This window comes from Muntiacus reevesi, chromosome 15 (assembly GCF_963930625.1).
Source record: "Muntiacus reevesi chromosome 15, mMunRee1.1, whole genome shotgun sequence".
Lineage (NCBI taxonomy): Eukaryota > Metazoa > Chordata > Mammalia > Artiodactyla > Cervidae > Muntiacus > Muntiacus reevesi.
The window spans coordinates 36,277,429-36,349,517 of NC_089263.1; positions in this window are offsets into that span (position 1 = coordinate 36,277,429).

A 72,089-nucleotide genomic window follows, 5' to 3' on the forward strand; every position below is an offset into this window, starting at 1 on the left:
CACTTACATCTGAATCCCCTTGCACAACATTTACTAGGTTGGTGGGGAACCTAGGGGACTCCATGGGGCTAATCCAGCCAGGAGAAACCTGGTAATTACTATCATTCCCTCTGCCATTGTTTCATTTCCAACCTTCTGTCTGAGGTGGTGTCCTATTATATGTTTTACTCCTTAAGGAAGCAAGCTATTCCCAGTCTGGGTTCAAAAAAATGAAAAGCAAGTCATATTCCTCTAAATTCTTTGAACTTTTCAGTTGTTACCTGCTTCCCACTACTCACTGCCTTCATTATTTACTCAACACCTATTGTGGGGAGTCAGAAAATACAGGTGTGTTCTGTCCTATACCTGATCTCCTCCTCTTTCCAAGGTGTGTCATTCCCTTCTTCTGCTGCATGGACAAGCTTCCTGCCTCACATTCTGTAACCTCTCTACCTATATGTCACTACAATTTGCAGTAAGTGACCTGACAGAACATGCACTAACCTGGTAGGACAAGCTTTATTTGGGTTAACACAAAGAGTTATCCTAGCAGGCGTCCAGTGCCATTCATTCTAGGGCATGACACAGATGCCTAACATACTGACTGACATCAGACTCTGCAAAATAAACCCAGGCCTCTGGCTTTCTAATTTGACAATTCCAGGACACAAGAAAGCAGAGATGGGAAAGTTTTGCTTTAGCTGCCTTTCAGTGTACTGTTTGCATGTTGGCTGAAGAGAGAGAGATGGGGGTATTATGAGGCAGATTCCTGACATGGTGAGGGGGCTGGGGTCCAAGTTCTGAGTCATAACCACATTCTGTTAAATTTTACAGAAGGCCAACTTCCCCCACCCCACCCCACCCCGCCCCGGGAGGCTAGCTGGCAGGAAGCCCAACATGAGTGAGTTTAACTCTAACCTCTTACTCAGACTAAAACTAGATTAAAAGAGTGCAAAGGAAATTATTGGCATTTAGAAAAACCATTCTTGCCACAACGCTTGTTTTTAAGGTAATTTTCTCACTGTATGTTTAAAAGAATAAGTATAGGAAGCTCAAAGAGATCTGTTGCTACTTCTAGTATCAACTACTCCTATGGGCCATGAGCTGTAGATTTATACATACACCTGGTTTATTAATATGTATAGTAGACATATAATAGGCATCATGTGTATAATGGAACTCTTGATTTCTAGTCACTATCCAAGCCAAACCTGATTTATCCCAGAAATTTTTATGTTAGTAATTGGTACTGCTATTCCCTGTTGAATTAGATAAAAAAAAAAAAAAATTAAGATCCAATCTTAATTAATCTAATAATATTATTATACCTCACAGGTAATCAATTGTGAGGTCCAGCTAAATCACTTTTTTTCCTTCCAGTCTTATTGAAATACCACTGACATGCAACACTGGATAAATTTAAGATGAAGAGATTAATGGTTTGACTTACATATAGTGTTAAATAATTACCACAGTAAGCTTAGGGAGCTTCCATCATCTCATATGATACAAAATTAAATAAACTGAAAAGAAATGTTTGCCTTGTGATGAGAACTCTTAGGATTTACTCTTTCTCATATTTAGCATACAGAACAGTTAGTAATGCTTACATTGTACATCATATCACGAATATTCATTTATCATATAACTGGAAGTTTGTATCTTTTGACTACCTTCATCCAATTCCTCCTTTCTCTAGCCTTCACCTTTGGTAACTACAAATATCTATTTTCATATGAGTTTGTTTGTTTGTTTTTGAAGTATAATTAACCTACATTACTATGTTAGTTCCTGGTACAAAACATAGTGATATGTTATTTCTATATGTTTCAAAATGATGTCTAGTTATCATTTGTCACCATACAAATTTATTACATAATTTTTGACTACATTCCCACTGGACATTTCATACCTGTAACTCATGTATTTTGTTATTTTTTTATTTAATTAATTTGTTTTAATTGGAGGCTAATTGCTTTACAATATTGTAGTGGTTTTTGGCATACATTGACATGAATCAGCTATGGGTGTATGTGTGCTCCTCATCCTGAACCCCCCTCCCACCTTCCTCCCCATCCCATCCTTCAGGGTCATCCCAGTGCACCAGCCCTGAGCACCCTGTCTCATCCATCAAACCTGGACTGGTGATCTGTTTCACATATGATAATATACATGTTTCAATGCTATTCTCTCAAATCATCCCACCCTCACCTTCTCCTGCAGAGTCTAAAAAACTGTTCTTTACAATTGTGTCTCTTTTGCTCAGGAGAAGGCAATGGCACCCCACTCCAATACTCTTGCCTGGAAAATCCCATGGATGGAGGAGCCTGGTGGGCTGCAATCCATGGGGTCACGAAGAGTCACTTTCACTTTTCACTTTCATGCATTGGAGAAGGAAATGGCAACCCACTCTAGTATTCTTGCCTGGAGAATTCCAGGGACAAGGGAGCCTGGTGGGCTGCCGTATAGGGGGTCGCACAGAGTCGGACACGACTGAAGCGACTTAGTAGCAGCAGCAGCAGCAGCAACTCTTTTGCTGTCTCACATATAAGGTCATCATTACCATCTTTCTAAGTTCCATATATATGTGTTACTATACGGTATTGTTGTTTTTCTTTCTGACTTACTTCAATCTGTATAATAGGCTCTATTTTCATCCAACTCATTAGAACTGATTCAAATGCATTCTTTTTAATGGCTGAATAATATTCCATTGTGTATATGTAGCACAGCTTTCTTATCCACTCGTCTGCTGATGGACATCTACATTGCTTCCATGTCCTGGCTATTGTAAACAATGCTGTGATGAACAATGGGGTACATGTGTCTCTTTCAGTTCTCGTTTCATTGGTGTGTGTACCCAGCAGTGGGATTGATGGGTCATATGGCAGTTCTACCTTCAGTTTTTTTTTAAGGCATCTCCACCCTGTTCTCCATAGTGGCTATACTAGTTTGCATTCCCACCAACAGTGTAAGAGGGTTCCCTTTTCTCCACACCCTCTCCAGCATTTATTGATTCCAGACTCTTTGATAACAGCCATTCTGACTGGTGTGTGATGGTACCTCATTGTGGTTTTGATTTGCATTTCTCTAATAATGAGTGATGTTGAGCATCGTTTCATGTATTTGTTAGCATCTGGGTGTCTTCTTTGGAGAAATGTCTGTTTAGTTCTTTGGCCCATTTTTTTACTGGGTCGCTTATATCTCTGGAATTGAGCTGCAGGAGTTGCCTGTATATTTTTGAGATTAATTCTCTGTCAGTTGCTTCATTTGATATTATTTTCTCCCATTCTGAAGGCTGTCTTTTCACCTTGCTTATAGTTGCCTTCATTGTGCAAAAGCTTTTAAGTTTCATTAGGTCCCATTTGTTTATTTTTGCTTTTATTTCCATTACTCTGGGAGGTGGGTCATAGAGGATCCTGCTGTGATTTATGTCAGAGAATGTTTTGACTATGTTTCTCTCTAGGAGTTTTATAGTTTCTGGTCTTACATTTAGATATTTAATCCATTTTGGGTTTGTTTTTGTGTATGGTGTTAGAAAGTGTTCTAGTTTCATTGTTTTACAAGTGGTTGACCAGTTTTCCCAGCACCACTTGTTAAAGACATTGTCTTTTCTCCATTGTATACTCTTGCCTCCTTTGTCAAAGATAAGGTGTCCATAGGTGTCTGGATTTATCTCTAGGCTTTCTATTTTGTTCCATTGATCTATATTTCTGTCTTTGTGCCAGTACCATACTGTCTTGATGACTGTGACTTTGTAGTATAGTCTGAAGTCAGACAGGTTGATTCCTCCAGTTCCACTCTTCTTTCTCAAGTTGCTTTGACTATTAGAGGGTTTTTGTATTTCCATACAAATTGTGAAATTATTTGTTCTAGTTCTCTGAAAAATACCATTGGTAGCTTGATAGGGATTGCACTGAATCTATAGATTGCTTTGGATAGTATACTCATTTTCACTATATTGATTCTACCAACCCATGGATATGGTATATTTCTCCACCTATTTGTGTCATCTTTGATTTCTTTCATCACTGTTTTATTGTTTTCTATATATAAGTCTTTCTTTAGGTAGATTTATTCCTAAGTATTTTATTCTTTTCAATGCAACGGTGAATGGAATTGTTTCCTTAATCTGTTTTCTCATTGTTAGTGTATAGGACTGCAAGGGATTTCTGTGTGTTAATTTTATATCCTGCAACTTTACTGTATTCATTGATTAGCTCTACTAATTTTCTGGTGGAGTCTTTAGGGTTTTCTATGTAAAAATCATGTCATCTGTGAACACTGAGAGTTTTACTTCTTCTTTTCCAATATGGATTCTTTTTATTTCTCTTTCTGCTCTGATTGTTGTGGCCAAAACTTCCAAAACTATGTTGAATAGTAATGATGAGTGTGGGAACCCTTGTCTTGTTCCTGATTTTAGGTGAAATGCTTTCAGTTTTTCACCATTGAACATAATGTTTGCTGTGGGTTTATCATATATGGCTTTTATTATATTGAGGTAAATTCCTTCTATTCCTGCTTGCTGGAGGTTTTTATCATAAATGGATGTTCAATTTTGTCAAAGGCTTTCTCTGCATCTATTGAGATAATCATATGGTTTTTATCTTTCAATTTGTTGATGTTTTGTATACATTGACTGATTTGCAAATACTGAAGAATCTTTGCATCCCTGGGAAAAAGCCCACTTGGACATGATGTATGATCTTTTTAATATGTTGTTGGATTCTGTTTGCTAGAATGTTGTTAAGGATTTTTGCATCTGTGTTCATCAGTGATATTGGCCTGTAGATTTCTCTTTTTTTGTGTATTCTTTGTCTGGTTTTGGCATTAGTGTGATGGTAGCCTCATAGAATGAGTTTGGAAGTTTACCTTCCTCTGCAATTTTCTGGAAGAAAGCAATTTTTTGGAAGAGTTTGAGTAAGATAGGTGTTAGCTCTTCTCTAAATTTTTGGTAGAATTCAGCTGTGAAGCCATCTGGTCCTAGGCTTTTGTTTGTTGGAAGATTTTTTATTATATTTTTGATTTCCATGCTTGTGATGGGTCTGTTAAGATTTTATATTTCTTCCTGGTTCAGTTTTGGATGGTATACTTTTCTAAGAATTCATCCGTTTCTTCCAAGTTTTCCATTTTACTCTCATATAGTTGCTGAGAGTAGTCACTTATGATCCTTTGTATTTCTGTGTTGTCAGTTGTGATTTCTTCATTTTCTTTTCTAATTTTGTTGACTTGATTCTACTCTCTTTTTTACTTGATGAGTCTGGCTAATGGTTTCTCTATTTTATTTATCTTCTCAAAAAAAAAAAAAAAAAAAAAGCCAAAATAGCTTTCAGTTTTGTTGATTTTTGCTATGGTCTCCTTTGTTGGTTTTTCATTTATTTCTGCCTTAATTTTTATTATTTCTTTCCTTCTACTAACCCTGGGATTCTTCATTTCTTCTTTTTCTAGTTGCTTTAGGTGTAGAGTTAAGTTATTTATTTGATTTTTTTCTTGTTTCTTGAGGTAAGCTTATATTGCTATGAACCTTCCCCTTAGCACTGCTTTTACTGAAACCCATAGGTTTTGGCTTGTTGTGTTTTCATTTTCATTTGTTTCTATGCATATTTTGATTTCTTTTTTTGATTTTTTCTGTGATTTGTTGGTTATTCAGAAGCATGTTGTTTATCCTCCATATGTTTGTATTTTTTATAGTTTTTTTTTTTTTTTCCTGTAGTTGACATCTAATCTTACCACATTGTGATCAGAAAAGATGCTTGAGATGATTTCAATTTTCTTGAATTTACCAAGGCTAGATTTATGGCCCAGGATGTGATCTATCCTGGAGAAGGTTCCATGTGCACTTGAGAAAAAGATGAAATTCATTGTCTTGGGGTGAAATGTCTTATAGATATCAATTAGGTCTAACTGGTCCATTGTATCATTTAAAGTTTGTGTGTCCTTGCTAATTTTCTGTTTAGTTGATCTGTCCATAGGTGTGAGTGGGGTATTAACATCTCCCACTATTATTGTGCTATTGTTTATTGCCCCTTTTATACTTGTTAGCATTTGCCTTACATATTGCAGTGCTCCTATGTTGGGTGTATGTGTATTTATAATTGTTATATCTTCTTGGATTGATCGTTTGATCATTACATAGTGTCCTTCTTTGTCTCTTTTCACAGCCTTTATTTCAAAGTCTATTTTATCTGATATGAGTATTGCTACTCTTACTTTCTTTTGATCTCCATTTGCATGAAATATCTTTTTTCCAGCCCTTCACTTTCAGTCTGTATGTGTCCCTTGTTTCGAGGTGGGTCTCTTGTAGACAACATATATAGGGTTCTTGTTTTTGTATCCATTCAGTCAGTCTTTGTCTTTTGGTTGGGGCATTCAACCCATTTACATTTAAGGTAATTATTGATAAGTATGATGCCATTGCCATTTACTTTGTTGTTCTGGCTTTGAGTTTATACACCCTTTCTGTGTTTCTTATCTAGGGAAGATCCTTTACATTTGTTGGAGAGCTGGTTTGGTGGTGCTGAATTCTCTCAGCTTTTGCTTGTCTATAAAGCTTTTGATTTCTCCTTCATATATGAATGAGATCCTCGCTGGGTACAGTAATCTGGGTTGTAGGTTTTTCTCTTTCATCACTTTAAGTATGTCCTGCCATTCCCTTCTGGCCTGAAGAGTTTCTGTTGAAAGATCAGCTGTTATCCTTATGGAAATCCCCTTGTGTGTTATTTGTTGTTTTCCCTTGCTGCTTTTAATATTTGTTGTTTGTGTTTGATCTTTGTTAATTTGATTAATATGTGTCTTGGCCTTGGGTTTATCCTGTTTGGGACTCTCTGGGTTTCTTGGATTTGGGTGACTATTTCCTTCCCCATTTCAAGGAAGTTATCAACTGTTGTCTCCTCGAGTATTTTCTCATGGCCTTTCTTTTTGTCTTCTTCTGGGACTCCTATGATTCCAATGTTGGGGTGTATGACATTGTCCCAGAGGTCTCTGAGGTTGTCCTCATTTCTTTTAATTCTTTTTTTTCTTTTTTCCTATCTGCTTCATTTATTTCCACCATTCTGTCTTCCACTTCACTTATCCTATCTTCTGCCTCTGTTATTCTACTCTTGGTTCCCTCCAGAGTGTTTTTTATCTCAGTTATTGCATTATGCATTATCAATTGACTTTTTTATTGCTTCTAGGTTCTTGCTAAACATTTATTGCATCTTCTCAATTCTTGTCTCCAGACTATATATTTGTAACTCTATCTTGTTTTCAAGATTTTGGATCACTTTTACTACCATTATTCTGAATTCTTTTTCAGGTAGACTCCCTATCTCCTCCTCTTTTGCTTGGTGGTGGGCATTTATCATATTCCTTTACCTGTTGATGTTTCTCTGCCTTTTCATCTTGTTTAGATTGCTCTGTTTGGACTGGCCTTTCTGTATGCTGGAAGTTTGTGTTTCCTCTTTATTGTGGAGGTTCCTCCCTGTGGGGGGTGGTGGGGGGAGTGGTTGGACAAGTTGTTTGTCAAGGTTTCCTGGTTAGGGAAGCTTGTGTCACTGTTCTGGTGGGTGGAGCTGGATCTCTTCTCTCTGGAGTGCAATGAAGTGCCCAGTAGTGAGTTTTGAGGTGTCTAAGGGTTTGGTGTGACTTTTGGCCACATGTATTTTAATGCTTAGGGTTATGTTCCTGCATTGTTGGAGAACTAGCTTGGTATGTCTTGCTCTGAAACTGTTGGCTCTTGGCTGGAGCTTGGTTTCAGTGTAGGGATGGAGGCTTTTGGATGAGCTCTTGTTGATTAATGTTTCCTGGAGTCACAAGTTTTCTGGTATTCTCAAGTTTTGGATTTAAGCCTCTTACCTCTGTTTTTAGTCTTATTCTTACAGTACTTTTAAGACTTCTCCATCCATACTGCACTGATGAGAAAACATATAGGTTAATGGAGAAAAGATTCTCTACATTAAGGGGGACACCCAGAGAGGTTCACAGAGTTACATGGAGAAGAGAAGAGGGAGGAGGAACATAGAGGTTACCAGGAGGAGAATAGGGGGAATCAAAAGGGAAGAGAGCAGTCTAACCAGTAACCAATTCCATATGTGCTCTCCACAGTCTGGAACACCCAGAGAGGGTCACAGAGTTACATAGAGAAGAGAAGAGGGAGGAAGGAGAGGTGACCAGAAGAAGAGGGGAAATCAAAAGGAGAGAGACAGATCTAGCCAGTAATCATTTCCCTAACTGTTCTCCAAAGTCAGCAATACCCAAAGAGATTCACAGAGTTGGGTAGAGAAGAAAAGGGAGTGGGAGGAGATAGAGGTTACCTGAGGGAGAAAAGGAAGAGTCAAAAGGGGAGAGAGCAATCAAGCCAGTAAAAACACTCCTAAGGAAAAATGGGTACTAAAGATTGTTTTCTCAAAGGTACAATATTGATAACAAATACCAAAAAGCAAAGATTAAAAATCTACAGTGGAGGTTAGACTCTGAAAAATACAATGTTAAAGAAACAAGACAGAATCACAAAAATTATAAAAAGTATATATGAAATTTCCTTTAAAAATAAGGCCTTTTTTTTTTTTTTGCAAGGTAATAGTAGATTATAAAAATGAAAATTAAAGGAGTAATAAAGAACTTTTAAAAAATTAAAAATATGATAGTAGTAAAATATATCTAGGAATTTCTCTGGAGGTGTTGAGGGCAGTGTGGGGTCACTTCAGTCTCAGATAGTTCCTTGTTTCAGCTTATACTTCTTCTCAAGGTCTATAAGCCCCTTCCAATGTAGTTGGTGCTAACTACAGGGTTTTAATCTGTTACACTTGTCACTTCCAAATCGGTTCCCTCTTCTTTGTTTATTTTGGCTTCTTCTGTTTGCAAGTTTCTTCAGTGTGTATTTCAGCCCTGACACAGGGGGAGAAGGTGGTCACTTATTTAGGCTCACTTGTTCAATTGTGCTGTGGGGAGGGAGGAATGCTGCAAACAAATAGCACTGGCGTGTGTGGGGAGTGCTCGCAGTGTCTGGGCCACACTGGGTCCCTGCTCACAGCGTGTGTGCTTTCCTCGTCTCCACTGCTCAGACTCCAGGTTGCTCTGCAGGGAAACTGTCTAAAGTGGGCCCTGGATGGTAGCGATAACCCTATATGCAAAACAGAAAAAGAGACACAGAAGTACAAAACAGACTTTTGAACTCGGGGGGAGAACGTGAGGGTGGGATGTTTTGAAAGAACAGCATGTATATTATCTATGGTGAAACAGATCACTAGCCCAGGTGAGATGCATGAGACGAGTGCTCGGGCCTGGTGCACTGGGAGGACCCTGACGAGTCGGGTGGAGAGGGAGGTGGGAGGGGGGATCGGGATGCGGAATACGTGTAACTATATGGCTGATTCATGTCAATGTATGACAAAACCCACTGAAATGTTGTGAAGTGATTGGCCTCCAACTAATAAAATAATATTTAAAGAAAAAAATAAATAAAGTGGGCCCTGGGTTTCGCGCACTTCCCAGGTCTAAGCCGTTCAGGTTATTGGGTATTCTGCAAAGTCAATTGGAATTGAGTGAAAAGACTCAATTGGACCTGAGTTTTGTGCCCTTCCCAGGTCCAAGCAGCTCAGGTGACCAGGTGCTTGGTGAGCGCACCCTCCACAGGTGGATGGTGCGTCTTATTACCTCCCCGTCCCAGCCACTGGGTTTCCTGGGTGCACAGCAGGTATACCATCTCAGGTGTGCCGTGTGTCTCCTCTTGGGAGCTGATCTCTGGCTGTGGCCCTCCTGGTGGATGTAAACCGTCTGGGATCCCAGGAAGACTTGGTTAGCAAATGGGAGCCTGCTCGCAGTTTGGTAGAGGATGCCGTCTCTGGGGCAGAGATTGCTCCTCGCCTACCAACTCTGGCTGTCACCCGTCTGCCTCTCTGCCTCCAGCAGGGGATGAACCAGTGCACAGCCAGCTAGCACTCCTCTGGTATTCGCTCATTCCTTTGTTCTGTGAGCAGATCTGGCAATGCCTTAGGTTAGAACATTTTGCGGGAAAGTTCTTTCTCTCACTTTTTTTTTCCCTCTCTCTGGCTATCCCACAGTTTTGGTTGCCATATCACGTTAGCTCCCTCAGATTGTCCTCAAGGCATTCAGGTCCAGTCCTTACCCTAAGCAGTGTAGTCCACGCCTCCCTGTTCAGCCCCCACTTGCTGGTGGCAGACGCGAGCATCTGGGCCACTTCTCCACTGGGAGTTGCAGTTAGCCACCTAATCTGTGGCCTAATCTGTGTGATTTTTGGGGTTTTTTTTTGTTTGTTTGTTTTGTTTTTTCCTCCCGGTTATGTTGCCCTCTGAGATTCCAAAATTCCTGACAGGCCTGCCAATGAGAGGGTTTCCTGGTGTTTGGAAACTTCTCCTCCTTCACAACTCCCTTCCCAGGATGGATCTCCATCCCTAACTCTTTTGTCTATCTTTTTATCTTTTATATTTTGTCCTACCTCCTTTTGAAGAAAATGGGCTGCCTTTCTGGGTGCCTGGTGTCCTCCACCAGTGTTCAGAAGTTGTTTTGTGGTATTTGCTCAGCATTCAAATGATCTTTTGGTGAATTTGTGGGGGAGAAAGTGGTCTCCCCATCCTCTTCCTCCAGCATCTTAAGACCGCACCTCCAACCCATGTATTTTGAAACTGAAAGTTTGTAACTCTTTGTTGTTGTTTAGTCACTAAGCTATATCTGAGTCTTTTGAGATCCCATGAACTGTAGACGTCCAGGCTCCTCTGTCTATGAGATATCCCAGGCAATACTACAGTGGTTTACCATTTCCTTCTGTAAGGGATCCTTCCACCCCAGGGATCAAATCCATGTCTTCTGCATTAGCAGGTGGATTTTTTTACAACTGAGCCTTCAGGGAAGCCCTTGCACCGCTTAATCTACCTAAGAATTTATTTCATTCCTCTTGCTCTCTCCACTTTGGTATCACCTGTTCATTCTCTGTATCTATGATTTTGCTTCAATTTTGTTGTTTTTTTTAATTTGTTTTGTTTTCTGGATTCTACATACAAGTGAAATCATCCAGTATTTGTCTTTCTCTGTATGCCTTATTTTGTTTAGCATAATACCCTTGATGTCTCTCCATGTTGTCACAGTTGACAAATTTCCTTATTTGTTATGCCTGAATAATATTCCAGTGTGTGTGTGTCACAGTTTTGTTTTAATTTTATATTGGAGTATACTAGATTTATAATATTGTGTTAGTTTTAGTTGGGCAGCAAAGTTAGTTGTCATATATGTGTGTGTGTGTATGTATCCATTCTTTTTCAGATTCTTTTCCCATACAGGTTATTACTGAGTACTCAGTATAGTTCCTTGTGCTATACACTAAGATTTTGTTGATGTTATGTATAGTAGTATGTATATGTTAATCTGAATCTCCTAATTTATCTCTCCTTCACCACTTTTACCCTTTGGTAGTCATAAGTTTGTTTTCTTAGCCTGTTTCTGTTTTGTAAATAAGTTCATTTGTGTACCTTTTTTTAGATTTCATATATTAAGTGATATCATATGATATGTGTCTTTCTTTATCTGACTTCACTTAGTATGATAATCTCTAGGTTGAACCACTTGCTATAGGTAGCTTTATTTCATTCTTTTTTTTAAGGCTAATATTCTACTGTATATGTGTACCACATCTTCTTTATACATTCCTCTGTCAATAGACATTTAGATTGCTTCCATGTCTTGGCTGTTATAAATAGTGCTACTTCATATATTGAGATGATCATGGGTTTTTCTCCTTTAATTTGTTGATACAATGTCTCACATTGATTGATTTGCAGCTGCTGAGAATCCTTGCATCCTTAGGATAAAACCCACTTACTCTTGGGTTTTTGTTGAATCATTTTAATGTATGGTTGGATTCAAATTGCTAGTATTTTGTTGAGGAATTTTACTTGCATGTTCACCAGTGATGTTGGCCTGTAATTTTCTTTCTTTGTGTTATCTTTGTTTGATTTTGGTATCAGAGTGATAGTGGCCTTGTAGAATGAGCTTGGGAGTACTCCTTTCTCGGCAGTTTATTTATTAATTAATTTTTTTGAAGAGTTTCAGAAGGGTGGGTGTTGGGGGGGGGCATGCTTCCCTATTGTCTCAGATAGTAAAGAATCTGCCTGTAATGCAGGAGACCCTGGGTTGGAAAGATCCCCTGAAGAAGGGAATGGCAACCCACTCCAGTATTCTTGCCTGAATTAGGGTATTAAGCCTTCTCTAAATGTTTGATATAATTCACCTGTGAAGCTGTCCGGCCTTGGACTTTTGTTTGTTGGAGGACTTTTAAGCAGAGTTTCTGTTTCAGAACTTGTGATTGGCCTGTTCATATTTTCTATTTCTTCCTATTTCAGTCTTGGGAGATTGTACTTTTCTAAGAGTTTCTCCATTTTTTCCAGGTTGTCCATTTTGTTAGCATACAGTTGCTTGTAATTAGTCTCATAGTCCTTTGCATTTATGTGGTGCCATCTCCTCTTTCATTTCTGATTTTATTTGTTTGAGTCCTCTGCCCTTGCTTTGTAGGAAAATTATGAGACCTACAGAGTTACAAAGAAGTACAAAGCTTCTCTGAAGGTTTCCAGTAGGATTCTGTCTCAGTGACCCTGAGTAGCAATCTGATTATTAATACATATTTTATTGTCTTTCTCTGTTCTCTTTCTTACTTTCCTCCTTTATGCACTGTGACACTGGGGATAAGCACCTAAGTAAATAAATTATACACAAATCCCTTGAGGGAACTTAAAGTAATGTAATTCTTTCCCTAATGGAAAGTGGCTACAGAATAAGCCTCAACTTATAGGAAACACAAATCTATGATGTCTAGGTGATAAATTTTAATACTAAATAGTTGCACTCTAAGTTTTTTTACTCCATTCTCCAACTCCAAGAATTTCAGGAAGGAAATTTAAATGACCCAGTGTCTTTAGTAGCACATTATGAAGAATGTAAAGAGATAATAGAACAGTCTTTACTCAAATCTCTGGTAGGCCTAAAGTGATAGGGGCAGAGAGGTCATAGAAATAAAAAATCTCAGTGGCCACATCCAGATAGAGGAAGAAATGTGTGGCTCATGAAGGCATAAATGGAATTAAGGAATGGAATGATAGATCAATATGGTAACCCCATGGATGAGAACACAGAAGAGATTTCCAGCAGTTTTCTTGACTGGGAAATACCAGAAATAGAAAACAGCTTATTGAAGATTTATAGGAAGCTTCCTGTGTTTCTCTCTGAATCCCTCTGCCCTCCAGCAGGACTTTTACAAGATAAAATCAGTAAAGAGCTACATAATTCTTCAAAGTTCATAGTTCATGAAATTAAACTTTTTTTTTTTTTTAATTTCATGAACAGATCCTTAAATATGGATCTGTCCATTAATTAGGTCATATGGAATCCCAAGATTTATATACAGGAAGAACACATTTCATACAGATAAGACAAGCAGACTTCATCTGCAGAGAGAGGTAATTCAGTATGCAGAACCAATAGGGAAGCAGGAACATTTTAACTTTTCCTTAATTTTGGGGGGTAGTTTTGCCAGATATAAAATCCTTATTTAGTAGTTTTCCTTTGTCATCCTTTGTAAAGGTGTCATCCCCTATTTCTTCAGGATAAAGGCAGAAACATAAGGTTTCACAGGTCTTTTCTGAGCATGCATCCAGATTTATGCATGGCCTTCTAAAATCCCTACAACAGGTAGGAGCACCTACATCTAAGTAATGGGAGAAAATACTTAGCTAATCATACATCTGCTAAATACTGATATATCCTGAGTATATAGAGAATAATTACTCCACAACAAAGATAACCAATCCAAGGAAAAGTGGGCAAAGAACATCAAAAGACATTTCTTCTAATAAAATGTAGGCCTTATCAGATGACTCAGTGGTAAAGAATCTGCCTGCCAATGCAGGAGACACAAGAGATATGGGTGTGATCCCTGACTCAGGAAAATCCCCTGGATAAGGAAATGTCAACCCATTCCAGTATTCCTGCCAGGGAAATCCCATGGACAGAGAACCCTGGTGGACTACACTCCTTGGGGTCTCAAAAGAGTCAGATGCAACTTAGCAGCTAAACAACAAATATTTCCTATCTTACATATCTCTCAAGATTTCCTTTGAGTTTTCCTTATCTTCATCTATTCAGGCTGCACTCTGAACTACCTCTCCCCATATTAAATCTGCTTGTGTCCTCTGCATGAAATTGATTTTTACTTCCTTTGTATTTTAAAACTCTTCATCTTATTTTTTACTTGTAGCATGTTGTTAGTCATATTTTACTTGTTGTGTTTGTCTCAACCACTACATGACCTCCAAGGGTGGCATGGTGAACAAATTTTTATTTTCTCTCTCCCATCCATGTGCTTGCTTTTAGCCTGGAAATGTACTTGTCACCCTAATTTGGCCAGTTCATGGAATTGATTTCTAATCCCTAACAGTGTAAATCATCCCTGTGATCAACATTAGTTATTGAAGGATTTACATAAGCCCCAACCTTAAGCCAATGAGTACACCACATTATCTAAACACTTTGATTGTTCAAGGTAACAGCAAATCTTTTCTGAAAAGGGCCATTTAATAAATACTTCAGGCTTTGCAGACCACAAAACTCTCTGTTGCATATCCTTCTTGATTTTTATTTACAACCGTTTAAAAATGTAAAAATCATTCTTATTTCCCCATAGAAAAACAGATCACTGGCTGAATTTTACACAAGGATTGTAGTTTAGTGATCCCCATAAAGTAATATGACCTAAGGCACTGTCAGCAGACACAGGACTTTTACTAGCAGTGATGACTTAAAAAGCTTTTCATTCTTCTGCCAGGAAAAGGAAACATTTACCCCTGAAAGCTGCTGGAAACTGTCTTGAAATTATCAAAGAAGTCAAACTATGACAAGATCTAATACTAAGGTTTCAAAGAACAGAGAGGGATAAAGTCGGTCCATGATGGGCCATTAGTTCAACTCTCCCCATCAGTTATTTCTATATACAGGCTTTATATTACGTGAGCCAATAATTTCCCCTTATTATTAAAAAAAATCACACTTTGCTGAGGTTATTTTCAATCAAAATTATTTTAACTGATAAAGGTATCAATCTTTATCATCCTAGCACCTAGGATAAGAAGCATTTAATACATTTGCTATATATTTATGGGGAAAGCTACACAGTTACTCATTAGTTCCCTTGGCAATAAGTATTATAAGTCCCCTTCATATATGTATTTTGGGTTGTGGTCAACAGATTTTGCTCAGTGAGCTTTGAAACTGTTGCTCAACAATGGCCCATGCTGTGCTGGGAGAGTTGAAGGTTCAAGTTAATGAAGTATGAAACTAGGTTCAAATCATAATGAGAAAAAATTCAAATGTCAAGCCCACAGAGACTGAGGCATGATTAAAATCAGGATCAGATTATTCTTTGTTAGGATCAGGAATTTGAGAATGAGACAGTCATAAAATAAAGGCAGTACAGCAATGAATATTTTTTGCAGCCTGAGGTATTTCCAAGGCTCTTTCATATAGGCCCACAGAGATTTCGTTCTAAAGTTTTTGAAGATTTTCTTGGATAATATTTTAGACTCTGTCTTTCTATTACTCTTGATGCTCGCATTTATTTTTCAAACGATGTTATGTCAAATCACTTCAGCTTTTCTGCATATTGATTTCAGCTACAAATTCAGCATGAAATACTCTTTATTTTAGATTTCAGTTTGTTAAAAAATAACTGTCCTTCTAATTATGTGGTTTTCTAAAATATCTAGGTCAGAGACCCAAGTGCATGTGTGATATTCCAAGCAGCTGGAGAAAAGAGAATAAAGAGTGGGTCGTTTTCCTACCTTTCAGTGCCCACAAACCATGTTCCTAATCCAGAACAAGGTGTATATGGAGTGACAAAACTCCCCAACATAGCTACAAAAGTGAGCAAACATTCTCTGATGATAAGCAGTATTAATGAAAATAGCATAAGAGGAAAGAACAAAAGAATAGAAAAAAAAAATATGTATACCCTGTGCATACTTGCAATTGAGAAGAAGAATTCCTCCTTCTGAAGGAAGAATTAGGGCACAACTCAATTCACGAAGCATTTTTTACAACCAAGAGTAGCTCACACTATTTTAGAGGATTTTGCACTTAATAAAATGTGATATTTAAAGAAATCTTAAAGTAAAATTTTCCATAGTAGGACATTTTGAAAGGTCAACTAACAGCAACAACAACAAAAAGAATGATATGTTCTGTCATAATTAAGTATCATATTTAAAATTGAATCAATTCTCTCTTCTGTATAAGCAAGTAAAAATTTAGATTTGTACTATAAGATCGTTAGGTCAAATTCAATTAAAAATAAGTACAAATTATTAAATTGGAGATTTTCCTTTCCTCTTTATTTTCTTCACAATTGCCTATCTTTAAACCTAGACTATATAGATATTTTCTCAAATTGTTGCTGTGTGATTTATATACATGTTAGCAATTGCTTCAGATGCACATGTATCTGAAGGTATATTGAAGTACAGGTATATTGAAGTGCACTGACAAATTTTTATTTTTAACACAAATGAATAATCCTGTAAGTACTGGAAGAATTAATTTCCTGAGCCTGTCTTTACAACCTTCACATTAGCAAGCACAGTATTCTATACACGGTAGGTGATCAGTAAACAACTATGGAATGGTTTTCCATTTTGATTAAAATTGAAAAACTTATGTAACTGAAAGTGTGAATTTTGAAAAGCTTTCTTAAATCCTTATCAATATGTAACTCTCTTGTATTAACATATATATCACATGTTATAAAATTGAAATTTATTTTGCTGAAACACTTAATTGGTATTCATATAAATTATAGTGCAAAAGAAACATTATGGAGAAAAAGAGATAGCCTCATTTAGGGCTGTAAGGTCACCTATGAATTTGTTATTAGTGGAAAGATTATCAGAGCTTTGGATTTTCCTCATTGACTCTGACCAACATGCCTGTGGAATAGAGTGTTTTGCTACTGCATTTATTGTTAAGGGACATTGGGAGTGGATTTCATTTTATTATGCCAGTTATCAGCATTGCCTTGTCATTTTCATCTGCTGCACATTTGTTTGCCAGTCTTCAGAATCTCACTTTAGTGTTATCTCCCTGGCCTGTTGACATAGGCCACTGGTCTGGCAGAAAGAACACTATCAATCTGAACACAATAACAAAGAACAGATTACAAAGGGAGAGATAGTTGTCATAGCCACTTTCCTGCATTTCATTCCCAAAGGCCCTGGACTCAAAAGATTCCCTTGGCCCACCAGCCAAACCCATGTGGTAGAGTAACACCATATCAGTGTCATAATCTAATCTATAGATGAAAATATTTCCTCTTTGGAGATTTGATATATTCTGACTGTTTCTAATCTCATTCTCCTGCTTGTCCCTTATCAATGGAGGAAGAGCTTGTCAAACTCATTAATTCTCCTCCATTTGAACTGAGAAATCTTATCAGTGAGAATGCCTCTGCAATTTTAAATGCTGGTTTGTTCTTTTCTCAAGATAGACCACAAAATGTCTTTGAAGATTTTTAAATGCTTTCATATAAATGCTATCCTTATAGGCTTGTGCAAAAATTTCATTGACTAGTAAGATCAGAATTTAATCATGAATGGATGGAATTTCCTGAATGTGGTAAACTCTTATTCTAAAAACTTAATCCTCAATTATTTCAAATACACTTTTGGTTCATATTCTAATCAGCATAATATAAAAGAATCCTTCATGTTAGTCCAATCTGAAAAAAAAAATATTATAAAACATTTGATTTCTCTTTGCTTCTGGTTTTTGTTTTTCTTCCCCCCACCCCCCATTTATAATGTTGGTGAGCTTACACCTGCTTTCCTCTACTGAAAAAATTGAAGATATCTTTCTTAATATTCATCTGAAATCTACTTATTCCTCTCATCTGCCAATTTTAAGTGGGTAGAAGAGAAAAATGAAAAATGTTTTCCAGTAGCTCAGGGTAGAAAAGAAAAATGACTTCCCCTAGTGGCTCAGATGATAAAGGATCTGCCTGTAATGCAAGTGACTCGGGTTCGATCCCTGGGTCAGGAAGATTCCCTGGAAGAAGAAATAGCAACCCAGTCCAGTATACTTGCCTGGGGAATTCTATGGACAAAGGAGCCTGGCAGGCTATAGCCCATGGGGTCCCAAAGAGTCGAAAATGACTGAGTGACTAACACACACACTCAGAAAAGAAAAATGCCTGGTAATTGTACACACACTTGCTTTCAGCTTGTTTCCCTTGCCTGATTCCAGATTCACATACAATTTACCTGATTTTGGATCCTGAGATTGTGGGAAATTTTCGGACCCTTTCAGTATCTAACAGGATCTCTTGTTCCATTAAAATTTAGATCAGAATGTTTTTCTGACATTGAACCTTGGCTTCAAGAAGGAACTGGGGAAAACTGATCAAATATTGTATATTCCTTTCCTCTTATTTCATGAGTAAATTAGACTTTAGGTCACAGTGCTTAATATGCTGGTAGTTTCTGAGTGAAGATCCCCATCCACATCCCCTATGGAAAGTGTGGCCCCTTTGTGAATGTTTTGCCCCCAATGGATTGTATTATATTACCCCTGGGCTCTTGCCACAAAGATAGAAGACATACAGGCAGAACAATGAACTGATGTTTCCAGGAAGAAAAAAAAAACAAACAAAAAACTGATCAATTGATATCTTTCCAAGAAACCTGAAATGATAAACATGGAGAGAATAAGCCAAGGAGAAATAACAGCTATAGATGAAAAGTCCTTTTAAAAAATGTTAAAAAAAAAAGGGGGGGAGATGGAAAAGAAGTTTTGTGGGATAATAATAGATGAGACTTGGAAGTTCAGCTTCAGAAATCAGACCAAGGGCCTGAGGTGCAAGACATACTCAGGGATCACCTTCTTCTGTTTCCCACCGGTTTTCCAGACTCAGAAAGCCTGAGGTCTAGTGGGAATGCAATATGAATGAGGGATTACTCAGAAATGACACGAGATAAAATATGTCAGAATTGATGTCCCTCATGATCCAGCATTGGTAGCAACTTGCAAAGTATGGAGAATAAGATTCCAGAGAAAGCTGTTGCTTTCCTCTTATGTCTAATGTGTATTTACCTCACGTGCATGCTAAGTTGCTTCAGTCGTCTGACTCTTTGTGACCCTATGGATTATAGCCTGCCACACTCCTCTATCCATGGGATTCTCCAGGCAAGAATGCTTGAGTTGCAGTTTCCTACTCCAGGGGGATATTCCTGACCCAGGAATCAAACCCAAGTCTTATGTCTCCTGCATTGGCAGGTGGGCTCTTTACCACTAGGGCCACCTGGGAAGCTTTATGTGTCTTTAAACTGAGTCCCAGTTCCTAAACTTCAAAGTCTCTAACTTAAATGTGAACCACATGCATAATATTTTAGAAAATAAGATTTAATATTAAAAGGATAAAAAATAAGCATTTGAAATGTGCTTCCTCAACCATGGGCATCAGAGTCATGTGGTATGTTTAATAAAATATAGAATTTCTTGCTGCTGCTTAGTCACTTCAGTCCTGTCTGACTCTGTGTGACTCTATGGACTGTAGCCCGCCAGGCTCCTCTGCCCATAGGATTCTCCAGGCAAGAGTACTAAGTGGGTTGCCATGCCAACTTAGTACCCAGGGAATCAAATCTGGGTCTCCTGCATTGCAGGCAGGTTCTTTACTGCCAAGCCACCAAGGAAGCCCAGAGTTTCCTGGGTCTCTCTCAAACTCAGGAATCCTAAGGACATAGGACCTATACAAAAATGGCTCAGGGATCTGTATTTTTAACAGTTTCTCCAAGATGATTCTTTGTATGTGTGGTGAGGCGGGGGGCTTGAAATAAGGCCCATTTATTGTCTCCCAGTTTCTGAAGTTTAGAAATCTGGGCACAGAATAACCGGGTTCTTTGCTCAGGGTCTCTCAAAAAGCTGAAGTGAGGTGTTAGCACGGCTGCATTCTTATCCAGAGCTCAGATTTCTCTTCCACACTCACTCAGGTTGGCAGAATTCAGTACTTTGTGGTTGTAAAGCTCAACCCCATTTCCTTGATGACTTATCGTTAGGGATTGCTCTCAGCCCCTCAGGCTACTTTCAGGTCCTCACTACCTGTCCACTCCATAGGCAGTTTACAAGTGGGCATCTGCTTTCTACCAGGCCACAGGGAAAGTGTCTGTTGCTACTTGTCTCTTTTCAAGGGTTGACTGATTAAGTCAGGTCCATCCAAGATAACCTCCCCTTTGATTTCTGTGTTGGATATTGTCCTCTGACCCTTTAGATTCACTTGGCTATCTAAATGAATCCTGGCCTCAGTGACTGCAACAATTAGAGAAGCTGAAATATAAAGACTTCCCTTAGGAATGAAGGAAGACTCAGAAAGATGGGAGTATTAGACAATATCCATTGCAATTTACATAGTTACATCCTAACCAATCTACCCTCTCCCATAAGAGTTGGGTCAAAGTAAATTTCCTTCACCAAGTTATTAAGAAATATAACAGCAGAAAAAGCACTAGCATACTGAAAATTCTTGCTGATGGCATTCTTCTAGGCAAGAGATGTCAGTGGGAGAGTCTGCAATTTAATTGGGTTTCCATATTTCGGAGGAAATGATGTGATCCCGTGATGATAGAGGCCAAGTGGGTGGTGGTTCATTCTTAGAGGCAGGGATGATACACTTTTAAAGAATGGGGCACTAATCAGTGTTTTAACCTAAAGGGGTAGTATTCATCTGGAGTTTTTGTCCTCAAAGAATGTTTGGCAATATCTGGAGACATTTTTGATTATCACAGTGGTGAAGAGTGCTATTGGCGTGTAGTAAATAGAGGTCAAAGATATCGCTACGATATGTTACAATGTATAGGCCTCCTAACACACAGCAAAGAGTTATCTGGTCCTATATGTCAATAGTGCTGAGGTTGAGAAACTCTGACCCAAAAGAATCTATAGTGAAGACTAACTGACAAGAGGTATATAAAACTAAAATAGATGGACAGATCACTAAAGTTTAATTTAGCACACATAGGCAGAAAACTTTGCATTTGATGGACAGACAACTGACTCAGTTGCCAGAATGGGAATTTCTGATCTTTTATCCAGTTTCTCAATCTAAATTATTTACAGATTGAAACATGAGGACAGGTTTGTTCTTTAAAAAAAATTTTTTTAACTGAAGTATAGTTGATTTACAATACTGTGTTAGTTTCAGGTTTACAACACAGTGATTCACACACATACACGTTTGTGTGTGTGTGTGTATGTATTTTTTTCAGGTTATTTTCTCTTCTTGGTTATTGCAAAATATTCAGTATAGTTCCCTGTGCTATACATTAGGCCCTCATTGATTACCTATTTTATAGATAGTAGTGCGTATAAGGAAGGCATCTCCAATGTAAATACAGGTATAATCTTGACTGTTCCCTCAGCCTTCCCCAAAATGACATGTAACTCTCACTAGAATTAGAAAATATCCAGATCTTTGGACTGTATTAAATACTTGCTCTAAACTGATGCTAATCCTTGGAGAAATAAATATCACCATGGTCTGTTAGAATAGGGACTTACAGAAGTTAGGAGATATGTAAAGTCTTGACCTTAGTCTGCCTCATGTTTGATCCAGAGGAACCATTGGTTCATTCTCTCTGTGTGTGTTTTCACCCCCAGAATATAAATGCCAAAGGAATATACTTGGTAACTAATGGGATCCCTATATTGGTTCCCTGATCCTTGTGGGAGGGCTATTAGCAGAGTTAGAGACAACTGGAAGCTTGTTGGACCTTCTCTCTTCTGGACCTTCTCTCTTCTCTCTCCTTCCTGCCCCCAGAATGAAACAAAGTGAATGGTAAATTCAGAGTGCAAGGTACAGTAGTAAACTATTTACCAGCCACTGCTCTGGTCTCTGTGTTTCAAAATAAACTCTGATTAGCCCTGGTATGCATGTAATAGGTTATATGTGTGTGCTAACCCTTCCTGAAATTTTAACATAAAGGTAGAAATAGCCTTTCATTAACATTTATCTTCTGCTTTGGTGTGTGGAAGTTGCTGGTGAAAACAAGAGAAACATAAAAAGCAGAGGAGGGTCAGACAGATAGGGCCGTGTGGGTACAAGCTGTGTGTTCTAGGTTGCTACGGAGATTGTTAGGGAGTCTTAAAGCCAAGGATGTTGAAGGAGGCATGCAGAGAGTGAGATGAACTTCGACACCAACAAAAATATATATATATATATACCGTATAGGAGAAGGAAAGCTCAGAGACCATGTTGAGTCTTCTTCCTCACCATATTCATGGTCTCAGGACCCAGGTATCCTTGCTCAAATTTTAATCTCTAAGATTAAATAAATAATTTATAAAGAAAACTAGGAAGCCAGTGAAAATATACATACAGTATGTCAATAAAAATAAAACTTTAGAAGAGGCTGTTCATTTTATACATGAGCAAAATGGGGGGAAAGTGACATGGCATCTATGCAAATATGGGGAGAAAAAGTAACAAAGTATGTAAAATAGTAAAAGTTTATTTGTTATGAATGTACTATGGAAGCAAATACAACTCAAATAAGCATCTCCAAGAATTTTAAGTACTCTTAAAGAATTTATGAAAATGTTTCCAATTAAAATAATTCAAAATTAAAGAATATGAGGCAAACAAATGGATTCCCATGGATGTTTCTTATCTATGTAAAAATAAAGAAATAAAAAGCTAAAACACCGAGAATGAAAAAAAATAAGTAAACAGACATAACTCAAACAAATTACTTCAAATGAAGAAAGTTTTGAAGCAAATAGCATAATACAGTGGTAAAAGATTTTTTAAAATAATAAGATAATATGAGGTACAGAAGATACTTATGAAAGGTTTCTTGAAATCTCTGAAGAGGGTCCAACAAGCTAAAAGTAAAAATAAATCCCCAGTTAAAATAGCAGATAATTTTTCCCAAATTCAAGAGAAGAAAATGGCAGATAACACGATAACTTCAATATTGCTGGAAAATATTTCATCGAAATGGTCCTTTCACCTATTTGGGTGAATCAGCTTCAAAAGTATAAAATCTTCAGGTATATAGGCTGACAAATTCAAGGGAGAAAAAAAATTAGAATAATCTGATACTTCCTCAGAACCACATTAATTATCTGAAGTTAATAGGTTAAAGTCTATAAAATGCTAAAGAAAAAAGTATGATTCACTGTATTGTACCTTGGCAAGATGTCAATAAACTAGAAAAGGATACAAACAATCATTTTCAAATATAGCAACTATCAAGGACTATAGCATCCAAGAGAGCTGCAAAAATTTAAATAAAATTACTCAATGGAAAAAAAAATCCAGTCAAACCAAAAGCCCTAGTAAGAGGACTAGTGATCAAAAGAATACCAACGTTACTCAGTAGATTTATAAGGTAGTTTGAACTTACTAGATTGAAAGTATGGAGGATTTTTGCACTGAAGACTGTTCTTGAGACCATAAATTTTTGAGCCTATCACTAAAACTGAGACATTGTATATTTAAAATTGGGAGATAATAGTGAATGCATTTCTAATCCTCACTGTTTGTAATTTGGCTCTGCAAGTATATCCCTGTGTTTTCTTGCAGACTTTAAATACACTAAAAAATACATGCTGAAACAATCTAGTCAGAAAATGAAGAAAAGGCAAGAATAAATATTTTAACCAAGAGGGATTAAGGATGACAAGTAAGCACATACAAAGACGTTCAACATCACGTGCTATTATTAAACTACAATGAGATCTTAGTACAAACCCATCAGAATGCTTAAAATAAAAAATAAAAAAGCAATAATACCAAATGCTGGTGAGGGTGTGGAGAAACTGGATCACTCCCTGTAACACTGAGTTTGACTCCACATTTTTTGGCTGTTTGACTGTTGACAACTTTTAATCTCTATGGTTTTGTGCCAGAAGCTTGCTTCTTAATCTCCCAAAGCATTACTGTAATGCTGCTATTGCCTACCAAACATCATTCCCCACTTTTTGTTAATAGAATGCTGATTTTAATTAAAGCATCAGTGTTCTCAAAGCTCTACTTCCCAGACTCCCTTGCAGATAGGAGTATGTAATGCATTTTATAATCAATGAGCTCAGTGGCAGAAGTCAGCTAGATGCTTTCTGGAAAAATGTTTGTTCTTATATATATATATATATACATAGTTTATTTATTTATTGCTGCACTGGGTCTTCATTGCTGTGTGGGGGGCTTTCTCTAGTTGTGGCAAGCAGGGGCTACTCTTCATTGGGGTTTATGGGCTTCTCATTTTGGTGGTTTTTCTTGTTGTGGAGCATGGACTCTAGACCTCAGCAGTTGTGGTGCATGGGCTTAATTGCTCAGTAGTATGTGAAATGGAACCTTTGTCCCTTGCACTGGCAAGCAGATTCTCATCTGAGCCCCAGGAAACTCCTGTTTAAGCTCTTAATAGGGACTCTGCTTCTATCTGTTTTCATTTTCATCTTCCTGCCTAAACTGTTGGTCTTACATCTAAGGGAGGGACAAATTTTCACAACTATGAAGACAAAAGTGCATGCTGAGAACATGAGATAGTGTCGAACAGAGATAAAAAGGCGATGAAGTCATTGAGAACTGCCTCAAGAAAGGGTAGGAACCTCTGAACTGCGTGCTTCCTAACTTCTCATTTTGTGAAAAAAATCAACACACAAAACTTTTAGAGTAGCATTATTAGTAGGGTAGAGTCAAATGAATTTCTCAAAGGTTAAGTTTCTCATCTATAAAATGAGGGGGAAAAATATATATATATATTCATAGATTTATTTTGAAAAGAAGATTGTTCTGTTTAAGCCACTATTTATTCTCTACTATTAACATCAAAAGCTTTAACAGTTATATTTGTTTTGTTTACTGCTATATCCCTTAAACCTAGCCTGAAACAAAGTAACCATTAAATATATATTTACATAAATTCACACTGTCCACATGATTCCCACTGAGGAATTGTGTTTGTAAAATTTGGGCAGTTGAAGATAAGTATCCTGCTATGCATTTAATATCAGTTTATTAAATTATAATTTTCTTCATATGCACATCCTTACTTCTTAAGATTAGTCTGATTCTACAGAAAAATAGACATCTTTGGGGGATATTTACACCAGGGAGTATAAAAGTTTAGGGCAAAGAACGTTCATCCCAAAAGCGTTTTTATATTGATGAAATACTAAGAAGACAAAACATTTAGTGACATATCTGAAACATGGGTTTGGACTTTGACTTTACCTGCTAGCAGTCAAATGGGTAATAATCAGCTACGTTCTTTAAATATTTAAAAACTAAATGTATTTTTTTATCTTCATTTTATATATAACATAATTCTTATTAGATTTCGTATGACTCTGTTTGGTTTGTCCAAAAGATAAATGATAGAATTAGTTTTTTTAAACAAACTATCCATAGGTCAATTCGAAAATAATATTTAATAGGTAATTTAAAAGTTTTACATTATTAAATTTAACATATGTCTATAAATCCGTGGTGATAGAGTAATAGAAGGAATAGGACCTCCTCTACTCGTTTTATAGATGGCTACAAAGACCTAATGAGAATGTTCCTCACCATGCCTACTTTTAATGCAAAAAAATACCCTACTGTTAAGGTGGGCATAGTTCTTTCTCTAGCTAAAGGAGAGCACAATGAGACGTGAGTGCTGAGATTGAGACCCCACTTTCTTCTTGTGTTGGTCCTCTAATGGACCGGAACCTGGTGGTCCGGAGAGTAAGAGAGATAAAGAGGCTGATATCCCCTGGTTTACGCGGAAAGCAAATAGAGCCCTGTTCTCAGGGCTCGCGCTGCTGCACGTAGGCACCGGCGCCCTCTCGAGTGGGTGAAGGTGCAGTGCGCCTTCTGGAGAGGGTCTCAGAAGACGGACAAGAAAGTGAGCTCAGCGGGCCTCTGCGCTCCAAGGAATTAGCCAGAAACAGAGAGAGAGAGAGAGAAAGACCGAAAGAAAGACAGACAAGGGACCCAAGCTCTGATGGAGCAAAGGTGTTTTAATCAACATAGCGTGGGCTTATATACTGTAGTTATTCTCAGCAAAGATAAAGATTACAAGTCCAGACTTACAAAACATAAGACGATCCCTATCAAAGAGAGAGTTGCAAACAATCACATTTTCATAAGAAGGAAGAGAGTACTTATCACTGTAATGAGAAATGCCTGGATTCCTCAGCCCCAGGAAAGCTGTGCCTCTCCTCTTAATTCCTGAATATTTAGGAATCAATAAGGGTCAGAGGGTTGCTGACAGATCCAAAACAGCACACAGGAAGCCTCTTGTTAAATGCTTCCTGACCATTCTTGGACACCAGTGAGACATCCCCAGACAAGGGGAGATGTGTGCTTACACTCACAAGTGTTACTCCACACACTCTGCACTGGGTAATTATTGATTGTTGATCTTCAAGTTGAAGAATAACAAGAGAATAACACCAGCAAAAAATATCCATGATTAAGCTGATGCTGATACAAACTTGACAGATGCTTAGCTTTTAGGCCTTCTTTCCTATTCATCTAAGAGGAAGTGAAAAAATGCATTTGAGTTTACTTATTATCTCAGTGTAATTTCAATAGTCAATTATACATCCACAACATTTCAAGTGATGAATTAAATAACCATTCACTTTGTTTCATAATACCCTTGACAGCAAAAATCCACCAAAAGAAAACTAACAAAATAAATGAGAAACTCTTGAAATATTGACAATAGAAAATTATAAAGTGACAATATGAATAGTTAATATGATACAATGACATGTGCTTATTAACTCACTGTACTTATTAACATGTACAAAGTATCACTGCTTTCAAGAGCAATGAAAGTAGAAATAAGTTCTTAGTAGTGTGTAAAGAACCCTTAATTGGGGGTGAGGGGTTAAGGAAAAATAAATTATAAAATAGTTGTATAATTTACATATTTGTGTGACTTTTCTTATATTCCTGGAGAGAATAAGGACCCTGTTAAATAAATTACATAAATATGAGATCTATATCTTTTTCAGAAGTTCATAGACGTTCCTTTCCATAATACTTTCTTCCTTTTAACCACTGAACTAAAGGAAATAGGAATAGTGTATGGAATCAAGAACAGAAAATTCAGAATGGGTCAAGAAAAAAGAGAGAGCTATAAAGATTAAGCTTATCTCTTGTTACCCAGAGATATAACTTTCTTTCTATAACCTTATCTGTTATAATGCACAAGTTCAGAATATACCAGTTTTTAGCATCATACTTCTGCCCTGCTTCCTACCTCTAACATCACTTCCTTCTTAACATATGGCTTGGGTCTAATACTACCAGAAATGCTTCTGGTAACATAGCTCACATCTTATTCCTTCTCTTCTAAGAAAGCCAGATCTAAGAACATCAAAGAGTCCAGGATAACAGTTTGTACCCACATTTACCCTGACAACTTTATGAATATAATTCGTATCAATTTAATGATAAAGAATTACTGCAGCCAATGTTCATATGTTAACTTTCTCCCTTCAAATTTTAACTGACTAAAATGATGTCACATTAAAACATTCTTCTATTAAGAGAATTGTTATCATTAAATAAATAGTAAACTTAAATTATTAGGTGCACAAAGGTGAAGGCATCATTTCGGATGATTATGTCTATAATATATAGAGCAGTTGACTCATTTGAAAGGATAAAAAAATATTATGGCATTATTGGAAACATTCCCTAATTTGAAGTTGAATAAAATTTTCTTCCTTTTGAATATTATTCCACAGTGGAGTAATACCCATGTGGATCATGTGTGTCAGTATTTAAATATGTTCTGTTCATTAAATACAGCACTTCAAGTGTCCATGTCTTTGCCCAGGTGGTATCTACTGGGAGACTGTTCTCCACAAATATTTTCACATTTCTACAAAGTTCAGGATTTCTGAGCAAAGATCACTGAGAAACAAAGGATGACTGAATGGCAGCCATGTCTTGAAAGTTAGAGATAAGATACTGCTCCAAGAGATTTAGAGACCTCCTTTCAGCAGAGACATTACTCACATTCCAGAGTAGAGACCCTTAATATTCCAATATAAAAGTCTCTCTTTCCCTCCCTCAGTCTCTCTGGAAAGAAGAAGGGCAGGTATGTAAACCACACTATATGTTTTCTCTCTAGTGGTACAACCCTACTGCACACACAGGTAAATATCTGACCCTCATTGTGTGGCCCGCTTATGTTTACTAACTGCTGCTAATTTGCTTTGAAAGTGATTAATAACCTTTAGTCTGATCCAGTCATCTCGTTTCTCCTGGTGGAATAGGAAAAAAAAAATACACACACACACACACATATATATATTACATTCATGCCTGTACATATGTATACATGCATATAAAACTGTTCCCTCCGTTTGAAATGTCCACTTCCCTAATTCCTCATCCAGCTTTTCTACCTGGCTAATCATGCCCTTCTTTTCAGATTTGTTAGTGTCCCTTTTTGAATATCAAGTTATGTGTCTGAGAATACCAGGATGGTTTTCACTGATTAGGAATATCTCTTGAGTATTTATACTCTGCATTATAAAACTGGCATTAGAATATGTCGTGTGTGTCCCTTTTGAAATTGGAGGCCTGTTGGCTCAGTTCCTAAAATATAATCAGTGATTAAGAAATGAATGAATGAAAGAATGAATGTTAAGTCAGAATCTCTGGTGGTCTTTGGGTCATAAGAAGATCATGATCTCCACCATCTCTAGGTCACTAATCAATTTTTATAAGGATGTAATTTCTAAGTATTTGGGGGCATGGTAGTGAGTATATGCACCATAAGTGGAAGAACGTACAGGCAGTCTGAGTCACAAGCATTACCGATGGTGCCAGGTTTGTGCATTGGCTAGTTAATTTCAGGGTGAATGTGTTAAATTGGGTAATTGTTAAAGAGTACAGATTATCTTTTGGCAGTCCACTCCAGTATTCTTGCCTGGGAAATTCCATGGACAGAGAGGAGCCTAGTGGGCTATTGTCCATGGGGTCACAAAGAATTGGACACAACTCAGTGACTAAATAACAGATTCTCTTTAGCTAGACTAATGGATCCTTGTTTTCACTCTCAAACCACTCTGTGAGCTCATTACCCGAACATGTATCAGCTAGACACTGATCCACTATGGATGTTAGTATTGACTGATTTGATTTTTTTTCTTGGTAAAGTGATTTTTTTAAAAAATCACTGGTAAACTGTTTTTTTTTTCCTTAGTAACTAAATCATTCATTGGTGAAGCTGGGCTACAACATAACTCTTCTCTAATAACTGAGGCTTCTTAATATTTAACCAAGTTTAAGCAACAGCAAAACTGTAAGGTAAGTTTCCATTTCTGAAAGAATATATATTTTCAAATACTTGCCTGCTCTTAATGTAGAGCTTGTATAGCATTTAAAAAGTTGTATTTCAGAGGCATCACAAAGTTTTCAGATGAGAAATAAATTTGTAAGTTTCACTCACATTTCTCTGCTTTATGACACAGTTCTCACTGGACCCATGATATGGAGTGATTTGATTGACTAAGGAGAATGTAAATTAAGATCAATGTCAAAAGCAACTGATTGCATGATTATTTGTTTCTATTCCATAAAGAATGAAATCAAGAAACATAGAAAAGGATATATAAAACAGACTCTCTCAGCAACAGGCAATAGATAGATACAGTATAAATATAAAATTAAGATTGCTTTAAAATGCTAAAAATTTATTTTGGGGAGGATGTTGCCTATAGTATATAAACAGTTATTCATGGATGCATGAGACAAGTGCTCAGGCCTGGTGCACCAGGAAGACCCAGAGGGAGCAGGTAGAGAGGGAGGTGGGAGGGGGGTCGGAATGGGGAATACATGTAAAACCATGACTGATTCATGTCAATGTATGACAAAACCCACTACAATTTTGTAAAGTAATTAGCCTCCAACTAATAAAAATAAATGAAAAAATATATATATATATAGGACCCTGGTCTCAATTTTCCATATTTTCTGGTTGGAACCATAATAATCCTCAGCATTTTCTACATAGAAATGAAATCGAGGTGATTATAACATATTTAAGCCAGAAATAAAAAATATAGAGGATAATTTTATAGATTCCTCTTTGTATCTTCTAACCTTGCATCTTGTGAAGTTCCATACACAGTTCATTGACATCACATCTACCAGTTGCCTCATTTAGACGACAGAGTCTGAATTGGTCCTGGGGCCACAATGCTTCCTATACAAAAGTAGCACCCAGCATGCTTGTTCACTCACCCTCAAATTTATAAAGCACTTTCAATTTACTACCCTATAAGAGGTAGCTTCTCCTTTATTATTCCCTTTAATTAAAATACAAAAATGTCTAATGTCAAGTTGTTTTAGCTTGGCTCAGTTTACTTTGTGGCACTCTTTTTCCTAAAATCACAAAATTATCTCTGTGCGTGTATGTAAATGCAGGTGAAGTATCAATGTGCATGTATATAAATGTATGCATAAGTGTGTGTACATGTCATGTATATATAAAAGGACAGGAATTAGTATTTCTCTTTTTCCAAAATATGGTACTCTATATGATTTTGAGGAAGGAATTATAGGCTGGAGGGGGAAATAAAAGAAAAGAAAAAAGCTTGAATTCATTTCAGTCACTTTGATTAAATGTTTTAAGATTTCACTCTGCATTGAAAAAGAAACAGGTGAGGTCAACCAATGACATGTAACAGCACATCGCTGCTTTAAAGCATCACCCACTCTGCACCTTCATTTTCATGTTATAATTTCCCTTCCTTTTCATTGTGAGCTCTTACAGAAAATGACTTCTAATACATGAAGCACTTTGGCTATTATAGAGATGCCTGCTATTATACATTATAGGTCCAGCTATTCTGCATTTTATCTTCCATGACTTTCCTTTAATGATAGAGCATTGTGAAGAAGTGAGCACATGTCTGTGTGTTTCAGGAGAATATATTTGGAATTGTTCAAAGCTACTGTGTATGGCAAGTAGGCTTGTACTAGATGAGTGATGTTTCTCACTGCAATTTGGAAAGACTCAATGGCTGTTAGAGAAAGAGCTTACAGAGACTTTTCTGTCATGCAGGAATAGAATAGTTTTACCTTTGTCCTGCTCTCCAGCTGCCCGGAGAGTAGATAACAGCGGTCAGAGATAGCCCCATTATCCAAATGGAGGCAATAGAGGCGCTGCTCATCTGCTATTCCCAGCACACACAAGCCCTCTCATTTGCCTCTCTCATTCTCCATCTTCCTCCCCAGGTTTATCAAAAGAATTGCTCGTTATAATATACACACATTACCATTCTACTCTAGTCTATTCTCCAAGCAGTTATAAATGCACACAAAGCCTCTGTTATTGCGTGATCTACACAACAAACTAGAAAATACCTCTAAATTGTATGTAATTGTCTTTTCAGGGTATTCACTGCTCTATAGCCTGGCATTTCTGAATTTGGATATTCTTTTCAGCAGGGTATCTGTTTTGCTCTGTGACACCATTTTCCCCCTGCCCTTCAGGAGATAGCATTTATTGTAAAATGCAGTGTATCAAATGGGTTATTTCTTCACTTCAAATGAGGTACTCCTTCTCTACTTAAATTTTAGTGTAATAGATGATTTATCTGAATGTTCAAAGTTCATTAAAATGGAGGTTTAACTTTTCTACAAATGAAAGTTAACTCTCCTACCAACTGTTTTTCATTAAATAATCTCACTTTTAAAACTGAAAGTTGTCATAAGACCCTCAGCCTGAGTTACTGTAAGAGGGTGTCACTGAGAGAAATAAGCTGTTTACAGGGAAGAGATGACTGATTTGAAAGGAGTGAAATGATGTAATTAATTTGACTTGGTTATATTAATAGGAAGGTGACTAATACATGAGAGTGAAAATCTTGTGAAAAATCCTGTGAAAAAGAGATTATTGGGCTAGAGTTTCTGGGTCAACACTAGAGATGTTGGTTTAAGAGTCATTCATGTTTATGTCAAAATTAAACTGTTAGAGTAACTTGCTTCTCTGAAAAAAAAGGTGTGACAGAGACATAGGGAGTGGTAACAACTAAGTGATTAAAGGAAAATAAGCTGCCTATTTACTTTAGCCTAAGTTTGTCCTCCTCAAGTAGCTCCTTTTTATTTCCTATATTTTAGCAACAATTCTGTATAAGACCCCAAATATAAGTAACAAAACTTAGAATATTCAATTCTCTGAATAGAGCCTCACCTGCCATTTTTGAGCTCCCCAATGTTAGTCAAAATGGGGTTGAACCAGAGACAAATATAGTAATTATTACAGTGTAGTGTAGAACGTTTTTAAACTTTGTAATCTTTTATAAAGTACAACATAGCATTGGAACATTATGTTAGTTTCTTCTGTGTTCTGACATGGGAAATAAAAATGGCCAATAAAATAATCAAAGGATTGTTAAGCCAGACCCACTGTCAGACTTATCAGATCATCCACAGTGTGACTAAGGAATCCAGGGGCACTGAATTTTAGGTCTTGACACTAGAGCACCATCCTTGCACACATATACACTGAAAGGGAAAGTGAAATCGCTCAGTCGTGTCCGACTCTTTGGGACCCTGTGAACTGTAGGCCACCAGGCTCCTCTGTCCGTGGGATTTCCCAGGCAAGAATACTGGAGTGGGCTTCCATTCCTTCTCCAGGGAATCTTCCCAACCCAGGGATCGAACCCAGATCTCCTGCATTGCAGGCAGACGCTTTAACCTCTGAGCCACCAGGGAAGCCCCACATACACTGAATGTCGTGTCAAAAGATTTTACCAATAATTATAATTCTTTATTATTGTTATCTACCTACCAGCATGGTCCTAGTTCAATCACACTCTTTTAAACATGCTTTTCCTTGCAATTCCTGCTGATTTTCACATATAGACTGCTTGCTTATTTATGTCTTGAACCCTTTGCTTCCAAAGACTCCGTCTTCCATCTCACTTCAGCCATGTCTTTACCCTAGTCTTGTTATTTTCCAGTGAGTTCAGTCCCTCCATAATCACGAATTCCTATATCCCTCTCTCAGATCACCACCTCCAATGCAGAACTCACTTTCTGTGTCCCAGTAATCATTCAATCTACAAGAATATCCAGTGCATTGATTCTATCTCCCTTTCACAGTTCTTCAATTTCCTCTTTCCTTTTCTTCCCTCTAGCTTAACTTTTCAAATCAATGCAAACACTCTTTATACATCTTTTACTCCATGCTACTTACCTGAACAGAGCACAACCCAACTCCTTCTACTGGGTTTCTGCATTCATCCAGTTAAATGGAGTTAGCGAAAGCTCATAGCTACATGGACTGCTCTTCAATTGAATTCATGAACACAAGCCTCAAAGGCTTCTCTGTGGTAGCTGACAATTCCTAAGGTACTGATATACTGATGCTCTCATATGCTTTCCACAAAAATAACTGTTTCACACCTCTGTTTGCCTTCAAATCTGACACCTCATTATCCCCTTATCTTCAGTTGATGATTTTGCTTCCTACTTGACTGAGGATTAATAATCAAAAGAGAACTTTTACAGACTCTGCCATCTTATCTCCTGGCTACAAGAATCTATACCTAGATATGTCTGTTTCCATAAATGAATTTATTCAATCTATTATCTAAAAATAATCTCCCTTTTAATCCATTATTTTTTATCTACTCAAAGATAAAAAGTCGCTCAGTCATATCCGACTCTCTGTGATCCCATGGACTAAACAGTCCATGGAATTCTCCAGAACAGAATACTGGAAAAGGTAGCTGTTCCCTTCTCCAGGGGATCTTCCCAACCCAGAGTTTGAACCGGGGTCTCCTGCATTGCAGGTGGATTCTTTATCGTCTGAGTCAACAAGGAAGCCCAATAATACTGGAGTGGGTAGCCTATCCCTTCTCCTGCTGATTTTCCTGACCCAGGAATCGAACCAGGGTCTTCTGCTTTGCAGGCTGATTCTTTACCAGCTGAGCTACTGTGGAAACCCTATGCTTTGGTGTTTTTTCTTCCTTTTTTCCATCTTCACCAAATTTCCCTTGTCTGCTGAATCATCCCATTAGTTTATGGATATACTATTATTCACCCTATCTGAAATATATTAAAGAACAATAACAACAAACTTCTCTGGCTTGATTTCTCCTATCCTTTTCCCCTTTGCATCAGACTTTCTCCAGAAAAGTTGCTGAGACTGTTGTGCAAACTTCTCATTTCTTATTTTCTCTTAAACTCCAATTCTAATCAGGTATTTGCATTTGCCAGGCCATTGACACTTATCTTCAAAAGATGGTCTATAAGCCTCCATTTTGCTCTCAGGACAAATTATCTATCCTAACCTTATTGTTTCCACAAAGCATTAGACACAGTTGATGATTCTTGGATCCTTGATAGTCTTTCTTCATGTGATTTTGAGGATACCATATCTTATTTTTTCTTCTTTATTTTTAATATTCAGTTTTTTCAGTCTCCTTTCCTGAATTTTCATCTTCTTAACTTGTTGATGGTGCAATTCCCCAGGTTTCAATCCTCTTTTCTGAACTCCAGACTCATATGTCTTATCAACTCCACTTAGCTAGATAATAAAATCCCCATCCTAACATGTGGAAAAGGAACACCTATTTTTTTCTCCAAACTACTCATTTTCTTCTCCATCACAGTTATTGACAGCATCAGCCTTCCAGTGTTTTATTTCAACAACTTTGTTAGCATCTTTGATTACATTTCCTCTCATATTCATTATTATTATCTGGTAGGAATTTTGTTGACTCTAGCTCCAAATTATCTGTAATTTAACTGCTCATCATAAGGATATACTGTTCATTGTAAGGTTAGAAAGTTAATGTCTCTCTGAGCACATAGTCTATTGAGCAAAATCCTGTTTCGCTTGGCACAGCTAATAAATATGGTCTTCATTATTTACCTGCCACTGTATGCAAGAATTGATAAAGAAGCGAGGGTGGCACTTGACCAATTGTGAAATTAAGCTGTCAGACCCTGCGTAGTACTCCTTAACACATGGCACTGAACTTAAGAAAAGCCATCAATAATAAAGGAAATTTTAATTCTCTGTCACCAAATTCACTAGCGAAATATGACTTAAAGAATATCCTTACAATACTTCAGTCAGATTGATAACCTCTTATCTCTTAAGGAGTAGTTCAGAAGGAAATAGAAATGTATAGAAATTATCGATATAAAGAAGCACGCCTCTTACCTGTTGTTTTCCCTTACATTTCCCTTAAAATCAGGATGAACACAATTTATCTTCTCTCAGTCCTTCTTTCATCTGAGATTGCTTTGCCTAACTTGATACTTTTATAAATTGAATTATACAGTATGTTCTACTTTGTATCTGGATTATTTCACCAAAAATTAATTTTATGAGATTCATCTATTTTGTGTGCAGTTGTGGTTTATTAATTGTATTGATCATTACTATTTTATTAATTGATTATACCACAATGAATTTATCTGTTGAATTCAATGGATTTTAATTTTTCTCCCAGTTTTTGGCACTTTTGAATAGTACTGCTACAAGCACTTTAATATATACCTTTTGGTAAACATGAATGCATTTCTGTTGAGAATATACTTAAAGTGTGAAATTGCTAACCATGAGACATATTCGTGCTCAGCTTAATGATAGTAACAAAGAGCTTTTGAAAGTTGTTGTACCAGTTTATATTCTCACTAGAAAAACTTAAGCATTTCAATTGTTTCACATTCTCATGAATATTTAACACTGTTTTCATGTTTTGTAAAAAAAAAAAAAAAATTAGCCATTTTGATATTAAGCGATATTCTATATGCTTTTAATTTATATTTCCTTGCTGACTAATGTGGCTTTCTAATGTTATTCTTATGATGAATTCCTTATCAAAGATGTTGGTTCATTTTTAAAATTAAACATTTGCTTTTATCTCACTGCTTTGTAGGAAAATATTTTTAAATACATTTTGGATACAAGCTCTTTATGAACATATGTGATACAAATAATTTCTGTTGCTCTGTTTCTTTTTATACTCTAATAATGTGTTTGATAACTCAAATTGCAAATCTAATAATGTCTACAATTTCTTTGATTTCATTATTGCTGTCATATACTAGTGTGAAATGTATTTGCATAACTCAAGATTACAATCTTCTTAACTGTTAACACTTAGATTGAATCTTTATTGTCTTATCATACACATGTAGATTTAAAATTCACCAAGTGTTCATTTGTGCCTTAAGTAAGATAACGGTCAAGATGCTTTTATAAATGAAGTATTCGGTTGACCCAGAAATACTTCTTATGAACATATTTGACCACTGAATCTAGGCATCTCTTATTATCATAAATAAAGTCACTCTTTACATAGAATTATATGTTAGACTTTATGCCAGTATTCTGCGTGTCTATTAATAAGTCAATGCTGCTGCTGCTAAGTCGCTTCAGTCGTGTCCGACTCTGTGCAACCCCACAGACGGTAGTCCACCAGGCTCCCCCGTCCCTGGGCTTCTCCAGGCAAGAACACTGGAGTGGGTTGCCATTTCCTTCTCCAATGCATGAAAGTGAAAAGTGAAAGTGAAGTCGCTCAGTCGTGTCTGACTCTTCGTGACCCCATGGACTGCAGCCCACCAGGCTCCTCTGCCCATGGGATTTTCCAGGCAAGAATACTGGAGTGGGGTGCCATTGCCTTCTCCACAGCGTGAAGACTAGAATTTGTTAAAACTCTTATCACAAGATACAGTAAATCACTCCCAATATTCTGGAAACCACATGGAAGAGTTATAAATAAATGAACACTAGAATTGCTTTAAGAAAGTTTTATGTCATTTAGTTGGTAAGGACATTTACACATACAGCACAATTTACTGTTATACATTCTATAACTGGCTTCTCATAAAGATGAAAATAGATAATACAAAATGATCTGACATTTTCAGTTAAGTTTGGAATTAAGACAAGTCAATAACTATACCATATTATTTAGTGGAGAATTATTAAGTCTTGACACTTTATAGTGTAAGTCTTCAAGTCACTTCTTTAAGTTTATCTTGGTGCCTCTCTGGTGTTTTAAATTTTATATAAATGTAAATCACCTTCTCAGTATTCACGAGTAAATCCTGATGGAATAGTCTACCTGTATTGCATTGAATATATAGATCAATTTCTAAAGAACCGACATCTTAAAGTGCTATGCTGCTGCTGCTGCTAAGTCGCTTCAGCCGTGTCTGACTCTGTGCGACCCCATAGACGGCAGCCCACCAGGCTCCCCTGTCCCTGGGATTCTCCAGGCAAGAACACTGGAGTGGGGTGCCATAGCCATTAACATATCAAATGTCTTCATTTATCTAGGTCTTCAGTTTTTCAATACTTATTTATTTTAATTTCAATACTCAATGATTTTATTGATAGAGAACTTGCACATTTTCCATTAGATTTTTTTTTCTGAGGAAATTGATGTAACTTGTACTATAGCAAATATTTACTTAATTTTATTTCTAATTTATTTCTGACATAAAAAAGTTATATCAATTATCTTATATCAAAAAGCCTTACTATCTTTTTTTTTTTTTTTTTTTTTTTTTTTTAAATATTATTTTATTAGTTGGAGGCCAATCACTTTACAACATTTCAGTGGGTTTTATCATACATTGACATGGATCAGCCATATAGTTACACGTATCTTTACTTGTTAATTCTAACTGCATGTATGAAGTTTCTTTAAAATTTTCTGCCTAAGAGAATCACAACCTCCTTGAATACAGTTTTCCTTCTTCCTTCCAAGTTTTTAAACATTTATTTTACTTGCTTCCAGGAAAATATTGACTATCAAAAGAATAGTTAATAATCTTTTCTTCTTCCAGACTTCAATGGGGGAAGCTTTCAACATGTCACCATTAAGCATAGTGCTAGTTCCTTTGTAAAAAATGTTTCTCTTTTTTAGATATCTTTGTTAAATCAAGTAACTCCCTCTCTGTTCTAAGGTTGCTGAGAGGAGTTTGTTACTGTCATTTTTCTAATCAAATTTTAATTATCTTGAATGCTTTTGCTGCTCCACAGAAAATATGACATTTCTCTTTTTTTCTATTAATATGTTGAATTATGATTGATTTCCAAATGTTATACATCTCCTTTCCTGAGATAAATCTCACTATGACATGATATATCATCTTTTTTGTACATCACTAGATTCAATTTGCTGATATTTATTTAGAATCTTTTATATTCCTAAAGAGCCTCTTGATGAAAGTGAAACAGGAGAGTGAAAAAGTTGGCTTAAAACTCCACATTCAGAAAACTAAAATCATGGCATCTGGTCCCATCACTTCATGGCAAATAGTTTGGGAAACAATCGAAACTGACAGATTTTATTTTCTTGAGCTGTAAAATCACTGCAGATGGTGAATTGCAGCTATTAAATTAAGAGATGTTTGCTCCTTGGAAGAAAAGCTATGACAGCATATTAAAAAGCAGAGATGTTACTTTGCCAACAAAGGTCCATCTAGTCAAACCTATGGTTTTCCAGTAGTCATACATGGATGTGAGTTGGATCATAAAGAAAGCTGAGCACCAAAGAATTGATGCTTTTGAACTGTGGTGTTGGAGAACACTCTTGAGAGTCCCTTGGATTGCACAAAGATCAAATCAGTCAATCCTAAAGGAAATCAGTCCTGAATATTCATTGGAAGAACTGATGCTGAAGCTGAAACTCCAATACTTTGGCCACCTGATGCGAAGAAATGACTCATTGGAAAAGACTCTGATGCTGGGAAAGATTGAAGGCAGGAGGAGAAGGGGAAAACAGAGGATGAGATGGTTGGATGGCATCACTGACTCGATGGATGTAAGTTTGAGCAAGCTCCAGGAATTGGTGATGGATAGGGAAGCCTGGTGTGCTGCAGTCCATGGGGTTGCAAAGAGTTGGACATGATTGAGTAACTGAACTGATATTCCTTACAGAAATGTTATCTTTAATTTTCCTTTTTTACACTGTTCATGTCAGGTTTAGGTACAAGATTATGGTGACTTCATAAAATGTTTTAGAACATTTTATTTTACTTATATATATATTATATATTTTAAATTGATATTGATACTTCTTTAAATATTTGTAAAAATTCAGCAATGAAGTAATACAGTCATGGAGAGAGAAATCATTGGTGTGTGGTATAAATAAAAGATACAATTTGTTTTCCAGAGTTAAGACTATTTAGATGGTCTATTTCTTCATGTGCTTGTTTTACTGATACTATTTTTCAAATAATATATCCATTTTCTCTACATTGTGAAATATATTTGGCATAATTTTTTTCATATTAACCTCTTGTTTTTGTTTAAAGTGTATGTAGGATTTGTTACCTTGTTTTTATTCCTGATATTGGTAATTTGTGATTTTGATTTGCTTGGTGAGTCTGACTTAATTATCAAATTTATTTATCTTTCTAAAAGGATAAGCTTTTAGATATCTTAATATATGTATGTTAATCTTCCTAAATTATATAGTTATAATAATTATAATAATATAATTAATCTTTCTTTTATACATATATATGTATGTGTATATATATATATACATACACACACAAATCTTTCTAAAGGAATAAACTTTTAGATACCTTGAGTTTATTAAGTTTTTACACATTTTCTTTATTAAATTTATTACTGTCTCCAAAGGATGAACTTGAAGGGACTTCTCTGGCAGCCCAGTGTTTAAGACTCTCCTACAGTAGGGGCCATGGGTTCAATCCCTGGTCAGGGAACTAAGGATACCACATGTACATATATGACATTTGTGTCATATTTTAGATTCCACAAATAAGATATCATATAGTATTTTTCTTTCTCTTTCTGACTTACTTTTACTTAGTATGTAATCTCAAGTTCCACCCATTTTGCTGCAGATGTTATTATATTGTGCTTTTTGATGGCTGAGTACTATTCCTTTGCATGTATATACCTAATCTCCTTTATCCATTTATCTGTCAGTAAACATTTAGGTTGTCTTCATATCTTGGCCATTGTGAATATTTCTGTTATGAATATAGAGGTGCATGTATCTTTTTTGAATCATAGTTTTGTCTGGATGTATGCCTAGGGGTGGGATTGCTATATCGTATGGTAGTTATATTTTAAGATTTTTGAGAAACTTCCATACTATTTTCCATAGTGGCTGTGCCAGTTTACATTCCCACAATAGAGTACCCTTTTCTTTACATACTTATCAAGATTTGTTATTTGTAGATTGATTTGTTTTTGATAATAGCTCTTTTGACATGTGTGAACTTATATGTCATTGTTTGATTTGCATTTCTCTATTAATTAGAGATATTAAGCATCTTTTCATTGGTAATACTGAATTCTGCTGAGTAAATAATCATAACAGGGTGTATTTATATATTTTTTCATATATTCCTAGGTTCTACTTGCAAATAGCTATGATAATTGAGTTGAGGCCTGGATTATGTATTTAGAAATAGCTCTTCAAGTGATTCAATGATAACTATATTTTTAACTACTCATTTAGAGATAGCTATTGTGATTCTAGTGTCAAAGCCATGTAAATCTTCCCATTATCTACAGAGTAAGGATATTCCAGTACTCACATAAGATTTCTGTGAATATTTTCTTTTCACAGTTGCTTCTACATCCAAGGTCTCCCTTTGTCTTAATTCAGTTTAGTGGGATCTCATCATCCCACATATGTTGTCATTGTCCCTTACTGCCTAAATACAAATATGGAATGAAATCCTTTTCCTTTTTTGCAAACATATGCATGTAGATATACACACAAAGGGATATATACTCATAGAAGACATTTGAGTCTTAAACTTTATTGAATACCTACCTATATAATAAAAATATATAGCAAATGAACAACTTAAAAATGAACACTTGACAATTTTCTTTAAAGAAAAACCACTAATTTTCCTTATTTATTTTGCAATCCATGGTCTGATCTCCTGCCAGTTCTTCGCCACCTTTCCATTCTTCTCTCACACTTCCTTCCCAGAAAGAAACCACAGGACAGAGCCAAAAAACCCCATAAATCCCTATCTTATTTTGTAAGGGAATTTACAAAATTTTCCTTAATATGTGTCCTATCAAATATCTGGGCTTCCCTGTGGTTCAGCTGGTAAAGAATCTGCCTGCAAAGCGGGAGACCCTCTTTGGTTGATACTAATTCAGGTCACAAGTGGGGCATACTAGGGAACTGGTTCCATGATTGCTATGAAAGATTTGCAGGTTTTGCCTGTCAGTTATTTTTATGTACATATTCAATTTTAACTCTCATGAAAACACTGTGAATTAAAGGTGTTTTCTCATTGTATAGATGAGGGAATTGAGGTACCAATAGTTAAAACAGCTAGATACAGAGTCATACATTTTGTTAAAAAGTGTGAGAACAGGAATTTGAATACAAATAGACTCCAAAGTCTGGAATGAGGTGCTAGTGGTGAAGAATCCAACTGCAAATCAGGACACACAGGTTCTATCCCTGGGTCAGGAAGATCCCCTGGAGGAGGGCATGGCAGTCCACTCCAATATTCTTGCCTGGAGAATCCCATGGACAGCAGAGCTTGGCAGGCTCCAGTCAATAGGGTTGGGAAAAGGTGGACACAACTGAAGCAATTTAGCACACATGTAGCACCACTTCTTTAGCTACAGCCTTAAGGTGGTTCTTCTGATGTCACTTTACCCTACTGAGCAGAGAAACAGAGCAGTAAATTTACTAGGAAAGCTGCTTTAATCTGAAGAATGGCAAGGATGCAAGTTGGCAGATTTAATGATGATAGCCAAATGAATATTGGTTGCCATTTTGACAGATGTAGCATCTACTGGCATTATTTCATCTGTACACTTGGCAGGTATACCAGCTCCTAGTATTAATACCATCCCAAACAGGGTTGAATGGTGGAGATAGAATTACAAATAAGACAAAACTTCTTGCCCCCTGCAATTGCTTAGATAGGTATTATGTGGTCACCATTATGCCATCCTAAGTAGAACTTTTACATTTATAAGCAACACACTGTTTTATTTTGCAAACACCAACTTTGTATGGAACTGATAACAAGCCTGACACAAATGAATAATTTCAGCCCATCAAGAATGTACCATTTTAGAGAGATTTAAGGAATTTTTACTTTTCTATATTGTTAAAAATTCTGAAAAGAGTTAAAAATTAACTACTTTGCTTTCTATTCAGTTGTTCTGAAGCTAGTTAATATTATTATAATGCAAATCATAAATAGATAGTTTGCTAACCTGTAAGCAAAACGTTAGGTCTACTTGGGAGTTTTTCCTCATATAAATCTCAACTCCAAAGTAAGTCTTTTAAAAATAATTTTCAACTATGACAATAAAGTGTCTATAGAAATGATCTTTCATAATAACAAAAGGAAACATTTGTGAAGCATAATCTTTTTCTATGTGGCTCATTTTTATTTTCTCTATAATTTTAACAGCCAGCTATCATAGTATATACCAGCTATCATAGTATATCATATATGGTGATCACTCTAAGTAAACTATTTGATAAAGTTAACATAGGCTTCAGAATCTCTCCACAAACATAGAACTATAAAATGCTTGATACAATGTCTGACACGCAATAAAACCTAAAGAATTGGTAGCTATTACTGCTGAATATTTAAATATATATCAATATATAGAGATAGATGTGATTATATATAAACAACTTTTTGTAGGAATCTAGAGTTAAGAAAGCTACACATCTTAAATGAAGAAATCATAAAACTATATGTAAAATTCTAAGCCTAGAAATTAACTTTCTGTTCAGATTTTATTCATTTCATCTAATGAATTTCATCTAACCCTAACCCTAACCCTAGCTTTATTTAGTACCTATTTATTATAGTACCTATTTATTTGGTACCTATTTAGCTTATCTAAACAAAAAAAGAAGCATAGGGTTTTTCTATATCTTACACTGTAATGATTGGCAACATTCACACCATTTCCTTCAGAATTGTTGCTTCCAATTTCATGAATTTTTAAGTTAATTACCCCATTGACACAGATTAAATTTTTAAAAAAGAGTGAGGTGTTTTCACAAACATGGATTCAGCCCCCGCCTCTCAAGTAGTCTTTCTTCTTTTCTAGTACTGGTCACAAAGCAGACATTTTCATTACAACACTGTAGTCATTTGTTGAGTTTTACTTATATTTAACAGGCACACCTAGAATTTTATTTTTTCTGCTAACAAAAGCAAGATGGGAAGTGGTCTTAGGATCAGGTGACAGTTGACAGCTTCTACACAAGCATCCTGATTCTACAGCTGGCGACAGTGCCTAATGCTGCAGTTAAAAAGACTTGTACTGGCTGGGTGCCAACCTGCCTGTTGGAATTCAAAAAACCCATCTGGATGAAGCATCCCGAAAACTGACCTGAATGGAAGTCACAGATTGGCACAGTCCTTCAGACTCTAGGTTATTTGTGTACCTTTTGTAAAGGGAGGCCATGACACTGACAAAAGAATATATTTTCTGTATTGACAGATTTCTTTCTGTTGCTGTAGATGCAAAGGAAGAGATAGGAATAAAAATGAAAGAGCCCCTAAATGGAAAGGCCCTTTATGTCTTGAGCATAAATGACGTTCATATTTTATGTTTGTGTTTATGAAAATAATTTTCCCAAAGACTTTCATTTAAATTAGAGATGTAAAGAATATTATGTTAGGAAATGGTATTCTTATATGAAGAAAAATGAATGTTTTATGATAAAGTTTAGACATTACTCTTCATGGATGGTTATCAGCTTTAGACATTATACAGAAAGTTAGGAAATATGATTACATATGTCTTTTTGCTTAATGGGGAAGTAATTGACATTTTCTGTGCTTTATTTTTCTGCCTTAAGGAATGCAAGAAGAAGATTCAGAGGGTTTTTTGAACTAAGTATTAGTGAACTACCACTCAGGAGAGGCAGGGCAGTTCTCCAAGCTTTAAAACCCTGCCTAAACTCCATAAATCATGCCCAAGGGCCCCATTTTAAGACATAGTACCAAGACACAGGGAGTAGTCTTCTCAAAAACTATCGTATTTAGATGAAATAATTCTGAATCATAGCATGAGAGTAACAAGACTCATCCCAATGTGCCTCTTTATTGGCCTTAGTCTCTGTATCAGTCAAGATAGACTAGGTTATATGGCAGCCCCAAATAAACTCAAACTCCTCCTGGCTTGTATCAGTGGAGATATATTTCTTACTCACACTGCATGGACAGTGTGGTTTGCATCCAGGGTTTCTTCCTCCTGGGACCTATGTTGATGGAACAGTGTTAGCCTGTAACATTGCTGGTTATTGTGACAGAAGGAGAGGAAGATCAGGCAAATTATGATCTTACTCTGAAAACTTTTGGTCAGAAGTGACAAGTCACTTTTGCTTACATTTTATTGACCAGTGGAAGTCAAAAAAAGCCCAAGTTAAATTTTGTAACTAGGGCCACATCCTACTCCAGTATAACTTCATCGTTTTTTCTTAGTGTCCGAAGTATTTTCTTTTTAAAATTTATTTATTTATTTTTCCATTTTTTACACCAAAACCATTTTGTATTTTGGTATAACTGGTTAACAATGTTGTGATTGTTTCAGGTCAGTATAACCTCATCTAAATTAATTACATCTGCAGTGATCATTTTTCCAAAAATGATCTAAAGCATTGGGGCTTAGGACTTCAACTATGAATATCTGGAGGGTTAATTCAACCCCTGATAATAATAAACATCTTTAAAATTTGCTTAACATACTCAGTATATTTAAAGAATATGGCTAGTTTGGAAATCTAGTGAGTGTCCTTAAGGTTTAAAAGTAAACATTTGTCAGTAGCGTGAATCTGTGGTCCTTAGCTGCCTTTACTTGCACTCTATTAATAGAAATCTGAGAGACATTGTACCTGTCTCAAACAACACAAGCAGTAATTTATTTTTATTTTTATTTATTTATTTTTTTTTAAATATTATTTTATTAGTTGGAGGCCAATCACTTTACATTTCAGTGGGTTTTGTCATACATTGACATGAATCAGCCATATAGTTACACGTATTCCCCATCCCGATCCCCCCTCCCACCTCCCTCCCCACCCGACTCCTCAGGGTCCTCCCAGTGCACCAGGCCCGAGCACCTGACTCATGTATCCCACCTGGGCTGGTGGTCCGTTTCACCATAGATAATATACATGCTGTTCTTTTTTTCAAAACAACAGAAAATAAATAATCACCTTTAGATAAGAACATGCAATTGGAAAAAATGAAAGTAAATAGTCAGATAAACTTTTAAATATCCATGATATGTTAGTGATTTTCTGTTTGCTGCTGCTGCTGCTAAGTCACTTCAGTCGTGTCTGACTCTGTGCGAAACCATAGACGGCAGCCCACCAGGCTCCCCCGTCCCTGGGATTCTCCAGGCAAGAGCACTGGAGTGGGCTGCCATTTCCTTCTCCAGTGCATGCATGCTAAGTTGCTTCAGTCGCGTCCGACTCTGTATCACCCCATGGACAGTAGCCCACCAGGCTCCTCTGTCCACCGGATTCTCAAGGCAAGAATACTGGAGTGCGTTGCCATTTCCTTCTCTAGATTTTCTATTTAGTTTCAAATATATTTGAAATAGAAAATTCAACAATACCCACTCATCCACCCACCCTACCCCAACCAGAATGAGTTCTGTTTCCTTGCCATCTCACTTACTAAATTCATCACTGCTACTCATTAGCTTTGCTTTTCCTACTTTTTATGCATATAATGCCTTTTGCTTAGAGCTTTACAAATTGGGTATATCCATTGATTTAATTGATTTTAATATTTTTAAAAGATGAGATTTGGTAAGCAATTCTATATTTCCTAGTTACCTACATTCATTCTTAGGAGTCTTAGTTCAATTACCTCATGGAATAGTCCAAAATAATACCTAAAGTCATATGACATCAGCAAATTTCTTAGAACAATAATAACAAAGCCACCAGAGACTGTTTTGAATTGAAAACACCATTTTAACATCATTAAAAAATAATGACTTTCCTTATTTCAGCCTGATTCCCTTTACTTTCAAAAGGACTTATGTTGTAATCACTCTACTTCAAAAGTGTTTGCTATAATAAGCTTTCAAAAACTTTGGGAACTTTTTTAGTCTTCTTTTTTGTTTAATGGGAAGATATTTCCACCAATCAACTTATGCTTTGAGAAGTTTAGGTGTTAATGATTTTAACTCTAATAACCTATGCTGTGCTTAAACTTCACCTAGGGACATTAATTTATTGTATCCTTTTGGGATATTTCTCAACCAATATACACCATTGAAATCCTTTGCTCAAGAAAACAATTATTTAATTTTCTTGTTAATTATCTTTTTCTAAGTAGATAAAATTACAGCTGGGTATTTTTTTTGTTTGTTTGTTTGTTTTTTAAAAGTCTAGTTCTGTAGGACTTTGAGGAGCCACATTTAAGGAATTTCTCTGCCTTTAGTCAATATTCCTTGATGTAGTCAGTCAGTATGTACAAAAAATTTAATGTTTTATAGATATTGCCAGGGCTGGGATTAGAATTTCAGGTTAGAAATTGAAAGTATGACCAATACACATGAGGCATTTCCAGAACAGAAGGTGTAGGAATGCTGGATTAAAAACATGAGCAAATTACATTTGAATTTCAGATAAACAGTGAATGATATCTGTTTTAGCATATCTCATACACTTTTACCATGTTATGTTTGTTGTACATATAATATGGGACCTGAAAAATTCATTCATTTACATATGTCTGAGACCACCTCATGAAACAGGGTGGGAAAAACAAAGTGATGAGCCAAGTAGCTTTGGAAATGGGTAGAATCTCTTAGGTTCAGTGCAAAATAAACTGCACATAAGAACTGTGTCTAGTTGGTGTATTTGTTTTTCCTGAAAATATAGGTTAACGATTCTGATATCAATATACTTACATACTGAAATTAAAAGAGTCAGTGAATGGATAATGGATGGTGGGAGTCTCAGGTTTCTCACTGTTAGAGTGAGAAAAGTCTAGAAAGATCATGTGTTAATATGTCTAAGTTGAAGACAATGGTATGAACTCATGTTTACCTTACACATAGAAATATTTATAGATATGTCTGTATACACAGGTTAGTATATACACGTATAAGCCCTGGCTTTGCCAGGCAGAGAACATAGAAGGAAGGTCACCCCAGTATCAACAAGCATATCTACCTTCTGGGTCTTGATCTCTGATAATGTTCTATAATAAAAGGCACCATGGTTCTTTGTAGAAATGGCGGATTCTAGGATTCAGATAGTAAATATATAAGATGAACCTGAAACATCTTGTATTACCTGACAAAAGTACTGAACCCTCCCTCCACCTACTACACACACACTTACACACACCCTCTCTCTCTCTCTCAGACACACACATATACACACTAATGAGGGTATATAAAAGGAACACAGGCGCCAATGATAAGAGCTCCCAATGATCAAAACTGGAACAGTCTGACAAACAAAATAATGTTGGCCTATTACCCAAAATATAGATATGTCCATGCTCATATAAGGAGCTGAATACATACATAACTGGAGAAGTGCTAATTCTTCATGCAAAGAAATCTCAGCTTACATTACATAGATACTCCAACATTCTTATAGTCCTACAGGGTAGAAGTTCAACATGTATCTCACTGGGTAAAAACAAAATGTAAATAAGGCTGCAATCCATTTTTGAGGTTCTCGGGGTAAATCCTTTCCTTTGCCTTCATCAGCTTTTAGAAGCCACTCACATGCCGTGGTTAATGATCCTTTAACTATGACCAGAGCAAGGAACTTTGTATCTCAGTCATTATTCTCCTAAAGCCACATCTCTCTGATGCTTCTCTACTTTTAATTAAGGATGCTTGTAATTACTTGAGCCCACCTAGGTAATCCAAGATAATCTCCCTATTTTGAGATCAATTGATTATAAGTGTGTAATTCATTTAAACTTTAATTCCTCTTTGTCATATAAACCGATATATTTACAGTTCTGGAGATAAAGACATGTATATTTATGGCAGGCTGTTTTGACCTCTCACATCCTTTGAGGAGGTGGAGTATTACTCCCCACTCCTTGTGAAGAGTAGCTTGGAAAGAAGGATAAAAGAGTAACTTTACTGTTGGAGAAACCCAATCATATTTCCTTGGTGGCATGATAAAAGTTAGCATCAACAGTGATGTCATGCTGACAGTATATATATTCTTGATTTTGTATGATGAAAATGACATTTTACCCCTATGGGTTTTCTCCCCAAAATGCATAGTCCCAGTTTACTCATAAGAAAAATGTGAGACATATCCCAACTGAGGGACGTTCTACAACATACCTCGTTAGTACTTCTCAAAAATACCAAATCATCAGAAACAAGAAAAGTCTGAGTATGTATTACAGCCAAGAAGAGACTAAGGAAAGAAATATGAAACATAGTGTAATGCATATCCTGGGTGAAATCTTGGAACAAAAAATGGGTACTAGGAAAAAATAAGAAAAAGAAATGAAATATGGGCTTCAGTCAATAATAGTGTGTCTATATTGGTTCATTAGTTTTCGCAAATGCCCATACTAACCTAAGATGCTGATAATGGGGGAAATTTGGTGTGGGTATGTGGAAGCTCTTTGTGCTACCTCCACAGTTTTTTCTATAAATCTCAAGCTGTTCTAAAATCAAAAGCTTTTAGTTTGCTAGCTGGTGAGAGGTAAAGACATAAATCATCTGCTAGGGGAGCCAATAGAAGTACCTACTTCAGTTTGGGAAGTTTGTAAACTTCGCCACCTTTCCGTGGAGTTTGCTTATAAAGAAGATATTATAGGATGAAAGGAAGTGAATTATGTCAGTTCTGATGCTACTCCAAGTGGGGAGAATATTAACACATGGGTTGGCATGTGGGAGCTAAAACAGAGCAATCTAAGTAACCACAAATGAGACAGAATCCTGAAACACGGGGTCAGTGAGAGTACTACATGAAAGGATAGGAAGGAACAGAGTCATGTAAGGCTACTGAGCTTTGTTAGGGAAGTTTTGTCAGGAAAGACAGTGTATTTAAGTTAAAAACCAAAGCTACAGCCTTCTTTCATAAGAGATTTATAGTTGTGTTTAGTCCTAAATCCAGTACCTTTAGATTTTAGCCCATTTCTGCTAGATTTGTCTTCAGGAAAGCAAGTTGACCAAAGTAATTAATCACTTGAGAAACTAGATTTCCCCTCATCTGTGGTCATCACATCCCCGACCCAATGGAACTGAGGCTAGTAAATAGCAGGTCTAGGACTGGATGTCTGTTTCACAGCGTTAAGTATTTACTATCTGACCCTTAAAAAAAAAAAAAAAAGAAGAAAACTTGACTGTTACTGTTTTAGCAGTTTTTTTCCCTTTACTAAATATGACACAACTATCAGAAGTTAGTTTTCTGACTAACTTTGCTTTCTACATTTATTTGTTCTGCAATGCTATGGTAATACTCTCAAAATAAGAGTTTTCTGAAATCACTATTTTAGATAAATTTACAAAAAGAATAATGGCTTCTGAAAGAATGAAGAAAGTTCAGAAAATGAATTAAAAAATGAACAAAACCACATCTTAAGTTCAAAAAGGAATTCTGTTTTTCTAGGACATGTGATGGCCCTGTATTTCAGAATTCTAAATGTGTGTTCTGAGGGAGAACTTGATGATTCATGCCTGTGTTCTTTCCTTACTAACAACTGTTGAAAGTAACTCAAAAAGTCCCAGTTATTGGGACTGTGTCTACCTTTATAAGCAATGTTTTCCAAATGATTTGTAGATGGGAAGGGGGTAGGGAACTTAGAGTATCAAATAACATGTGCATATATGATCTCTTTCCTCAACAAAAAGCCATTAATAATTATGTAGACATACTCTGGAGTAGGAAATGGCAAACCTCTCCAGTATTCTTGCCTGGAAAATTCCATGGACAGAGGAACCTAGTGGGCTACAGTTCATGGAGTCTCAGAGTCAGACCTGACTGAGCAACTGAACACACAGACACATATATGTGTTTGTGTAATGTACACATATGTTATATGTAGTATACTTATAGGTATGTATTTGCATATGCCTATCATTAGAAAATATTTTACTATTACTATCCAGAATAGTTACTGTATTTAGAAGCATTGAATTTACCATGAATGTTTTTGTCTTGAAGGATTTCTTAAATTCCTACATCAGTGAAGTTCAGTAGGGATGATTCATATACTTGTGCAAATTTTTCTTTAAAAAGGCCATTTAAACAAAGGCATACACAAAATCTATTCAATACCAGGTATTAATGTTTTTCAAATGAGTCCATGGTGATTTTTGCCTTAAAAATCAGGGCAAAATTTTTCCTTTCTGGGTATATTTAATTTTAAAATGCAATTCACGTTTTCATTTCATCCCTGAAGGTAGAAGCCCATGTACGAGTGTTCTATCCTTTTCCTCTATGTCTGTAGTTCCTGTTTGTTTAATCTCAATGCATTTTGTTTAATATTTCAGTGCTGTTTATCGAGACACTTTAATTTGATTGTTTCCTTTTGTGTTTGTCTTCACCAGGTGTTTCTTGACTGGAGCGCATTTCCCACATGATAAAATTAAGGGTCTAATTAATGCCTTTAAGGACATTGGTGCACAATTCAGCACCTAATTTTCTGCAGGGGGCATATTTAGGTGTTTAACTAGGTGGAACTCTGTGCCCAAGATTTCATTTGCATACAAAGTCCCTCTTTTTTTTTTTTTTTCTTTGTAAACACTCTTCAATTCAGAAACAAAGAATGCATTCACATTACTTGCTATGCACTTTGCCAGCAAGCAGAGGAGTATAGAAAATAAATATATCTAAGCCACATTTCATCGGAGCAGAAACAAAAATCCTATTAGATGAGGTGTTGAAATATGAGGTCCATTTCTTCAGAGCAGCGAGGATAATACTCAGCATTTTAAAATGGAGGAGGGACCCACAGAAGCACTGCATGAAAAACGAATGCTTTGAAATATCACATCTGAGATGCAGAGGATCTTAAGAAAAATATGACATCACATCAAGCACAAAAAAGAAAGCTAAATCACCACCAGGCAACTGCTGGCAGAGAGAAGACCAGGAAACAAAACTCATTGATCTGTCTTAAGGCTGCAAGGACCAGAAGGGGCCATCTACCCAAGGCTGACACAATGTTTCTAATTCCATTTCACATCCAGTCTACTTTGAATCATAAACATTGTGGATGCTAATGTTAATACTAATAAAATATTTACTTAATTGTGAGCATAGAAATCTATTAAAATAGCATTTAACCCCAGTGCCCTCAAAGACATGATTGATCAGGTATGGGGATACGATTTTGCCCAATTTCCACATTTCCTCTACAGAATCATAATCTTTACCAGCACTTCACTCTTGACATGGACAACAGACATTTTCTTCACATTTATAAAATGCTAACGTCAAAGCAAAAATCACTGAGACAAAGGACAAAGTTAAGGAGGTGAGGAAGACTTTCCTCAAGCATGTTGACATCAGGGCTTAGATATCAGAAGTCAGTCTGAACCCAATTCCACTGAAACAAAAAGTTGGAGAGTTTATAAGAGCTGGTGTCAGGGGTATCACAGGCCATCTGTGTGGCTATGGGCTTTACTTAAAAGAAAACTTCCTTGTATCTTCACAATAGAAAGAAGTTTTACAACTTGGAACAAGATACCCCATAGAAGTTAGGCTCCTGTCTTCCAGTAGAAATGGGGAAATGGGACTCTGCCTTCCTTGATGTTTGTATTCCAAAGGGAAATCCAAGGGGTCCTTAAGAAAGACATATTTGGGTTTAAGGCTGGCAAGAAGCTTTTAAAAAGATGTACCTCTCAAAGGAGTAGAGAAAGAAATTATATTAGTAATTTCAGCCTTTCTAAAGTAAATTATCTAAGAAAAGGAAAGTCAATGGTCCACAGTCTGGAAGAAGCCTGTCTAAAGTTTAGTTGAACTGATGGAAACTTGAAGATGGGCTTGGCCACAGGCAAGTGAACTTGTGAAGAAGTCCAGGAGACCCACCCCCTCTAATCTATTATTGTCCCTGTGTCTCACCTGAATATAAATTTTTAAGCCCCTGTTTTTAATAGCCATTGTTAGAGTGACAGTTTCCTCTAGGAATTTTGTTTATAATCACTTATTAATATGACATTTTACTATGTAAGTATTGTGTAGAATGGGATAAGGCAGATTAAAAAGTAGGAATCAGACATTAAAAGGTAAATCATGGTAATCAGAATAACCAAAAAATGTGAATTATAATATTTCATATGCTTGTTTTTCCTTTATATCACACCTATCCATTAATCCAGAGGTTATTTGAGAAACCTTAGTGTTCGGAGAATAATAATGAAGAAACATTAATCCCAAATTCTATCTCCAGTGCTGGACTGGTTACAGAATTTGTAGTGCCCAGTTCAAAATGAAAATATAGGATTGCTTATTAAAAAATAATTTAGAATTTCAAGATTGCAAAAATGACACATTAAACCAAGTGCAGGTCTCTTCTGAGTAATAACACAAGTCTTGTGTCAGTGAAGCTGGACCTGCTCAAATGCTAATTTTCCTATAAGGATGTTTTTATTATCCTTGCCAGATCACACTACACATCCTATGCAATCTCTTAACACTTTGTTCTTTTGTTTTATCAGGTCTTATAAAAATTGTAATCACCCCTTTCCATAATTACATCCATGCTATCTGAGAGCAGAGGACATGTTTCATTGATTCCCCCTAAACTGTGTAATACTTTCTTTTTTAAGATTAATTTCAAAATATGTAATATGGTATATGGTTTAAAAAACACAATGACATAAGAACAGTATATATTGCAAAGTCTTAGTCTCATCCTGCACCACCCAATTTGTTTCTCACTTATTTTCCACCTCCATTCATACCCATTTTGTAGTTTATGGGTACATCCTTCTGGAGTCTCTTAAAGCATATGTGAGCTTATATGAATAAATATTTCTAGTCCTCTTCTTCCTTATATTTATTATATGTACACACACACACACACACACACACACACACACACACACACACACACACACACACACACACGAGTTCAGTTCAGTCACTGTCAAGTCTGACTCTTTGCGACCCCATGAATCGCAGCACGCCAGACCTCCCTGTCCATCACCAACTCCCGGAGTTTACTCAGACTCATGTCCATTGAGTCGGTGATGCCATCCAGCCATCTCATCCTCTGTCATCCCCTTCTCTTCTTGCCCCCAACCCCTCCTAGCATCAGGGTCTTTTCCAATGAGTCAACTCTTTGCATCAGGTGGCCAAAGTATTGGAGTTTCTGCTTCAGCATCAGTCCTTCCAATGAACACCCAGGACTGATCTCCTTCAGGATGGACTGGTTGGATCTCCTTGCAGTCAAAGGGACTCTCAACTCTTCTCCAACACCACAGCTCAAAAGCATCAATTTTTTGGTGCTCAGCTTTCTTCACAGTTCAGCTCTCACAACCATACATGACCACAGGAAAAACCATAGCCTTGACTAGATGGACTTTTGTTGGCAAAGTGATGTCTCTACTTTTTAATATGCTATCTAAGTTGGTTATAACTTTCCTTCCAAGGAGTAAGCAGCTTTTAATTTCATGGCTGTAGTCACCATCTGCAGTGATTTTGGAGCCCTAAAAAATAAAGTCTGACACTGCTTCCACTGTCTCCCCATCTATTTCCCATGAAGTGATAGGACCGGATGCTATGATCTTAGTTTTCTGAAAGTTGAGCTTTAAGCCAACTTTTTCACTCTCCTCTTTCACTTTCATCAAGAGGCTTTTCAGTTCCTCTTCACTTTCTGCCATAAGGCTAGTGTCATCTGCATATCTGAGGTTATTGATATTTCTCCAGGCAATCTTGATTCCAGCTTGTGCTTCCTCCAGCCCAGCGTTTCTCATGATGTACTCTGCATATAAGTTAAATAAGCAGGGTGACAATATACAGCCTTGACGCACTCCTTTTCCTATTTGGAACCAGTCTGTTGTTCGATATCCAGTTCTAACTGTTGCTTCCTGACCTGCATATAGGTTTCTCAAGAGGAAGGTCAGGTGGTCTGATATTCCCATCACTTTCAGAATTTTCCACAGTTTGTTGTGATTCATACAGTCAAAGGCTTTGACATAGTCAATAAAGCAGAAATTGATGTTTTTCTGGAACTCTCTTGCTTTTTCCATGATCCAGCGGATGTTGGCAATTTGATCTCTGGTTCCTCTGCCATTTTAAAACCAGCTTGAACATCTGGAATTTCACGGTTCATGTATTGCTGAAGACTTGCTTGGAGAATTTTGAGCATTACTTTACTGGCATGTGAGATGAGTGCAATTGTGCAGTAGTTTGAGCACACATATGCATAAATACCATTCTGAACCTGCTTTTTTTCACTTAACCTTATATATTAGACAATGTTCAAGTAGACAACCTAGAGAATTCCCCATGTGCCATGGGTTATTTGACCAGTTCCAAATGGATAGATACTTGGATTATTTCCAGTCTCTTGATATTATAAACAATATAGCAATGAATATTATAAATAATGCTATTTCATGTGTAAATACATATTTGTAGCATAAATGCCTAGCTACATAAAAAAAAAGTTTTGCCAAATTATCTCCAATAAAGAATGTGATATTTGACATTCACTTCCACAGTAAATGAAAAGGCTTGTTTCCACCCACAACCTAATGTTTATAAATTTTTATCAAATATTTGGAACTTAGTATTTCTGCTGTATTAAACATGTGGATAATTGTTACATATTATTAAATAGTTATTCCATGTAACTGTTACTTGCAGCCCCAACTTATTTTTTATTTGCATTTGTGTGTGTGTGAAAGTCACTCGTTCATGTCCGACTCTTTGCAACCCCAAGGACTATACAGTCCATGGAATTCTCCAGGCCAGAATACTGGAGTGGGTAGTCTGTCCCTTCTCTAGTGGATCTTCCTGACCCAGGAATTGAACTGGGGTCTCCTGCATTGCAGGTGGAGTCTTTACCAACTGAGCTATCACGGAAGCCCTTATTTGTATTTACTAGGTATATATTTTTAATTTTTAACATTTATAAACTGCATTATTTTTATCATTCATCTTTGGCACAGAGATAAATTTTGATTTTTAGTTTAGTCATATCTTTTACTATGTAAGTTAAATATAAATTAAACCCATTTATATTTATTTATATAACAGATAATGCTTGAATTTAGCTCTGTTATATTTTGTTTTCTGTTAGTTTTCTGTGTTTTTCCATACATAATATCTGTGATCACTTCTTTCTTCTGTCATTCAGTATTCTTATTTTTAAACTGAGGTATAGTTAGCTTACAATGTTGTGTTAGTTTCAGGTATACAGTCATATATATATACATATATGATTCACATACTCAGCCATATATATATATTCTTTTCTCTTATAGATTATTACAAGGTGCTGAGTATACGTCCCTGTGCTGTATAGTAGGTTCTTATTGGTTATCTGTTTTGTATATGGTAGTGTGTATTTGTTAATCCTGAATTCTTAATTTATCCCTCCCCCCTTTTCTCTTTGGTAGCAGTAAGTTTGTTTTCTGTGTCTGTGAGTCTGTTTTTGTTTTGTATATAAATTCATTAGTATCATTTTTTATATTCCATATATAAGTGATAGTATATGATATTTACCTTTGTCTAGTCTTTGTCTATATAGGCTGGTCTACATAGTCTTTGTCTATGTAGGCTAGACAAAGACAAATATCATGTATATCATGTAATGATATGATATATAATGTCACACTCTATGTGATATTATATGATATCATACTTAGTATGATAATCTCTAGGTCTATCCATGTTGCTACAAATGTTCATACTTTTTACAACTAATATTCCACTGTAAATATATATACATTTGTATTTATATTTATACCATATCTTATTTATCTATTCATATATTGACAGAGATTTAGGTTGCTTCTATATCTTTATTATTGTAAATAGTGCTGCAGTGAACATTGGGGTGTAGATATCTTTGCTCCAGCTACAAGCTCAGGAATGGCATTGCAGAATCACATGATAACTCTTTTTCTTAGTTTTTAAAGGAACCTCCATGCTATTCATCATAGTGGTTCTATGAATTTACATTCCCACCAACAATATAAAGGGCTCCTTTTTCTCCACATCCTCTCCAATATTTATTACTAGTAGTCTTTTTGACGATGGCCATTCTGACCAGTTTGAAGTGATACCTCATTGTAGTTTTGTTTGCATTTCTCTAATAATTATCAATGTTGAGCATCTTTTCATGCGTTTTCAGCCATCTATTAATACATGTCTTCTTTGGAGAGATATCTATTTAGATCTTCTACCCATATTCTGATTAGTTTGTTTATTTATTTTTAGATATTGAGCTTTATAAGTTGTTTGTGTATTTTGGAAATTATTCCCTTGTAGGATTTTCTCCCATTCTGGAGGTCATCTTTTTGTCTTGTTTATGGTTTCCTTTGCCATGCAAAAGCTCTTGAGTTTAATTCAACCACATTTGTTTATTTTTGTTTTTATTTTCATTACTCTAGGAGGTGGTTGCAAAAAGATACTACTGGGGTTTATATCAAAGTGTGTTTTCCCTGTTTTCCTCTAAGAGTTTTATAGTATCCAGTCTTACATTTAGGTCTTTAATCCTTTTGAGTTTATTTTTATAAATGGTGTTAGAGAATGTTCTAGTTTCATTCTTTTACATGTAGCCGTCCAATTTTCCCAGCACCACTTATTGAAGAGACTGTCTTTTCTCTGTTGTATATTATATTCTTGCTGCTTTGTCATAGGTTGACCATAGGTGCTGTGGATTTATTTCTGGGCTTTCTACTCTGTTTCATTGATCTGTGTGTCTGTTTTTGTTTCTGTGCCATCTTGTTTTAATTATGGTAGCTTTGTAGTATGGACTAAAGTCAGAGAGCCTGATTCATCCAGCTCCATTTTTCTTTCTCAAGATTGCTTTGACTATTCAGAGTTCTTTGTGTTTTCAGAAGTTTTTAAATTTTTTGTTCTAGTTCTGTGAAAAATGCCATTGGTAAATTGATACGGCTTATATTGAGCCTGTACACTGCCTTGGGTAGGAGAGTCATTTTGAACAATATTGATTCTTTCAATCCATGGACACTGTATATCTTTCCATCTGTTTGTGTTTTATTCAATTTCTTTCATCAGCATCTTCTAGTTTTCAGAGTATAGGTCTTTTGCCTCCTTAAGTAGGTTTATTCCCAGGCATTTTATTCTTTTGATGCTATAGTAGATGGGATTGTTTCCTTAATTTCTCTTTCTGAGCTTTCATTGCTAGTGTGTAGAAATGAATCAGATGTCTGTGTATTAATTTTGTATTCTGACACTTTATCAGATTCACTGATGAGCTCTAGTAGTTTTCTGGCAGAGTCTTTAGGATTTTATATGTCCAGTATCATGTTATCCACAAACAGTGACAGCCTGTACTACTTCTTTTCCAATGTGGATTCCTTTTACTTCTTTTTGGATTGCTGTAGCTATGACTTCTAACACTGTGTTGAATAAAAGTGGTGACAGTGGGCATCCTTGTCTTGTTCCTGATCTTAGAGGAAAGGCTTTCAGATCTTCACTGCTGAGTATGATGTTAGCTGTGGGTTTGTCATATATAGCCTGTACTATGTTGAGGCAATACTATATTCTTATTGGCTAAACATCATCAACAATAAATTTAGCTTGAATCCTTTTGTAACTCTCTCTGTTTTTTATCATGTAGTTTTAGCACTAATAATCTAATTATTCCTAGTGTTTACTCTTATAGATCCCTAAAATTTTACCACTTGTTTTTCAGCTTTAAATTGTACTTTCAATTTAATTATATGCAGATTATACATTGGTATATTTACACCACAGATGATCAGTTACTCAAAATGGGATAAATTTCCTACCATTTCTTTCTCCATATGTTAATAGGATAATTATTCACCTGGCAGAGTGAATAGTATTTGCACTGTATTTTGTCATACATATCCCATTTTCTCAAGGCTAGCACTATTTGCCTGTGGCCTATATTAAAGGAAAGATTGCCTAGTTATGAAATCTTTTTCATAACTTTTCTTTCTTTCATTAGTATCTTTTGGATGTTTCATTGTCTTATAATATTAAATGCTGCTATGAAGAAACCTGAAATCAGGATAATTTTAATTAATTTTTTAAAAATTTTCTGACTATCCAAGGGATTCTTTCCTTTTATCAGCCTAATAAATTTATGAGAATATTTTTCATATTGGTTAATGTTTTGTGACCTTTTAATATGTACATTCATTCTTTTAGGAAATGTTTGAATTATATGTGTCATTTTCACCATGTTACTTTCACTATTTTCACTGTGTTAACTTCTGCTTTGTGAATTCCATTTGTAAGATCTATATTCTTTGATTGTATTCTATATACTGAATTTCATATTCTTCCTAACCACTAATTATTTATGTCACTTCTTTTGTTTCATTTTATTATTTTCCTTTCAATTTTACTATACACATTCTTTCTTATGGTTTCAGAAGTCAATTATCCATCTTGCCCCTTTTAATTTAGACAATTTCTGAAGCAATTTTATAATTTTATTTTTTAGAATTATTTCCTAAATTTTAATATTTTCTTCTTTCTGCTATTTAGCCATATCTTCTCTGAATACTTAACAATTCTGTTTTGAAAACTTATTTCTTAGTAATGATTTCACTAAGGTATGTATATATGTTTGTGTGTCTATATATATATAGACACACATATACACGTGTGTGTCTATATGTATTAATATATAGACACACTGTAAGTCCCGTACATATGAATGAGTTCCATTCTGAGAGTGTGTTCATAAGTCCAGTTTATTTGTAAGTCAAACAAAGTTAGCCTAGGTACCCAACTAACAAAATCAGCTATATATTACTGTACTATATTAGATTTATAATACTTCTCACACAAATAATACATAAAAAAACAAACACAAAAAATAAAACATTTTTAGTCATATAGTATAGTACCTTAAAGGGACTTCCCTGTAGTTCAAATGATAAAGAATCTGCCTGAAATGCAGGAGACCAGGTTTTTATCCCTGGGTTGGGAAGATCCTCTGGAGAAGGGAATGGCTACCCACTCCAGAATTCTCACCTGGAGAATCCCATGGACAGAGGAGCCTAGTGGGCTACAGTCAATGGGGCTGCAAAGAGTCGGACATGGCTGAGCAACTAACACATACATAGTACCTTGAAAAATACAGTAATACACGACAACAGCTAGGATACAGGGGCTGGCAAGAAGAGTTACTGACTGGAGGAAGGCGAGGAGGTGAGCAACGATAGAGCTGAAGGATCTTCAGCAGTAGGAGACGGAGGGCAAGCTGCAGTTGTACTCTCTCCTGATGCTGATGAGTTTGGAGCCCAAGAAAAACCTCCTGCATTGCAGGCAGATTCTATATCATTTGAACTACAGGGAAGTCCGTTTAAGGTACTATACTATATGACTAAAAATGTTTTTTTTGTGTGTTTTTTTATGTGTTATTTGTGTGAAAGTTATTATAAATCTATTACAGTATAGTAATATATAGCTAATTGTGTTAGTTGGGTACCTAGGCTAACTTTGTTGGACTTAGAAATAAATTGTTCTTATGATCACACTCTTGACTTTGTTTTGGGGGGCTCCAAGATCAGCGCAGATGGGGACTGCAGCCATGAATTTAAAAGACTCTTGCTCCATGGGAAAAAAGCTATGACAAACCTAGACAGCATATTATAAAGCAGAGACATTGCTTTGCCACCAAAGGTCCATCTAGTCAAAGCTATGGTTTTTCCAGTAGTTATGTATGGATGTGAGAGTTGGACTATAAAGAAAGCTGAGTGCTGAAGAATTGATGCTTTTGAACTGTGGTGTTGGAGAAGACTCTTGAGAGTCACTTGGACTGCAAAGAGATCAAACCAGTAAATCCTAAAGGAAATCAGTCATGAATATTCATTGGAAGGACTGATGATAAAGTTGAAGCTCCAATACTTTGCCACCTGATGTGGACAACTGACTCATCTGAAAAGACCTGATGCTGGGAAAAATTGAGGGCAGGAGGAGAAAGGGATGACAGAGGATGAGATGTTTGGATGGCATCACTGATACAATGGACATGGGTTTGGGTGGACTCCAGGAGTTGGTGATGGACAGGGAGGCCTGGCATACTGCAGTTCATGGGGTCGCAAAGAGTCGGACACGACTGAGCAACTGAACTGAACTGATGCTGGGAAAGATTGAAGGTGGGAGGAGAAGAGGAGAACAGAGGATAAGATATTTGGATGGTGTCACTGACCAAATGGACATGAGTTTGAGCAAGCTCTGGGAGTTTGTGATGGGCAGGGAGGCCTGGTGTGCTACAGTCCATGGGATTGCAAAGAGCCAGACAGGAGTGAGCGATTGAACTGATTTGAACTGATGTTGATGATACAGGTTTTGGATCCTTGCTTGACTCCCTTCTATCTACCCTCTTAACAAAACAACCCTGTGATACCTCGGTAGTAGCTCTTTTTTGTGTCATAGATGACATGGTAGCACTGGATTGAATTTTGAACAGCTGCTGCAACCTTTGTGTACCATTCTACATTTGGGTTCTGTGCCTCAAAAACTAACAGTGCCTCCTCAAATAAGGAAAATTTCCTTGCCGTTTCCATCAGGAGTTTCTTCAGTTCTTTAGTTACTTCCTCTTCCTCTTTTCTCTATCCTTCTTGGCATTTGGCACTTCTTGGCAGTACCAAGTTTTATCCTTGCTTCTGGACATCCAGGTTTGCTGCTTTTATGCTTGCTTCTGAACATCTGGGCTTGAAATAAAGTATTGTACACTGTACTTTGGGCTTCCCTGGTGGCTCAGTGGTAAAGACTCCTCCTGCCAATACAGGAGAGGTGGTGAGGGTCCAATCTCTGGGTTGGGAAGATCCCCTGAAGAAGGAAATGGCATCCCACTCTAGTATTCAGTACTGTGAAGTAAAGTACACAAAACACAACCACTTGTATAGGATGCACACACATGATAGTGTATGGCAGACATGTGAAGTTATTTGTGTGATTGGATATGTAAATGCACAGTCCCATCTTTGAAAGTTTGCACCTTGAACGTTCACATGTAGGGGACATATTGAGAGTGTGTGTGTGCACATGTACAATATACACATAATAAATGAATATTAAATAAATTGATATTTAAATTAAATATTAAATAAAATTAATATTTATTAATTAAATAAAATATCAATACATTAATTGAATATTAAATAAACAAATAATATACAGATATATTTAAAGTCATGTTGAAACAGTTGGCCTGTAATTTTTAAATGCCTTTCATATAAAATTGCGCTTCCCCCAAGGCTCAAGTGGTAAAGAATCCTCCTGCAATGCAGGGGACCCAGGTTCAATCCCAGTGTCAGAAAGATTTCTTGGAGTAGGAAATGGCAACCCACTCCAGTATTCTTGCCTGGAAAATTCCATGGACAGAGGAGCCAAGTGGGCTACAGTTCATAGGGTTGCAAAGAATCAGACGTGACTGAGTATGCACACATGTATCTAAAAGTCTTTAGTAAGTTTTGCTTTTATTCATTGGTACATGAATGCTATTATTTTCATTTTTTTATAAAATATTTTTTAAGAAATACTATAGTTATACTTTTTGTCACCTCTATTTGAAATAATTGCATCTCCCTGGGTCACATATTCATAAGATGTCTTTGGAAGGGTGAAGGGTCAACTCTGTCAGGCTTCTCTGTTTAGGGGTGCCCAATTCTTTTCTTATAAGGACAGTTCTTTCTTAAAGAATGGCTGTTCTGTGTGACCATGTGACCTTTACTTCTCATTCGGGATCTGATTGGATGGGGAATCTTCCATTCTTAAGTTACCTCAAGCTTTGGCCCAGCTAAGGAGATAGTCTCTATTTTCCAAATGTTCCCTTCATTTCAAAGTGTTCTTTCTACCATAAGTCAAACCTTTGGCCCAGACTCTTACTACCTCTTCTTTCTCTTTTATTTCTTCAGGGATTGAACCCTGTTTATTCAATCTGACTCAACAATATTTGAGGGTCACAAATTAAATATTTTCCAGAAGAGTATATTTGCTATCAACCTTAAGCCCCTACACACACCCTGATCTTTCAAGCAAACTACCATGCAAGTGTGCCTGCCCACATCATTTGTCCTGGACTTAGCTGGTTTTGACCACACTTACATTTATATTAAAGAGTGGGTTTCCTCACATACTTTTATTGAGAAAATAGTTTGTATTTTTTTCCACTTTTTATGTGTGGTTCTCTATAATTTCCAGACAAAAAAGTAGGCAAATTTGTGAATAAGCTCTCATTCTCTTCCTAACTGTACCTGGATGTCTCCAGCTAACACCTAATAGAATAGAGCGGATAAAAGTTTCAGAAGTTTCATGACCTTACCACTCAACCATTTTATTTTTGGAGTTCCCTACTGAGGAAGATATTTTCAAATAAACAATATTCAAATGGAAGCAAAATGCCATTTCATAAGTACTGGGAAATTATTCAATCCTTCCTAATGCAGAGTTTACCTAAAGTTGGAATGGGGATTTATTTTTTAATATTATTATTTTAATTTCTATTTGTGTATTTGTTTTATTTTTGGCTGTACTGGGTCTTCATTGCTGCGTGTGGATTTTATCTAGTTGCGGAGAGTAGGAGGATATTCTCTCGTTGCCATGCGTGGGCTTATTGTGGTGGCTTCTCTTATTGCTAAGCATGGACTCTAGGCTTCAGTAGTTGTGGTTCAGGAGCTCCAGGGCTCAGGTTCAGTAGTTATAGCGACGGGCTTAGTTGCCCCACAGCATGTGGGATCTTCCAGGACCAGGGATTGAACCAGTGTCCCTTGCATTGCAAGGCAGATTCTTAACCACTGGACCACCACAGAAGCCCTGAATGGGGACTTCTTTGCTTTCCTTTTCCCCTTCCTCTGACAAAGAATATATAGCCAAGTCATCTAAGCAAACTCTGGCATCACCTCTTAACTCTGTTGTGGGTGAATGGCAGGGAACAAAGAAGAAAAGGATAGGATATGGTCAGGTTCTGCCCAAGTGAGCTGGCTCTATGGGGGACACAAAGCCCAGCAGAGAGACTGCAGATATGCTTTGATATTTAAGGCAAAGTAAAACATGGCTCATCTTAGAGATCAGGTTTTGAGTAAATATTATAAGAAGCATGTGAAAGAGAATGAAAGTGTGAAACATGTCTTCTGGTGAAAAATGAAAAAAATGTGGGAAGAATGAATGGAATTTACCTTCTCCACCACCTGGCATATAACAGACACTGAATAAATATTTGTTACATATAAATTATTTTTGACATATTCAATAGTTGTATATATGAGACATTTTGGAATTTCATTTCCAAAAATTAGCTCACCTTTGAAAATTTAACTCAAGAACTTTATTTTTATGAAGTTTCTCTTTTTGGGCTTTTGTTCATAGACGCTTCTTAATAATATTACACTCTGAATATAGATCATGCAAACCTAGCTGTTGCTTATCCAAGGAAACACTGACCTATCTAAAGCTCTGCCTTAATATAAATATGCTTTATTGTTTGCTTTCCAAACTCAGGCTCTCTTGCAAGACAATCTTGATTAAGGGGTCTGGAGAAGTAAAGAGAGTTTCATTTTCATTTGAAGAAATATTTTGGAAGCTTCTAAAAGTGAATTGCCAATTTTGCCTTTATCAAAAATTAGTCAATATTCATAAATTGTAAGAATATCTTTTTACTCTCTTATAAAATTATTTTATCTCTATCCTCAGTATTACTTAGTGAAAAAATAGGAAAAAAATTGTAACCGCAAGACAAAAAAAATGACTAAATATAAAATGAGTATTAAAAAATAGAAACTACCACATTTGAGTGTTTATTGTATGCCAGTGTAGGTTCTAACAGCTTCATTTTAAAAATAAAGAAATTTAAATGCAAAGTTTTTTCATCCAAGATCATCCAGTAAGCAAAAGACAGAGCAGGCACTTGGGCCTAGCTAGTTTGAACCAAACCTTCCTTGTTTGCCACATTGGCTTTTCTCTAGAAGGCCCTGGAATAAGTATATTTAAATATGGATCAGGAACAAAAAGAATGCTAGAGATTCCATTTATGTGGTATTTTGTGAAAAACACATATGTGGCTACAGAAGCTGAAAGAAATAGGTCCAGCTGGTTAGCTTATTTTAAAATTTAAAATTTTAAAATTGCATGTCTAAAAATGAAGTCAGCACATTTTCCCCAAACCTTTTTTGCTATATGTCCTCTTCATGATAAATACCAGCAGTTAACTGTGTTTTAGAAGCAAAGACTAGAAAGTCATTTATGACTCTTCCCCCACCCATATCACCCTTTATATATACTGTACATTTCTATTCAGATTTCTTTAAGAATTCTCAAGCCTGGATACCTCTCGTGATCACCACTCGATGCTGTTTAAAAAAAAATCTTTAGTACACTAACAACCCAGATGTCCCTCCCTTCCATGTAGTGTTCTCAAGCTCAGCCCATCTCCATCCAAATCTTCATCCTGTAACTCAGAATGATTTTTTTAAAGTTGATTTTATCATGTGACTCCCCTATTTACAGTCCTCAATTCCTCTCAGGTTAAAATCCAAATGGTGTAATAATGCATAACAAAGATGAAAGTGTACCTCACATTCTCTGGTATAAGAAGAATTAATTCAGTGGTTGCAGGCTGAAGGTCTAGTTCAGGTTTGGAAATTCTTAATTTGGGTGCTTATGGGATATTCATTAAGAGATGTCCATCTGACATGTGGATATGTATCTTTGGAGATATATATATATATATATATATATATATATATATACACACACATCTCTATATATACACACACACACATATATCTTCACTGGTTCTTCCTCTCAAGAAAGAAACCAGGCCAATTTATTCATAGGAAAATACTGGTAACATTGTTATCACTTATCCCAAGAGCATTTCTTTGTATTAAACAACTCATTCATACATATAAATTAATTTCAAAACATCAAATCTCAAATAGAGCAGAGTTAAGTTAGAAAGATGTTTTTTTAAGGGTAGGTCTCGGCCCTTCAAATCATGCTGCTTGTATATTTCATATATGCGGTAAGAGGTGCTGGTTTCAGAGAAACTGCTGGAAAATTCACCTTGGCTGAAACATGCAAATCAGTGCAGAATGTTTGCTGGGGGGTAAGTCAGAGCAATGCCATTGAAGTAGCCTATATATGCATATCTCATTGGTGACATCTTGAGCTCTGTTAATCAATTCCTATTTGAGATAAATGCATCTGCTTGTATCTCAAAAGACTAGATTCACAGAACCGTGACTAAGATATTTCATGGATGCTCTCCAAGGACTTTAAAAGACAGAACGGCAGGAAATTTACTAAATCCTTGTGGCTAACCTGAAGAAAAGGTTAAGCAAAATTCAGAATCTTTCTTTACAGTCTGCAAATTTTGATAATGTCATAATTTTGTCTACCAATTTCTAGAGCTGTGATTTATTGTAATGCTAGGTTAACTGGACTTACAAGAGGCGCTAATTCCTGTCCCAGAAAATAAAATATGCCAGAATTTTATTTCCCTGTTTAATAGTCCCCTCAAAATATTTAGGAAGTAGAGCTGAGGAAAAACAAACAAACAAAGAAAACACCTGAGAAGACAACAGAGAATTATAGGGCTTTTATTTAAAAGGAGACAGTACAGAATTTGGCTCACAGTTATGCACAGAAGACCTAAGGGCTACCTATGACATCTTTACCTCAGATTGTTTCTCTCCTAAATCATCTATAATAGAGGCCTGAGGCATTGTGAAGTAAACCCTGAAGCTCACTGCGCACAGACTCTAAGGGATATCATTTTCATGGTTCGGTTAACAAGAGAAGTGAAACACGCCATTATTTGACTTACTTAAAATGTAGCCTTTTCGTGTTTTAAGCTCTCCTCTCCCATATATTTGCAATTATGGCCCTTAGCTTTCTCCTTGAAACTGTCCTCCTCTGCCTGTTTCTCCTCTGTTCCCTATGACATTTTTTACTCCATAGCTTCCAGCTATCCCTCAACCACAAAGGTAGCTGAAGCAACATCCAAAAATATCAGCTCCCAGGAGCTGTTAGTTCTGTGCTTAGAGTATAAAACGGGTCTCAAGCCTGGGTAATAACTGAATTCATGAATCTCAATTCCCAGATGACATTAATAGCAGCATAGAGCAGGAAGCAGAGTTATGTTAATTTCTGCAGGTAATGCGTGAAAGCAGATAGGGAAAGCTTGAAAGGTCAACATCTGCCGTCATGCAGGAGTGCTGCAAAATGTGATTGGCCAGGAAATGTCAACACCATGTTCTAAAATCTACATGCCACCCTTTGAATTTAATCTTAGCTTGCAGCCTGGCTAACAATCATGCAGCATGTTTCAAAAGCCCTTGAATTCTAAAATGGAATTGTATGATTGCATTCCCATGGCAATAAGACACCTGTAAATTACAAACTTGTCATTTAATCAGCATAAATGTAGGGAGTTTGTACAACCACTGTGAATTTTTTTCATATCTATTTTCAGGGAGGCTGAAGACCTCTTAATGATTATATAGCATAACAGACTGCAGGTCTAACTGTTGCCATGGTGTTATGTACTTCTTTTCTTTTAAAGAACTGACTGGAATGTAGAGCAGATAATGAATCTAATTGATTGTCCTCTGCTCCACACAGATATACTTTATATTCTCTCCCTTTTGTGCTCTTCTTTACACTCCATATTGGATTCACTGGTACACATTTGCTCAGCGACAAAAATGACTCTTATGAAGCAAGCCCCACCTTGTAAAAAGAAATAAATATAAAAATGATCTGCTTTAAAAAATATCTATATCACAAAAGTGTATGGATAAAGACTATGGAAAAAAAATTTTACCTCTTCCACACAGTCAGATTAATCAGTAAGGAGAAAGACAATACATGTTTCTTTTTTTTTTTAAGAAAAGTAGTTTACAGTCTGTATACTCATAATGTCCAGGGTTATATATAAAAAGTTCTCTTCAATCAAACATGAAATGTGCTAGTGAATCTCAAACATTCCAGATATTCAAATTCAGTTGATTATCAACAGCTTTGATAACCGGGTTTTTAGATTATGATTAATTATTATTAATGTGTATTTGTCAATTACAACACTAGTACAAAATTTAATACAATTGACTTTCACTCTCATAGCATTTGCAAATTGACCAAATAGAATTTTTATAAAAATGTTTTATCTTGGGTAATTATTTTGTACAGCATCTTAAATTATTGGCTTGAGTGTATAGTCTCATTTTTACTTCTATAAAAATGATGAGAAATAGATACATCTTAAAATATGTATTTTTCTTTCTCTTTTAAAGGAAGTGGATAGATATAGACATTTCCTGAGTTGTTGTTAGGTATATGCAAGTTAGCTGGAACATAAATGATATGCTCACATTTAATATGTCAGGTGTACATGTTAGAGTTTACAAAAGTTAATATTTTAAAAAGTCTGCTTTAAGGAGGAGAAGGAACCCAATATGGAAAATACTGAATTATTAGAAAGCTCTTTCATTTGATTGACAACTTAAAATACAAATCTAATGCTTTCCTAACTGTGAATGTGTGAAATGTCATTTCCTTCATTTTAGTGATATTACAGTATGAAGGTTGAAGCACTGGTTTAAAATGTCCACCTTTAATTCTATTCACACACTTTTTAAGCAGTTATACTACAGAGCACAACTTTTTACTTTCTTTCATGAACTAATCAAGCAGGTTTTTAATAATGCTAAAAAGCCTATTAATCCAAGTGTGGAGATTGGAACAAGATGAACAAAATGTCTGTTGTCAGTTTATGTCTCATTCAAGAAGATTACTGACCAATGAGGACTTTACCATTCTTCCATGTTTAACCTAGAAGATATTATGGGTGAGTACACACACACACACACCTCAATACATACACAGTTTTCCTTCCCCATGTTCAGTTTGTCCCATGGAGAACTCACCCATGGGGTTTTTGCAAAGTGACTTGGCAAATATGAATTTTCAGTGATTGTAAATAAAGCACAGTGGCATGTCCTGTCACTCTTCCAAATGAAAAAGATACACCAAGTCCCATTAGTCACAAAAACATCATAAGTAACATGACTATGATTTTCCCTTTTTGCATCATAAACACTGGAAGAAATTTTACTGAATGTGTGACTTTTAAAAGGAATTATAGGTAATCTCTTTAAAAATAAAAATTATAAAAACCTGCCAGTTACTGAAATTGCCAAATATAGCCTCTATGTGTTCTTACCTTGAAACTGAATGCTTACTAATAAAACTTGATCTGAAATATTTATAATGTAATGGTTTATTATACACTGCCTTATACCTCATACATCTCTAATGTTTTCCTATATGCTAGTGATTCCTAAATTTGTACCTTCTTTTTTCAGCACCATCGTAAAATATTTACAAGAAATCCATATCTAGATTATAGGAACCACATACTTACCATATACAAAATTATATTAAGAACTTTTTATCTCCTTTTCCTTCAGTTGTTCTCTTACTGATATTGACTTCACTTAAAACAGGAAAATTGGTATCATCTTTGCTCCCTTCTTTCTAGATCATTCCCAAATTATGAATGGTAGCAAATACTGACATCCGAAATGCCTTTGTAACTTATCTCCCTTTCTCTTTCCTTCTGCTTTAGACCAGTAGTCCAGAAACTACAGAGAGATGATGATGATGATTGCTATTACAATAACCTCTGGAGATATGGGGAAATCACCTCTGGGAAACAAACATTTTAATGATGTAAAAACTTTTACCCAATTTCTGAAAAAACATCACAAGTGCATGAAGCTGTTAATAAGTACAATTAGACTATATGTTTATAATATCATGAAAGAGCAATTTAAAGTGAAGTCAGGTACAGTCCCAATCCAGTAACCAGGTGCTAAATGAAGGCATGGAGAGAAGGAAATATCCCAGGTTGAAGTCTCACTGTAGTCTTATTCAAAGTTCTTGAGTATTTTAAATCTAAAAACCAAAGAGTCATAATCTTGGCTCTAACCTCAGTAGGCAAGGACCATCATCTTATGCCTTCACTTCCTGGCATTCATGTCAAATATTTTACAAGCAGATTTATAAATTTGCTTATCAGTTCAGTTCATTCGCTTAGTTGTGTCCGACTCTTTGTGACCCCATGGATTTGCTTATAAAATACAAGTAATTTTTTTGTCTAATTTTCTTCTTAACACTCATTTCTTCTTTCTTACCCACTTGTCATTCCTCTCCATCCTCGGAAATATGAATTTTCGGAAGAACTCTTCACCCATTACCTTCCTTTTGTTCCATCTCCCTTCCCTTGTAGCTGAGATTCTTATGTTCTCTGCTCATGTTACACAGCTGTCTGGGAGTCTACCATAATAGAGAATATGGGATTAATGTATAACATTTGCACTTATTGGTAATATCTAGATATAATGCATGAGTTCAAAATCAGGCAGGAGTAGAATATATTTTGAAGCAAGAAGCCCTTTTGACAGTCCATAAGATAGATGTTGACCACAGCCATGAAATTAAAACATGCTTACTCCTTGGAAGAAAAGTTACGACCAACCTAGACAGCATATTGAAAAACATTACTTTGCCAACAAAGATCCGTCTAGTCAAGGCTATGGTTTTTCCAGTAGTCATGTATGGATGTGAGAGCTGGACTATAAAGAAAACTGAGCGCTGAAGAATTGATGCTTTTGAATTGTGGTGTTGGAGAAGACTCTTGAGAGTCCCTTGGACTGCAAGGAGATCCAACCAGTCCACCCTACAGGAGATCAGTCCTGGGTGTTCATTGGAAGGACTAACGTTAAAGCTGAAATTCCAATACTTTGGCCACCTGATGCGAAGAGCTGACTCATTTGAAAAGACCTGATGCTGGGAAAGATTGAGGGCAGGAGGAGAAGGGAAGGACAGAGGATGAGATAGTTGGATGACATCACCGACTCAATGGACATGAGTTTGGGTGGACTCTGGGAATTGGTGATGGACAGGGAGGCCTGACGTCCTGTGGTCCATGGAGTTACAAAGAGTCGGACACGACTGAGCGACTGAACTGAACTGAACTGATGATAGTTAGATGGCTGTTTGTTCCCCTATATAGACTATTGGCTCTTCTGTTAACACAACTTCTCAAGAGGAGTGAGTGAGTGAGAGTTAAAACCAGACATAGATAAGCAGTGACACTGAAATTAGGCCATCCAGTCAGAGGACTGAGGTACTGTCCTTTTTTAATTTTTTATCTGTGTGTGTGTGTTTCCTTTTTTAAAGTGCCATGAAATTTAAGGAGACTAGTATTAGTTGAACAGTTCATAACACACCTTCTTTGAAACTACTTTGTATAAAATAATCCTATAGAATTTGCATAGAATAAGTGATGACAGCAGCACCAATACTGAACTGAAAGAAGGAACCTGGGTAAATTTCTCACCTTTTAAGTATCTCATTTTAAAAAACTAAGAAGTTAGTTAAAATCCACAGTCTGGAATTAGATTTCTTTACTCAGAATGCGTTGAAGGGTCATTCACTTTCCTGTATTTTCTTTGCTAGCTTATTACTTATCTTCCTATTTATTAAACAGAATATTAAATGTATTTATAAAATAAATTTTGATAGTGTACAATTTCATTGTCAAATATCTCTTATACAAACATGCACAAATATGTGGACATGCTAGCCTAAATATGAAGGAAGAGCAGTGATTCTTGATCAAGCTATCAAAATGCTATTAGCTATGTGTTTAATCTGCTGCAGTTTAGAAACATTTTCAAGAATCCTGTCCCTTTCCTCATCCAGCGGAGAAGATTGAATGGGTCTCCTAACTCTACTGATGATAAGAAGGCACAGATAAACCAGAGAAGTCATGCTTGCCTTTAGGGATTCACCTGGTAAATTGCTGCTTAAAGAGTGCTGTCAATAAGTTAACTTCTTTACTGTCAGAAGCAATTCTCTACTGGCAGTGAGATGGACAAGATGACCTAATAGATCTTTTTTCATCTCAAGATCCAAAGTTTCTTTTCAAGAAATTGTGATTAGAGAACAGAAACAGTGTTTAGGGCCTATCCACAAATTTTTAACTTTAAAAGAACTTCTATTTTAATACATTCTTCTTTTTGTGAACTAAAAGAAACTTAAAATTTCTAAAAGCAAGCTTCCTTTACACATATATTGCATTGCTGTATTTATTTTTTAAATAATGATAATGATTAAGAGATATTCTAGGACTTAAATTTATAGGATGACGGTTTCCTCTTACCCCCCTTTTTTCCCTCCTAACCTCTAGTTTACCTGAAATGGAAGACTTTTCCTCTTTTGTTTCTGTATCTTGTAGTCAGAGAAATACAGTGGATTTGTTGAAAGCACAGACTTTGAAACCAGGTTGTGTTTATAATCCTACCATCTATTAACTATATAACATTAGACAAAGAAAACCACCTCCCTTATGGAGACTTTAGGTTGGTGCAAAAGTAATTGTGGCTTTTGCGATTGTTGAAATTTGCCATTTGATACTGGAATACATTCTAATTAAATGTGGTTATATTATATATCCTTTTAATGTGAATTTCTTGCTTTATATTCTCTTTGCTATTGAATTATCACTTGCTGTTTACTTTATATTTAGACTATGAAAATGATATTAAACGAAAGGCACATTCATGTGATTTTCTTATTTGAACGCAAAATGTGTCATAAAGCAGTGGAGACTACTCGCTCCACTGGCCATCAGCAACAACACATTTGGCCCAGGAACTGCTAAGGAACATATGGTGCAGTGGTGGTTCAACCAGTTTTGCAAAGGAAACAAGAGTCTTGAGATGAGGAGTGGCCAGCCATCAGAAGTTGAGAAGGACAATTGAGAGCCATCATTGAAGCTGATCCTCTTACAAATTCACAAGTAGTTGCCAAAGAATTCAATGTCTATCATTTAACAATTGTTTGGCATTTGAAGCAAATCGGAAAGTTGAAAAAGTTCAAAAAGGTGGTGC